At 41.1% G+C, this 65,606-nt stretch overlaps 1 protein-coding gene and 2 pseudogenes across 1 annotated transcript; 2 read left to right on the forward strand and 1 right to left on the reverse strand.

Annotated features, from left to right (window-relative positions):
* Positions 1–17,714: 17,714 nt before the first annotated feature.
* LOC107533820 (large ribosomal subunit protein eL29 pseudogene) lies at positions 17,715–18,318 on the reverse strand (annotated as a pseudogene).
* Positions 18,319–26,617: 8,299 nt separating this feature from the next.
* TMED10 (transmembrane p24 trafficking protein 10) lies at positions 26,618–60,608 on the forward strand. Its single transcript, XM_016208689.2, has 5 exons — positions 26,618–26,878; positions 43,887–43,998; positions 49,113–49,186; positions 59,191–59,317; positions 59,754–60,608. Exons 1-5 carry the CDS (start codon positions 26,654–26,656, stop codon positions 59,873–59,875), a joined length of 660 nt encoding a protein of 219 aa, XP_016064175.2. The 5' UTR covers positions 26,618–26,653; the 3' UTR covers positions 59,876–60,608.
* On the forward strand, positions 50,034–51,366 carry LOC107533837 (eukaryotic translation initiation factor 1 pseudogene; annotated as a pseudogene).
* Positions 60,609–65,606: the final 4,998 nt, after the last annotated feature.

Here is a 65,606-nt window from a genome sequence, read left to right on the forward strand (position 1 = left end):
AACCTTTATAATTGTCTGGAACCTTGGAAATATCTTTGATCATGCCTGGAAGTTTATCGACACAACATAAACTGAACTAAAAATGTACTAACGCTTGAGTCAATTTAACTAAAAGGTGGTCAGATGTCTGTGGTTGAACTTGTATCAATGAAGATTTGAATTGACTATGTCTGCAATGATCACATCAGCCAGATCTTCGCTCTGCTTCCCCCAACAAACCCTTGGTACTTATTTGGATATCTTGAGCCTCTGGTAGGATGCTGTTACGTGTTCTCCTCCTTGGACTCCTTTCCCAAGATCTAATTTAATTTAATAAGCATTTACTGTGCCCTTCCAATGGGCCCAACAGTATGGTAGCTGCTGAGGATACAGGCAGGATGCATAGTGCATGGTGCATAGTGCATGGATGCTAATTTGGGATTAGTCTAGGATTTTGAGACTTAAAGCTTGAAAAGAATGTGTTGCTTCCGATGTGATACTAGGTGAGTGAGTGGGAGCTGGATTGGGCTAGAAGATAACGACTCAGGACATGAGATGATCAAGGACATCCCAGTGGAAAATGTTCATGAAGCTGTTGGGACCTGGAAGGTTGGATCTCAGGTAAGCTCAAGATCTACATGTGGAAATCTTCCACATAATGATGAGTCCATTGAGATGGGCAGAAGATAGAACAGAAGCCCGAGAGCTGGACCTGGAGGTGCGATTCCTAGTTGAGGGGTAGGAGAGGGAAGAGAATGCAGCACAGATGACTAAGAACAAGCAGAGAAACAGGAAGAAAGCCAACAGCGCAGCACTGTTGCAGTTGAGGAGGGAGAGTTTTTGTTTTGCTTTGTTTTTTTAAGGGACAGTCAAAAAATGTCAAAGCTTCATAGCAGGAACCCTGAGAAAAGGACCCTGGGATGTAGGGTGACCAACTGTTCTAGTTTGCCCAAGGCTGTCCTGGTTTTAGCACCGAAAGTCCCACATTCCATAAACATCTCAGCCCTGGGCAAACAGGACAGTTGGGGTGTGCAAAGCCTTGAGCTGGCCACTAAACCGGGGCACCAAAAATGAATAGTTCAGCAGCCAGTCATGTCAGTGCCTACCCTCTAGGAGACCACATTTTAAAAAAATCAGATTCTGCCTTTGCCACATCCTCTGAGCATGGCCCTGGCGCAGACACAGGCCAAGGTTAATAAACTGAACTCATTGGAACCAGTCTTTGAAAACCTTTGATCACTTTTTGAGGTTTTTGGCCTGGAAGCATTTCCTATCATAAAATTTAGTTAGCCCAACTCCCATTTGGCTCAAGTACTGTTTCTCTGAATTTCCTCTACTCAAGTGATTGATTTTACTGGAAACTCAACTGTCAAGATAGAGTTTTGGGCTTTTCAGAAAAAAAAGTAAGCCTAAAAACTGATAGAAAGATTAAAGAAAATTAGCTTACTCTATCAAATCGACAGAATCAATTTTGAGGAAATTGATTGGGAACTACAGGGTTGTACATCTCTGGTAACTTTTAGAAGCCCATTGTTCTTTTGAAAACCAAATGTATTGTGTATTTTGTGAGCAGAGTTGCAAAGCTCTTTTTCCAGGAGTATCATGTGATGCTTGGAAATCAGAGGAAACTGTAAATGATTTTCATGTTTTTTGTTTTTGTTTTTTACATGCTTCTGGTTCTGCCCATTTCCTTTAAGCTGGAGGCCAGAAGCTGGCAGCTGGTGGGCCAACTCAGCTTGTGAATGTGTTTTATTTGGCCTAAAGGGTGTTTTTAAAATTTTGAATTAGTTGCCAGCATTTAAAAACTAAGAGATTTTTTTAAAATCCTGATTTCCTGCCTTTCTTGAAAAATTGGAAGATCTGAGGACACTGGGGCTGCATGTACACATGACAGGAATCCACAGGAGCTGAGCAGCAGCTGCCTTCTTTGGACATGTGCCTGTCCCTTGGCCTCATCCCTACCTGACCTGCTACCTTCCTTTACCTGCTAGGCCCATCCCAAGACTCCACAGAGAATGAGGCTCCCAAAATACCTCAATCATTAGTTCTAAACCACTTGCCTTGACCTGTTTCCTGTTCTACATCCCAACATGTTCCCAAGCCTTGGGAGGTTCTGATGTCATAGTTGATTTCCTGTCTGTGCATTCGACTCATCCCCTTGGCTGAACACCTGGCCCCATTCCCTCAGGTTACCTGTGCTTCCTGCCCCTGCCCCTCTAAATCAGATAGACCCACCCCATGTTCCATGCTGCTGGCAGCCACAAAACCAAGCCACAGGCCTCCCACTTACTTTGTATCTCTCCATGCTCTTATTCCCCACTCGCCACTTCCTCCAGGGCCCACCTGGTTGCTGATCCTTCAACTCGGCCTCCTGTTTCCATCCTTGAAATCATCCCTTGGACTTGACCATGGAGGTCGGCTGTTGTTTGAACTCTGGGCTTCTCTCTCTTGAACTTTGCTTATGACTCTTCCTACTTAGAAAATCTTCAACTCAATCCAGCTCCAGTTCTTGGAAACGTATTGGTCAGAATAATGCTAGCTGCTACAACAAACAAATCCCCAACATTTCAGCGGCTTAACATAATAAAATTTTATTTCTCACTCACATAAGAGTTAAATTGGAGTTTTCTAGGCCTGAAGGCAGGACCAAGTCTCCCCCAGCTTGGCTCTGTGATCCTTGAGAGCCTCAGAATCCTCTTTGTCCAGCTAGTGGGTAGCAAAAAGGAGAGACTGGCAAAGGAACCCCTGCTTCCTAACTGCCTTCCAGCCTGGAAATGACATATAACTAACTTCCACTCACATGCCATTGGTGAGAACTAACCATGTGTTCCCACCTCAGTGTAAAAGGAGATGGGAAATGCAGCCTGTGGGTGAGGTGCCATTCCCCAGTGACAGTGTCATGCAATGGAAGAGAGAGCCTGAGTTTGGGGAGGACAGCTGGCTCTCTCTGCCACAGCACCCTTCCAAGCAGAGGCCCGCATAGCTGGTCTCCCACTGAGTTGATGCTAGTCCCCATTAGGTGTGGATCGGAAACTATACATTTTGCTCCAGGATTATAGAACTCTCCATGGAAGAACTCTCTATGGCAACTGACAGAAACCCAAATCAGCCTAAGAAAAAAAGGGCGTTTGTTGGCTATTATAACAGAAGTTCAGGAGATGAGGTGGCCTAACGTACAGCTGGGTCCAGACACTTAACTGCGGATGCTAGGTTTCCCTTTCTCTCTCTAATTCCTTATCTTGAGTCAGGTCCTCTCTCCTCCTGCAGATTTTCTCCATAGGGCAGAGAAGGTGGCCGACAGCTGCCCTTGCATCACATCTTCCCCATGCCATGCTCTAACAAGAAAAGGCCCCTTCTCCTCCAGCTCCCAGCTTTAAAAACGACAGAAAAGGCTCTGGTTGGCCTGGCAGGGGTCACAATTCTACCAGGGAGGCAGACAAAGCACTGCATACACAAATTATTGACCATGCAGCCTCTAACCACACCTCTGTGGCCAGCTGACCCAGGGCCTCGGGGCAGGTCCCAGGGAGCAGCCTCCTGAGACAAGAGCACACTCACCATACACTGAAGCCATGGTTTCCATGAGAGTTACTAGGGTCTACATGACTTTCCATGAATTCACCAGAGTTGGAAAAGGCTTATTGATAAGTTTTTATAAGACCTGAAGATCTTGTAAGTTCCATCAAAGTAACATATTTACATAATAAAATATTATTGGAAAATTCATGTTTTTCAGGCAGGAATTCACTTTAGATGCTGAAGTACTTCCTTTATTCATCCATCATCCATTGGACGTATAATTGTTAAAGGCCTGTGATATGCCAAGTTTGTAGTCAGGTACTGCACATACAGTGAGGGATAAGTTCAGGTCTATGGCTTCACCAGGCTTAGAGTCTCTAGTACATAAGAAAACACAGTTGAGGCAAAATGTGATACCAGGAGAATCTTTAAGATAATATTGTTATACAAACAAACCTAAGACCCACTGAACCTTGAGTATAGAATCAAGAGATTTTCAAGAATGGAAGAAATTACTGATGTGCTGAAGAAATAAAAGTAGGGATCAGGAGCAAATTTATTGTGTGGCAAAGCACTTCAGAGTATTCTACCTTGTCAATATGCCATTGGACCAGCCATCCTCCAATGCCTTCCTTGATTGCCACTGAGTTTTATTTGGAGATTTTTTCCACATGAATACACATTACCAATTTTTTATTAGGTCAATGGCAATTGTTTTATATTTTCAACAACTTGTAATACTATTACACAAAGGAAAGAAAACCTATACAGTCTAGCTCTGTGTTCTTTTAATATGATTTTTATTTGGGGGAAATTTTAGATTTACAGAAAAGTTGCAAAGAATAATACAGAGAGGTCCCATATTCTCCTCCTTCAGTTTCTCCTAATAGTACATTTGTCAAAACTAAGAAAGCAACATTGGTACATTACTATTAACTAAACTCTCTACTTTATTCGGATTTCACCACTTTTTCTACTAATGTCCTTTTTCTATTCTAGGATCCAATCCAGGATACTGCATTGCATTTTGTAGCTCTTGATTTTTAAGGATGTTTTTCTTCAGGCGTGGGTCAACTCTGCCCCTTTTCTTCCTTCCTGCCAAAGCTTTAGACATTTCATGGTTCATTAGCACCTGCTCTAGAGTGTAAGCAAGGGAAGGAAACAATTTTGAAATGCAAATTAGCCAAATGTTGTTATTTATTGGTTTGTGGTTGTTAGCTCAGTCACTAATAAGGCCAGGGTTATTGGCTTCATCTCTATAAATGAGTCAGCTAACTTAGCAAATGACAAGAAATTTTTGTCCTGTGGCCATTATTTGCACCCTAAACCCTGTCTAGCTTTTCTTAAATGCAAACTTTTTGCCACAGTGGAGTAATAGTGGGAGTGCCTACCCTATTACCTCACTACTCAGAGTGTGGTTCATGGACCAGTGGCATCAGCATCACCTGGATCTTGCTAGAAATACAGAATCACAGGTCCCACCCAGATCTAAGAATCAGAATCTACTAGGAGATTAAAAAGCATGACCATTCATCCAAAGTTTATTAAAAACCTTATTCTGTGTGAGGTGCTGGAGTGTCAAAAGAAAAAAGATAATCCAATCTTAACATCATAGAACATACCATCTGTCTAGCAGGGATTCTAGACAAGCAAAAAGACAATGACAATTGCAAAGGCAATTGTGAAGATATGGTACATATACACAATAGAATACTACTCAGCCGTAAGAAAAGATGAAATACTGCCCTTTGCAACGACATGGATGGATCTTGAGAATACCATGCTAAGTGAAATAAGTCAGACGGAAAAGGACAAGAACCATATGATTTCACTTGCATATGGGATATAAAACAGAAAGCAACAAACAAACAAAAAGAACTCATAGGCACAGACAATAGTGTGGTGGTTACCAGAGGGGACGGGGATGGCGAGAGGCTGAAGAGAGTAAAGGGGGTCAAATATATGGTGACAGAACAAGACTAAACTTCGGATGGTGAGCACACAATGAATACACAGATGATGGCCCTGGCCGATGTGGCTCAATGGTTAGAGCATCCGCCCGCTCACCGAAGAGTCATGCGATCAATTCCTGGTCAAGGGCACATACCCGGGTTGCAGGTTTGATCCCCGCCCCGGTTGGGGCACGTGCAGGAGGCAACCAATCAGTGTGACTCTCTCACATTGATGTTTCTCTCTCTCTCTCTGTCCCCCCACCCTCCCTCCTTTCCACTCTCTCTAAAAAACAATGGAAAAAATATTGTGAGGATTATAATTAATTAATTAATAATTAAATATATATACATACTTATGATGTATTATAGAATTGTATACTTGAAACTTATATAAGCTTATTAACCAATGTCACCCCAATAAACTTAATTTAAAAAAAAGAAAAGGCACTTGTGATGATGAGGTCTTGCCAGAGAGTAAAAGAGAGCCTAATCTTCAACTGGGGGACCAGAGAAGACTTTTCAGAGAATGTCATATTTGAGCTGAGACTTGAATAAGAAGTTTTAGCCAGTTGAAAGGGAGGAAGGTACAAGGGGTGAGGCTGGAGGAAAAGCAGGTTAGGGGTGAAGGAACTCAGAGGCAAGATAGGCCACGGTGTCTCTTGGGAACTGTACATAGTGCAACATGGCTACAACGTTAAATGCCAGCACTGGGGATGATCTAGAGATTTTCTTCTCTCTGCATTCATCAGCATCATAAGCACATATTACTGAGCACCAACTGTATGCTAGGCACCATGCTAGGTGTTGGGGATATGGATAATAAATGTCACAATCCCATTAGATATAGAACTTCAGCCCCAGTCAGTTAAATGTTGTAATTACCCAAACAGCTGGAGGGAAGAGGTACACAATACATCGGAGGATCCCCAGATGGGACAATCAAGGGAGGCCAGGCCTGGGTTCAGGAAAGGTCAGTAGGGTGTGACAAATATTGAGGGGCTAAGGAAAGAGGTCCTAGCTAAAGCTCTAAGCTATAATGAAAGGGTACACGAGTTCCATAGAGCCAGGAGGTGATGCTAAGGTCAACACTGCGCAGGGGATGGGAGGTATAGTTTTCTATTGCTGCAGAACAAATCACCACAAACTTAGTAGCTTAAAATGACACCATGTTAGCCGACAGTTCTGTAGGTCAGAAGTCCAACAGGCTTGGTTGGGCTCTCTACATACGTTCTCACAAAGCTGAAGTCAAGGTATTATTAACCAGGTTGGGATTTATCTGGAGGCCTTATGGAAGAACCCACATCTAAATTCAGTCAGATGTTGGCAAAAGCCAGTTCCACGTGGCTGTAGGACTGTGTTCCCTGTTTCCTTGCTGGCTACCAGCCAAGGTCTGCTCTCTGCTCCTAGATTCTGCCCACATTCCTCAGGTGACCTCCACCATCTTCAAAGCTTACCACAGTGAACTGAATCTCCCTCATGCTCAAAATCTCCAACTTCCTCTTCTGCTGTCAGCCAGAGAAAGCTCTCAGCTCCTAAGGGCCCATGTGATTAGATTAGCCTACCTGGATAATCTTCCTATCTTGAGGTCAACTGTGCCAATAACGTAACACAATCACGGGAGTGATATATTCAGAGGTTCCAGGGATTAGGACATCTTTGGGGATGGCCGTGGGAGACCATTTTAGGTATTCTGTCTACTATAGGAACTAGGGATCAAATGGCAATTTGGAATCCTACCTTGCTGGCTTTGGTCAGCAGCCAAATTTTCACGTGAGACTTATGGTGAAGATGGAAGTGGAGTCTGCATTCTGATGGCCTCCTAGGAGGTGTGCCTTTGCACTATTCTGACTGCACACAGTCAAAGAAGGTTTCATACCCACTCCATGATTTATCTGATTTCTTGTGGGATTCTGGTGATCATGGTTACTTCTGGGTCAAGCTCCTCCTTCCTCAAATTAGGTCAGTCTGCAAATCTTCTCACCATCACTATGAAGGGCCCTTGTTCTGTCCCACAGCAGCCCAGATCTGGAATTTAGTCCCATTCCATTCCAGCCTTGGTTCACACACACACACACACACACACACACACACACACACACACACACAAAACACTCACTATGGCCTTGGTGGGGGTGGCAGACCTTACTGAGGTTTGAGATATGTACCCCATTGTTCTCCCTACCCCCACAGTACCAAGCCTCCCTCTCTTTAGGGGTCCTCATGATGCTTATTTCTCGCTCACCTCTCCCTCTCCACTTCTCTTCTTGCACTGCTTTACCTCTTCCTAACTCTCAGAAGCCAACCCCATTTCTCCCTTTTTCACATGCAGAGCAAGTCCATTTCCCCAGCTCCAGATCTTCTTTTGCACAGCTGATGATTTGGCTAAAACGTTGGTGTCGCCACTACCAGACTCAATCTTGGTCAAAACCACCCTCCTCTCAAGTCTTTGTCTTTCTGTGGCAGGAGGGTGAAGGTGGTTTTCTTCTTCCAGTCTCACATGCTATGCATGCAAGTGCCTAGTAAAATGGGAGTATAGGGTTGGAGCTCCTCCTGAAACAGGTTACAGGAAAGCAAAGACCCGAAAAAGGGTGACTAGGAGGGTGGAAACCAGGTCCCAACTGAAGGGAATAGGTTTTACTAACAGAGGGAGCCGAGGGTGAGAGCTCAAAGCTTGCTTTAGGAAGTGAGAGAGGAGCACAGAATTGGACCTGAAAAGAAGACTGAGATTTGAGTAAGAAGAGAAGAGGAAACAGCTTTTCAGGAGGGCCCTATCCACAGGAAAGGCAGGGAGGAGGACTGTTTGGCTGCTTCTTATCAGTTACTAGGCCTCTTTGACTAGAGTGGAGGACCATCACAGAACATGCTGGGTGTTAAGGCCAGCTTCTAAAAGGCGTAGAACATAAGGCTGTTGCTGGACTTCCCTTCTACAAGCAGGGAGGTTTGGGCATGGCATGTCAATTTGTGCTACCAAGGTGACTTTTATTGACTTAGTTGGCATGTTTGCAAATGTATACCTTCAGATTACACAAAACCTACCTTTACACACACACACACACACACACACACACACACACACACCCCTCCAATTCACAAAAGAGCAACTGGTGGGTAATAAAAGAACCTGCATTGATCTTGTTTTCTTCCTTTGGCTTAGTGATTCCTTAGTTCACAGGGAATCAGCAGCAGAGCTGCCATTGACAGGCAATGTGTCGAATACGATAAATTGCCTCTTAGCATCCAGTCCCACTTTTACTGGGCTTTCTTAAAAGCTAGGGAGCTATAAACTATGTTTCTCAGATTCCCTTGCCGCTAAGGTTCTGGATTGTGCAATGCAGAGTCCATCAAATAGTTACAGTTATGAGAGATAATAGGCAGAAGAGAATCAGGGGTCACCTTCCTGATGCTTTGGCAATGTTCTGCTGTTAAGCAATGTCAAGGCCATGTGGACATGTACAGCAGTAGTCCAGTGTTCAATTTCCAGACCCATGAGTGTTGAGTGGAACTGGAGGCAGAGGAGGTGGAGGTGGTACCTGATCCTTGGATTACAGCCATGATGCTGAATTGTTAAACAGAGCCACCTCATTAGTAGCCTCCTAATTATGGAGGAGTTGCAGTTCCCCCGGCAGATCAGTTTTGCAATGCTGTGGTATCCATTCCAAGAGGAGCTAAGTCCTCCAGCCTTTCTGATCATTACAAAATTACTAATTTTCTTCTTGATTAAAAGATCTTGGGTGGCTTTTGTTTTTGGCTCTGAACCTTAACTTCTGCAGCAAAAGATTATAAAAGCATAGATTTTCACTAAATAGAATCTCAAAAAATATGCTTATAGTTGACATCCAAACTGTGATTAATTGAGGAGTCTGGAACCACATGCCCCTTAGCATGTGGGTGGGTTTTCTAAGACATTGTTCCCAAAGTGTGATACATTTATATCTAATGATACATATCCCTCCTTCTGGGGGAGGGGGATTTTAGATAGTACACGGATGAACATTTACACAATTTTAATAGGTGTGTATTTATTTTAATATGTACTAGGAGAAAATTTATAGGCAGCATATCAGACCTGAATTCATGAATCAGTGACTTCATAAATGTTATTGTTTATGGCAAGGTTAGAGGTGGGTGGTGAGTACTCCAGCAAAACGTGCTAATTAATCTAATGAAAAATGTTAAGTAAATGACAGATAGGTGGCACACGGATCTGGCAAGAAACCATGAGGATGGTATTTCAACGATAGAGGTTGGGAAAACCCTTTCCTAGGTACTCATTCCAATGAGTCCCCTCACTGCACATATGGAGGGGAGAAACTTGAGACCATAATTCTGTTCTCCAACCTGTACCCCACTCCCAAAGACCACCATTCTTTTTAACTCCAGACAGTATTGAAAGTCTACACTGCTCTGCAATGTTGTGGAGAGAACACCCAGAAATTGTGGGTTATCATACGCCAAGGCTGGATCAGCTCATGAACAGGACCCAAGGGTGGGGTAGGGAGGGGAAACTTCAAGATGAGTCTGGCTCCAGGAACGGCGTGTATTCAACAGAGCCATAAGTTCAGAAATACCAGACTTGGGTGTGTTTGTTATGGAGACAGTGTAGCAAAAGGAAGGATAAGAATCCAGGCTTATTCTCCTTGAAGGGAAAGCTGTCAAAGTCATCTCCCGAGAGTCCCTATCAAAAGCCACAAGCACCAGACACACTAACAAAATCAGGGGACAGCTAGGAGCCACCATACCTCTCTGACCCTGTTTTCATTCCTCAGACCTCGGAAGAGATACTGCAGATATATGACTCTAAATGTAATGAGTACAAATTGCACCTACTCAAAATCTATACCTTGATAATGCTTAACTGCAACAGCAGAGATAAGACAAGAAACTGGACAAGAGGCCATTTAGAAAAAAAGGGTCTAATAGGTCAGTGATTTCCAAATGCCCATCAACAGAGCAGTGTCCAGCTGGCTACAGAACAATCACCTACCTGGGAGCTGGGCGTGTGTTTTTTTTAAATTTTTTCAACTTTATTGGGATATGATTGACATATAACATTGTGTAAGTTTAAGGTGTACATGTTGATTCGATGTGCTTATATATTGCAAAATGATTACCACTGTAGGATGAGTGTGTGTTTTAAAATTATAGATTTTTAGTCACCACCCAGAGAGAATTTTGATTCAGGTCAGAGATGGACTCTAAGGATCGGTGTTTTTAACAAGCTGCCCCAATGGTTGTAACAGTCTGGTTTGCAAACTACTCTTTGAGCCTCATGTCTCATGTCTAGTTGCTTCCTCCCATTGCCCACTGGCCCAGCCTAGTTCATTCCTTCCATGTGGGTTGACTCTAATAGTTTGCTAACCCATCTCCTGCCTCCTTCCTTCTTTCTTTAAACACTTTAGAGCCAAAACAATGACTCTAAAGGACAGGAAAATCATATAGCATCCCAAAAGAGCTTTACCTCTTGGGAAAAAGCCATGTAACTTCTCAAAACTGCAGTTTTCCTCACCTTTAACAGTAGAGATTAATAAATGTGCCCACATTACTGGGGTGTTGAATGGATCAAACAAAACTATCGCTTCAGCCCTCACCAGTTTGGCTCAGCAATTAGAGTGTTGCCCCGTGAACTGAAGGGTCCCTGGTTCAGTTCCGGCCAAGGGCATGTAACAGGCTCAATCCCGGCTCACTATCAGGACGCATGCAGGAGGCAACCAGTTGATGTGTCTCTTTCACATCGATGTTTCTCTCTCTCTCTCTCTCTCTCCCCCCTTCCACTCTCTCTGAAAAGCAATGGAAATAATATCCTTGGGTGAAGATTAAAAACAAACCAACTATTGCTTCAAGCACCTGTGACATGTGATCTAAATTAATCACATAATTTCTATGCCCAGAAACATCCAAGGGTATGAGAGCAGACATGTCTTGTCTGCCTAGATGGCATCTCTTACTTTGGAAACTGTCTCCCTATCCCTGTTCTGCAAGATTCTGGAGGACAACCAATTATAGATCCTCTGAAGTGGGCACATGACCTCAGCTAAGCCAACCAGACTCTCTCCTGGGAATCTGAATGTTGAGTGGAGATCCTGGGGATGGGAGGTTGAAGTTTTTATTTTTTATTTTAATTTTACAACTAGTTTATTAATTATTTTGTTCTTTTTTGTCTACCTTTTGAGAGTTTTGAAGTTAAGTCATGAGTTCATCCTCTGGAGATCCCCTCTTGCCTGGTCAAGTCTTCCTTCAATTTTGTAAACTCCCCAATATCCTTCTAACAGATTGCCCCCTTTTTCTTTCAGTTAACCCAGAATTGGTTCCTGTTTTCTAAAACCAAGGAGCCCTAACTGATACAGCTCCCCACTGTCTACAGAATGAAGCATACAAACTTTTCCACCTGTTGTACAGGTTTTCCACATTGTGTTTTTATCTCACTGAATGACCCCTCCCTAAACTAAAACCCTCGTGTAACAATCCCATGAGAGTCAGTTATTACACTGTTTGCATTTTATGGGCAAGGAGGGTGTCTAACTCATCTCTGTTCCATGCTAGATGGCTTGATGTATTTTAATCAGATTTCATTAAGAACCAGCTCTGAAGTTTAAAAGAATAAAAGATATTCTGTGGCTCAGAGCAGAAATGCTTCCCAGAGACTAGAGTTACAGAAAATCTGAGGGTGAAAAGCAAGTTCTGGGGATATATATTTTTAAATCCTCACCAGAGAATATTTTTTCAGTTGCTTTTTCAGAGAGAATGGAAGGGAGAGGTGGGAGGAGGGGTGGGGAAAGGGGTGGAGAGAGAGGGAAAGAGGAACATTGATGTGAGAGAGACACATAGATTGGTTGCCTCCATCTGGAGATATTTTAAAATGTATATTACTAAGGGTATGTTCTATTCTTTGGCTAGAAATTAAATTTCAAAGTTTAAGATATGGGGCCCAAAGGAACTAGCCCACTGATGCTCAGTGAAACCAAACTCCTTTGTGTTTACATACTGTAACCCTCTGGATTATGCATTTTAGTGTCCAGAAAGATTATCTGTACCCTCAGGACATCCTGATAACCCAGGAAATCTTACCCATGGGTACTGAGTTCTGGGAACTTAAATCAAGTAGAGGAGTGCAAATTCTTAAGTGATCACAAATAAAATTAAGAAACAATGTTGACTTTTAAATAGATCTGGTACCAGGACTATTAGTAAACTCTCTGTCCCTTCCTTATCTACCCTGCTTCCTCTGTTCTTAGCTCTAGTCACAATTAGCCATTGCTGTCTGGGGCCCCATTCACCAGAGGCTGTTTTATTTCCTGATAGTGGAGAGAAGAAACAGTTAAGATAATTTCTCCTTCCAGAATGATTCAATGAGCAGGGCAGCCTTGGAGTTCAATAAACCTGGGTTTATATCCTGCTCTGGTACTTGTTTATAGTTTAACTTCAAGCAAGTTATTTCCCCTCTCTAGGTCTCAGTTTCTTTATCTGTAGAGTGGGGATAATAATGCTGGCCCCCATCTCCAAGATTCTCATTCTGTTGGACCATGGTGGCTATAGATCGTTGGAATTTTGTTAACAGTAGGTTGTCGTGAGGACTGAATGTCTGAAAAGCCCTAGAATGGTGCCTGGCACTGAGTCAGTGCTCGAGCATGTTCATTTCCGTTCCACTCCGATGCCCTCTCCCTTAACAGCATCTGTTCATTTCCACGCCGGACCTCAAATCATATTATACACAGGTACATGAACATAAAAACATACGATTTTCGTATATACACATATGCTATGTAGACATTCACTCATTTGTTGGACAAACAGTTATTAAGGACCCATTTGGGCTGGCACTGCGGTAAACCAGTCAGGCAGGTTCCCTGTTCCCCTGGATCTGGCTTTCTAGCAGGGGAGGATTCCTGGTGATGTGATAAGGAGGCACCACGTCTGGGAGCAGCGCCACGTGGACTAGGCAGGGGAGGAAAGGCTCCTCTGAAAGGGGCTGTGAGGCCTGGGGGATGAGGAGCCAGCCACAACCAGGCTGGAGGAGAGCGCCCTGGGCAGGGGACAAGCAAGCGCAGAGCCCCAGGGCAGGAGCGGCACGGTGCGCTTGAGGAGCAGAAGGGGTCTAGTGCCGGGAGGAGTGGGGGTGAGAGGGGTTGGAGGGCCCCTGCTGGCCATGGTGAGGACTTGGGATTGAAATGTGATACGCTGGAGATGCTGAAGCGAGGAAAGGGTGGGATCTGATTTACGTTTTAAAAGCATCGCTCCGACTGTAGCGTCTCAGAGTGGACTGCATGGAGCCAGGGTGGAAGCAAGTCTCTGTGACCCCCACACACAAAGTACCGGACATGTGGACTCCCGGAGTTAGAAAGCACAGAGGAGCCTGGGGACGCTGGTCCTCATTCCCACCTGCACAGTGCAGTCACCTGGGGGCACAGTTAACAAAACTCCGAGGATCCACAGCCGCCACCACAGGCCATGAGAATCAGAATCTCACAGATGGGGCCAGGCTCATGGGAGTTTTTACAGAACTCCCCGGGATGTTTTATATGCATCAGAACTGAGAACCAGTGTGTCTGGGTGAACTCTCCAGGACCTAAGCTCTCGCTATTGCCTGACACCTTTTCCAGGGGCCGACATACTATTATTATAACCTTCGTTTTCCAAGTGAGCTGAAGTCAGCCTCTGGGTCACTTCCCTGCACACCCACCCAAGTGGGGCCAACCAGCAGCTCTCCTTTTCCTACTAAAGTTACCCCTCCCTTCATCCCCATTGCCACACCCAAGGCAAATCTCAGCAAAGGGGAGTGAAGGAGCCCAGAACAGGAACCCTGGATAGGAGAGGGATTGCCAGGCTACTGGGGATTTCCCCCTATTCCTGAAGGGCGTCCTCTAAAAGGCTCTTGTACCCAGGGGTGCTGCGTGTGCTGCTCAGAGTCGGCAAGGAGTATCCATAAGGAGAATTGATGACTGTCCTCTCCCACCCAGTCTACACGGAGAATTCAAGAAGTGGAAGAAGCTTCAGCATAAGTAGTTTAATTCTAATTTAACCATGGGTTGGCAGAGGAGGGAGCCGGGCACTAAATATAGTCAGTCTTGTATTTCTAAGGCATTCCTAGAAGCTTGAGAGTGGGGAAGAGAACTTATCACCCACTTTCTGGCAGGCTCTGTGTTCTGTAATTCACAGTCCTCACCAAAGCTCCATAAAACAGATATTGTTATTCTCATTTAGAGACCTGGTAAAGTAACTTCACCAAGGTCCTTCTGAGGTCCCATGAAGACTGTGTTGTCCTCGCACTAAAGCCCAGGCTCCGTCCACCACTGCACTGTGTCCTCCTGGTGCCCTTTTCTAGAATCTTCCTTCAGTGGAAGGATGGTCAGCACCTCACTTTCCCCATGTTACCACCTTTGAGGTCTGGAGGGTACCTGAGCCAGCTCTCTAATTCTTGCTACTCTTTGCCCATCATTCTGTCTCCCCACACCCCTAAGTGCCCTTTCCCAGTGCCCAGCCCCTCTGGCCCCCTCTGTTCTTCCTCCCCCAGGTTTCCTGCAAACCCAAGCCCGAGCACAGATCAGCCCTAAAGTATTAAGGAAGAACCAAACATGGAGGTTGAAAGGTTGCCCTTTTTCCTAGCATGGTTGTTTTTTAAATATGTTTTTATTGATTCTAGAGAAAGAGGAAGGAGAGGGAAAGAGAGATAGAAACATCAATGAGAAACATCAGCAGGTTGGCTGCCTCCTGCATGCCCCCTGCCTGGGATTGGGCTGCAACCTGGGCATGTGCCGTGACTGTGAATTGAACCACTGGCCTTTCGGTGCACAGGACAATGCCCAACCCTACTGATCCACACCGGCCAGCCATTACTTGCATGTTTTGATGAAGGGGTGGAGGGAGGGAACTGCTTTTACCCCTGTGCCTTGACATGCACCGACTGCTTTGCCTGGGTTGCTGTAGTTTTGCATACTGATTCCTCAACAGTGAGGAATTTCCCAACTATTCCAGGCCTCCAGTGATCTCTCCTTTGTAGGCTGTGTCTACAGAGTTAGCGCTTACCTAGGAAATCAACTTATTCTGTGATGTTCTCTCGCTATTGCATATGGATATGTTATGACTAACCACGGCCACCGCCCCACATTTATGTTCCTCTACACCCTAACTGATTAGTTGACCCTGTCATATGCAGGGATCACTCAATTTATACCTGAAAGGTGGCACCACACCTACTCCTAGACCCTGAAAGAGTGAGGAATAGAGAGAGAAGCCATTCTTTATGGCATTTTGCTTTCAAGGCAGAATTCAGTCCCTGGAGGAAGCCACTCCTGTAACCACATTCCTCTTCCACCTTAAGGGAGCCTCCTCCAGCTTCTGGCAGATCCTCCCCCTCCTCCTTCCCCTCCCTCAGGAACTCAGGTGCTCTACCAGGCCCTTTTCAGATCTTATCTTAGTTAATCCTCGCAACAAGCTAGGCAGCATTATTCCCATTTTACAACCACTGAAACTCAGGATCAGAAAGGGTAACTTGCTCCAAGGTACAGACAGTTAGTAAAGAGCAGGCGTGCTGGGCCACAAAGCATCAGGGCATCGGATGCTCATTCCCATGCTTCAGCTCCACCACATTCAAGGTTCCTCAAGGTGGAGACCAGGTTTGGGTTCCCCACTGGCCTTAGTCTAGGGCAGGGGCACAGTGAGTGTTTGTTCAGTAAATTGTCAGAGGAAGTTTACCCTGATTACCTATTGTGTGAGAACCAGTACTGGGGGGAAGAGGAAGTGTTTGTGTAGTGATAAGGCCTGTGTGCCTGGTGGTGGTCTCATGGCCTGGGCCAGGACATGAGGTGCCATGGTGGACAGCAGAATGGCGCTGGGTGAGAGGCCCCTCCCCAACAGGGGCTGAGGGAAGGGTTAGGAGCAGGCCAGAGACCTGGGACTTAGGGGAAGATGGGAGCAGCATGTAAGGGTTGGCTGGTTGTTGGCTTCTCTGGCCTCCAGGCCTAAAGGTGTCCCCACCCGAAGAAGCTACAGACCTGAAGGTAGAAGAAGGTAGGCTCTCAGTGAACACAAGGGCCACCTGGGGGTTGTGGGAGAAACCCACCAGAGTGGCTGTGTGTGAGGAGGAGATTTGGCTTTAGAAGACCCTGGGGGCAGATGTAGGATTGAAGGAGCTCCCAAGGAAGATGGAAGAGAAATGTGATTTGATTCAACACCTCTAAAAAGAGGACATCGTCTTGGAGGTTCCCAGGCCAAGAAGGCAAAGCATGGGAAAGCATGGTTTGAAAGGTTCAGAAAAAATGGAACTTGATGTGGGAAGCTGTGTAAGGGGAGGTTTATGAAGTTGGTTCAGAGATGGCTGGGCCTGATAAGGGTACAGGGAATGCCTTCAGGGGTGGGAGGGGTGAGAGTGGAAGTGTGGGGGGGAGGACCCACCTCACCATTCACTGCCTGAGGGACTTGGGGCAAGTTACTTAACCTGTCTGACCCTGTTTTCTTATCCATAAAACGGGACATCATAATATCACCTGCCTTAAACCATTGTTGTGAGGGCAAAATGAGATAAAGCACATACTTAGCACAGTAGTCAGACAAAAAAGTATTCAATAAATGTGCAGATAGCAATAACTGATGATGGTGGAAAGATCAAGGTATGTTCCTGGAGGGAGGGTTCCAGGAATATAGTGAACAAATAAGCAACTGCCAATCTGTTCTATTTCATAACAGATTAAACTTACTGACTTGCATTCCTGTTTTTCCTGCCAGACACTGTTCTCAGTGTTTTATATGTTTTATTTCATTTAATCCCAACTATAACTTTATGAGGCAGGCACCGTAATTATTCTCATTTACACAAGGAAGCAGAGGCACAGAGAGTGTATGTAACTAGCCTAGAGTCACAGTTTGGTGGGTAGCAGAACTCAGGCATTCTGACTCCACGGCCGCACACTACCATGCTGCCTCTCATCAGCTTAAATACATGGAAGACATCTAGAGGTACAACAGAGAAGTGGTCATGGACTCAGAGCATGGCATGAGGCTTCCCAAACCTCTGGTGCATCAGAATTTTCCAGAAAGATGACCTAAAATGCACACCCCAGGGCCCCATGCCTGGAGAGCCTAACTCTGGCAGCAGTGACAGCGGTAGGAGCTGGAGCAAGGACCACAGAAATTTGTGGGTTTGTTTTTTGACTGACAGAAAGTGCCTCAGGTTTATCTGTACAAATAGCACAGGAGGACACCAGCCGCATGCAGACAGCAGCCCAGGGGTCACACCAGTTCTTCTATCCTCACATTAGCACACAGAGGCCTCTACGCCAGGGCCTTTGTAGGGACCTGGGCACCTTTGGGAGCCAGAGCCAGAGCTGGAGCCAGAGCTGCAGACACAGCTGCAGTTACAGCCTGGGTCTTTGTTTGGACCTTGGCCTTGGCCTTGGCCTTTGGCTGGCAGAGCCTAAGACCCTCCCTTGCTGATGTGGGCACAGACACTTTTCCTAAGCTTGGGGTGGACGATGTAAGCAACTTGATTGAGCTTGTGGCTGCCATTCTTTGGGATCTTGGGTTTGACCCCCTTGGGCTTTACGAAGGCCTCCACAGCCTCGGCACATGTGCTCAGGGCCTTGGTGTTGTTGACCTGCATCTTCTTCTGGCCCTTCTTGTGCTTCTTGGCAAAGCACATGCTCCTCAGGAACTTGGGGTCCACCCCCTTAAGAGAGTCAGATCTTTGCAATCAGGGTTTCTTGATGCTGTTTCTGCACCATTTTCGGACTGGTGGTGTGTGGTGTGATTTTTGGACTTGGCCATGTCTGCAAAGAAGCCCATGGCTCCTGAAGGGCCTCAGAAGTTTACACTTTCAGCACAATCCTTAGGGGATTCTGATGCAGGTGATCTAGAAGTAGGGGAACAATACGTTGGCAATTTGGGAATAACCAGATGGCCCAGTGGAGGTAATATCTAGGTGACGTAAAGTGGCAGTGTCTCCTAATCAGTGTCATTTGACTTGGGAGTTAAGGATGGATAGGATTTTGTACATCCCTCCACCCTTCTCTATTTGGAGGCTGTATTGGGTTGAACTGTGTTCCCAACAGAAGATAGGTTGAAATCCTAACCCCAGGAACCTGTCTGTGAATGTGACCTTATTTGGAAAAAGAATCTTTGCATATGTAAATTAAGGATTTTGAGATTATCCAGGTGGAGCCTAAACCCAATGACAAGTGTCCTCATAGGAGACAGAGGAGAGAGACTGAGAGAAAAGAAGTCCACTTGAAGACAGAGGCAGAGATTGGCGCTATGCAGCCGCAAGCCAAGGAGTGCCTGGAGCTACCAGAAGCTGGAAGAGGCAAGGAAACATTCTCTCCCAGGGCCTTAGGATAAAGCATATCCCTGCTGGCACCTTGATTTCAGATTTCTGGCCTCTAGACTGTGACAAAATATATTTCTATTGTTTTAAGCCACCAGGTTCATGCTAATTTATAAGGGCAGCACTAGGAAACGAATACAGAGGCTTTCATCCTAGTCACACCATTTGCCCTGGAAAGGTCTTTGCAATTAGACACTGCGTTGTGGAGGTCACAGCCTTCAGACAGCTCAGCTGTGACTGCCATATCCCCAGCCAGGCAGCAGGCCCTGAAGGAGGTGGTGGAGCACAGCTGGTAATGATGCACTGCTAGCACCTTTGCAAACTTGCGACTTCCCCACTTCTTCTAGGATGCAGGCTTGTAAGAAGTTAAAGAAAGGCTCTGCCCTCAGCCCTTGGGTTTGCATTTTACAAAGGAGATGTTAACACCTAGAAAGCACAATTTCCAGCTCAAAGTCAGCCAGTAAGTGGGCAGCAGGGCAGAGCCAGGACCACTGTCTAGAGCACACATCAGTGGAATGCCTAGTCCATGGCTCTCAATGTGGGTTTGCTATGAAGCCCTGGTTATTATAAGGCTATAGTGCTGTCACTTTAATTTCATTCCAAAGAGTCGATTATCTCTAATGACTGCTCGGTGGTTGGTCTTTCTTGTCCCTGACCAACATCTGGGTAGTTGCTTTTGACCTCTGGCTTAGAGACTCTAATGATTCCCTTCCCTGTATCTGTGTCTTCTGCTTTAGGGATGCAAGTTGATCTATCTTCGGAAGCCACTCTCCAAAATGCAGAAGTTGGCCATCTGTAGAACTGACAGCACTGGTTGCGGTCTGTGAAACACCAAATCCTGGAGAAGTACCTCTTTAGAAAGCTTATTAATACTTCCTCTGTCCATGTGCCACAATGCCTTTCTGCAAGGGACAAGAAAAGTTTCCCTCATGTGCCTGTGGAGAGAGCTTCCTCCTCATCTGAAGCCCTTGCTAGTCATTCCTTCCTCTCAGCTAACACTGGAGCTGAGAACACAGCCAGCAGAGTACACAGCCAAGTACTCTAGTTACCAGAGGACAAATTTCTTGTCAGGTTCTAGGAGAAAGGGCAGCAGAGTTCCAGCAAGAGAAACAGGAATGTAAATCAAACTGAGAAATATTTATTGAGCACATGCCACTTGAAAGGCGTTGAAAGGTTGGGTGCTAAAATAGGAATGGGCAAGGGTTAGGTTGGAGCATTAGGTTTCAATCCTGGATGCATCTTGGATCACAGGCAAGATTTAAAAAATCCTGATGCTCTAGTTGTGCCCCATACCACGAACATCAGAAAATCTGGGGAACATTCTGGCATCAGTACTTTTTAACAATCCTAGATGATTCCAATGTACAGCAAAGTTAGGGAACCACTGAAATATGCTATTCCCATGGAACATGCCCAGATATTCTGTTTTCAGTGGTCTGGGTTGGGTCCTAGGTGGGCCCTGGGCATTGGCAGTTTTTTAAGGCTGCTCAGGGGATTCCAGTGTGCAGAGGTAATTCATATAGATAATAAAGACAAAGGCATATAGTGCTCTTTTTCATCTGTATGGCCCATCTCTCGCACAAGATGGAGTTTTTGTTGGAGAATGAGTTTTGATGGATCTCAGAGGCTGCTGGACACCAGATACTGCTTTGTGGCCTATCAAGGAAAAAATAAAGCATTGGAGAGGAAACCCAAAACTTTCTCAGAGCCAGGAGTGAAGGCCAACAACAGAAAGGTCCTCTGTTCTAGCAAACTTTAATGTCTCCAAGCGCTTTTGAAATAATCTCAAGCTCTATGAGGATCTGCATGTGTACCGTCTTCAGGCACAGCTGTGTCCAGGTGTAGAGTGCAATTGAGCCACGTGTTTGAGGATAGATGCCATTTGACTCTCTATTAATTCTCCTTTGGAAGGCCTCAACTTTGGGGGTACTTCACAAAGTACTAGGCAATTTTCCCCTTTCTCTCTCAATGCTGTGTCTCTTCCTTGTAGCCTAAGTGGCTACAGACATAATGTAAACAGTTCCCATCTTACCTCCTGACCCTACTTCCTTCTCCCCTGGAGTCCCATCTTTGCAGCTCTTCTTTTTTGTCCCTTGGTTCCTTTACTTCAACTGGTCCAGTGGATTTCTTTCCTCAACTCATTCTGCCTTGGGATTCTGCCTTCCTGGACTCCAGGACTTTCTCTCTGCACTGGGCTCTAGGGCTGGTGTTCTCCATGAGCAAACAGTGCTTTTAGGACAGAGGCGAAGCCTCCTTTTCGTCCTGTTCCTTTCAACTTTGTTTTGCTCTCAAGGCATGTGGGTAGTGGTGATGATTCATGTAATGGTTCATGTGATGGTCCTTTTTGTTGTTGTTGTTATTGTTAATCCTCCCTGGAGGCTATTTTTTCCACTGATTTTTAGAGAGAGTGGAAGGGAGAGAGAGAAAGAGAGAGAGAAACATTGATGTGAGAGAGACACACCTATTGGTTGCCTCCCACAGGTACCCAATGGAGGCCAGGGATGAACCTGCAACTCAGGTACGTGTCCTTGACCAGGAATCAAACCTGAGACCCTTCAGTGGTTGGGCCAATGTTCTAACCACTTAGCCACACATGCCAGTGATGGTTCTTACATTTTCTGAAACATTATTTTGGGACACATTTTGTGTCTTTTGCCTGCATCATCTCTAAAGTTCTTCCTAATAAAATTTTTGTTAAATCCAGACTCCTTAATGATCTCAGTTCACATATATCATTAGAACTTTGATCCTGGCAGTCAGTATTTACAGATTGTAGTATATAAGACAGGGTCTTGATAGTTTACCTTGGCAACATCGATGAAGGTCATTAATTGTCATGGAGAGTTGGTATTGAGGTTCATGTTTCCCACCCAGGAGGATAAAAATTTAGCACCATGGGAATCTAGAGAGAAAGATAAATCTTGCTCTTCAAGGAAAATGAATTCAGAAGAGATACCAGTAGATGCTACAAGTTTTGTATTACTATTAACATCTTCATAAATGTTCTAAAAGGCTAAAATTCACTTAAAACCCACAAAAGTTGAATTATAAATATGAGTGAGGGTAGAAAAAGACTACCTTGGAATCTCAAACTTCTTAGTAGAGTGGGGACTAAATAATATTGTGTTTTAGCAAATGTAATGACAATTATGTCTGAAATCTAGTCTGCAGTTAAGCGCTCTCGTTTCTATTCTCAGCACTAACACTGATTCATAGTATAGATTGAGGTAAGTCACTTAACAGCTTTGGACCTCAGCTTCTCCACATAAAAAATGGCAATTAAAATAGTAGATAGAGGAACTAGCATTTATTGAGCAACAGCTCTAGGTTGATGTACTAAGTGGTTTATAGTATGTTGTATCATTTCATTCATTCACTCAGCAAATATTTTTTGAACACCCACTATGTATTGTATCTGGTCTCAGGGATCTATCAGGCACAAAACAAAGACCTTGCTCTCTTAGAGTTTAAATTCCAGTGGGGCTGGGTGATAATAACAAGAAAATAAATAACTCTCAAATAGTGACAAGTGCTATATAGATAATAAAACCAGATCATGTGATAGAGAGTAACCTGGGTACAGGGTTACTTACACAGGGTGGGCTCTCTGAGAGTGATGTTGGAGTTGGGACCTGAATGATGCGAAGCAGCCTGCAGAGTCCAGAGTCCATGGGACAAGATCTGGGCAAGAGAACTCCAGGTAGACAGTAAGTACAAAGGCCCTGATGCATGTAGGAGTTTAAGCTGTTTGGAAGGCCTGGAGCGTGAATGGTGGGTGTGGTGGGAGGAAGCGATCACTGAGATTAGAGCAGGGGCCAGACCACAGTGGCTTTTTGGGCTGTGGTAAGGTATTTGGGCTTTATTTTGATTGATCTGATTTACATTTTAAAAAAATACAGTCAAGGTATATTAAGGAATGTGATTGCAGTGGGGCAAGGATGGAAGCAAAGACAACAGTAGGGAAGTTGTCTAGGTAAGAGAAGCAAACTTCTTTTGTAAAGGATCAGGTAATAAATAGTTCAGGTTTGGTAAGCCACCTAAACTCTCTAAGGCATGTCTTCTCCTCCCCTCTGTCTGGGACCTCCTCCTCTTCCTTTTTAGCAATCCTCCAAAACAGTAAAAACCCTTCTTACCTCTTGGGCGATACAAAAACAGGAGGCTCAGCCTGCGTGGCTCAGTGGTTGAGCATCAACCTAGGATCCAGGAGATTGCAGTTCAATTCCCAGTCAGTGGGGCTTGCTAGGGTTGCAGGCTGGATCTCCAGCAGAGGGCATGCAGGAGGCAGCTGATCAATGACTCTCTTATCATTGATCTCTCTCTCTCTCTCTCTCTCTCTCCCCCTCCCTCCCTCTCCCTTCCTCTCTCTGAAATCAATGAAATATATTTTTAAAAAAACACAGGAGGTTGCATGCTGGATTTGGTCTGCCTAGCTGGGCAGCAGTTTGCCGACCCCTAGCTTAGAGAGAAGCAGAGAGTGGCTGCCATAAATTTAGGACACAGAACTGGTAGGATTTGCTGATGAACTGGCTCTGTGTGGGGTGTGGGTAAGAGGAAGAGGAAACAAGGATGGCCTCAGTGAAGAAGCAGAGGTGGTGTAATTTACTAAGATGCGGAAGAAGCAGACTTGGGAGCAGGGGGAAGGGGAAATGAAGAGTTAATTAAGTATGAGTTGCCAATTAGTCATCCAAGTGGAGATGTCCACTAGGGAGCCTGATACAGACTCTGGAGTTTAGGGAAGAGGTCAAGGCTAGAGATCCACATTTGGGAGTTATCGTCTATGGATGCATTTAAAGTCATGGGAATGGACGAGATCACCCAGAGTGCAGTGCAGTCATGGGACTGGAGATCACCCAGAGTGCAGTGCAGAGGTTCCAGAACCATGTCCTGGGGGGGCTCTGGGACTTAGAGGACCCATAAAAGAGGTCCTTGGAATCACTCTCTGGGTCAAAAAGCATGACACATGACAAATATTGCCCAACTGCTTTCCTAAAGGGTCTTCTGCATCTTCACAGAACTCATCTTGTTTCAGCTATTTAAATACACACTGTGAGTGGGAATGTACACATGAATGAGCAGGGACACTGGAATTAGGAATCCTTGACTGTTTTTGCATTGGAGCTGGGGAGCCTCAAACCAAGCTGGAGGATTAGGCTGGTTAAGAGAGGAGTTGAGAGGGTGGAAGCACTTCCAAGCATTTGCAACTGCAGAACCACCCAGCAAGCTTATTACAAATGCGTATTTTTAGTAAGAGCTACAGATTCACTGTCTGGGGTGAGGTATCTTTTAAACATGCTCCCTCTCATACAAACAGAAGGTTGAGAAATCTGTGGTTTAGGGATAGATTGAATAGAGGGTGTGTCCTCATGACATTTCTTCACCTCCAGAGGCTCATGGAGCTTCAGGAATCTTAGGTGGGTCTGGCTGGAGAAGTTTCAGGATGAGGGGATGGTAGAGGACTGTTAGGCTAGGAAAAAAGTTTTTCTAGTTTTGGCACACTTTCCATTTGCTCTCCAATTCAGAATGAGGCCTTTTCCCCACACTAATGTAAAATGGTACCTTTCTTCATGCAGATGAAATTCAAAACTTTCGGTTCCCTAGGAGTATCTACTTTGCCTTCTAGTTCCACAGCATAGAGGGGAGAAGTTTTTTCTTCTGTCTCTATATGGCAACAAGAACACATTTTTCAATTCAAATATAAGATATGCATGTTGTTGATGAAACTGAAATCATACCTATACTTTAGATACATTATGGATCTGTGTGAAAACAGCTAAGGAATAATGTAAGGAATTTGCCGTTAGGCCTTCTGCTAGGAGCAAAGGAATCAATCTTGCATTCATTGAACAATTATTTATTTTGCCTTCCAAGTACCAGGCACTATTTTAGATTCAGAAGATAAAGCAGTGAACAAAATAGACAAAAACCCCTGCCCCTCACAAAGCAGATAACCTAGTTAGGGAAATGGATTTATAACATGTATATTGTATTAGATAGTGGTGAGTGCTAGGAAAAAAATATAAATGAGGGAAGGGGGACAGGAAAGAATTAGGGGCTGGGATAAGCAAGAAGACAGGACAAGAAAGGATTTGAGAGCTGTGTTGAGGAAAGTAACAATTTCTCTAAGTCTCAATTTCTTTAACTGTAAAATAATAAATAACAGTGCCTTCCTGAAGAAGGCTCAGGCCCTCAGACTGACTTTGTTGCCTTTAAACTACAGAATTTCTTTGGCCTCTCTCAACCTGTTCCTTATGTGACACGAACAGACTTGTCCAGCCTATGTTACATGGTTTCTGAAAACGCCAAATGAGATCTGTGAACAGTTGAAAACTCAAGACGCTATTACCTAAATGTAAGATAGTAATTTAAAAAAAAAAACCCCACATGGCTAGTTTATGGACTGCAAATCTCTTGCTGATGGTCAGCAGAGCCTCAGGACTGAGGCTAAACAATAAATTACGTAACTGTTTAGTACTGACTCCCTAACTGCAGGGAAAAGGCCGGAGAAAATTATCAGGATGTACCAGCAGACTAGCAATCTTATCTTAGATCAGGGATAAAATAATCAAATGAAACGTTCCTAAGTGGCCACCTCATTGGTTGTAGCATGTTATTTGTCAAATTTTAAAATGCTTTACAGCTCCTTTAGGTTTGTTCTTGTTTTGTTTGTGGGACTTCAATTACAGGAAAGAACTAGATGAATTGCAAGCAGTTATATAAATAGAACAATCACTAAAATTACCAAGAGCTGGTAGTCCATCCTCTGGGTATTTCTGTAGATGCTCAATAAATATTAACCAAAGCGGATGATTCCAAACACAGGCTGCTGTGTATCCCTTTTTCATCTTTTTATTTTCTTCAGTCCTGAATATGATGGCATCCCCACAGTGGTTTGTTCAGTCAATAAACATATCGGTATACGCCCATGGTATAGCGTCTGGCACAGAGCAGGTACTCAGTAAATATTTGTTAAACAAAAGCATGATTAAGGTGTAAATTTGCTTACTATAGACTAGCCGATTTGATTCCTAAAATGTTTGTGCATGTAAAACACACAAATATTTGCCTTCCCTTGACAAGGCTCATCTGGTCAACCGAATTGGGTCCATCCCTGAGACTGGACTAAAACAAGGTGTTTTAGTCCATTTAAATACAAAACCCAAAGTTAGTTTGAACATTACCTAGCATAGTAGGCGCTCAATGTTTGCTAAATACGATGCACACTGAGAAAGCGGTTACTCCAGCCCAAACATCCCGCTCAGGAGCATGAACCGGCCGCCTGGCCAGGTCACATTCACCAGGTGACCGCTACGCCTTCTCTGAGGTACTGGCCCCGCGCGCCTCACAGCCGTAGCATCTTTCCGCTCAGCCTCCGCACCTTTCCTCTCAGGTGGTCGACGTCCCACTGTCATTCAGGCGGCTTCGCACGGGGACTACGCACCTTCCGCTCCGCTCCGCTCCGCCCCGCCCGCCTGCCTTGCTGGCTGCCCAACGGACCCAGCAAAGGGCCTTGTGGCTGTTTCCTATTGGGGCTTGGTTGCTACGGTATCACCACCCTTGAAACTCGCAGGCACTGCTTCCGCAAGTTAAAGGAGAACTACTTCCAGGTCTGCCCTTACTTGCTATGGCTGACTGAGCAGTCACCGAACTCAACAAAAACAACAGTCTTCCGGGAAACTTCCAGGGAAATCTTATTTAACCACTCTAACTTGTGGGTGTGACACGGTAGCAGATCCTTTCTTCCTTTTCATAAGATTTACTATATACTTTTCGTCTGTCTGCCAGTCTCCAAAATGGCGCCGGCGCCACTTGGGGGGAGGGGGCAAAGGTGAGTCACGTGGGCCCTCCGGTTCCGGCGGGGGAGAGGCCCGGGTGTTGAACAGTCTCCGGCACCATGTCTGGTTTGTCTGGCCTACAAGCCCAGCGTGGCCCCTGCCAGTTCGCGTTGCTGCTTTTACTCCTGCTTGGCCCCAGTTCGGTTCTCGCCATCTCCTTCCATCTTCCTCTTAACTCCCGCAAGTGCCTCCGCGAGGAGATCCACAAGGACCTGCTGGTGACCGGCGCATACGAGGTCTCCGACCAGTCTGCGGGCGCCGGGAGCGTGCGCACCCACCTTAAGGTGCGGCACTGGGCGGGGCGGGCGGTGAGACCTCTGGCGTAGGCGCGGAGAGGCCGAGGATTGGGGGCTTGCGGGGGTGTCCGGCCAGGAGGGCAGCCTGGCCTCCTCCGAGCGCTAAGGGCCTGCGGTGGAGACCGCCCCCTCGCCCTGGGGGTTGGCGTTCGCGGGGCGGGGCGGGGCGCCAATGCTGGGGAACCCAGAGAAGGGCCGCGTTGACCTGGCGGATGTGGTGACAGCTGAGCGGGGGCGACCTCGACTTTGGTCCTTGTCGGGACCCTATATCTGTTTTGGTCTTGGATACCTTGAACTGTAACTTACTCTCCAAAGAAGTCTTTAGATGTGGGATACTTGTGGGGATTGGCACTAAGGCTTGGAAACCTGCGAAACCTGCAGGAAGATAATGGAGGCATTGAAGCCTACAGTGAATAATGAAACTTGTTATTTATTGGGCATTAGCTGTGTGTCAGAGCTTGTGCTACTTTACATGCATTGCCATTGAGTTTGCACACTCTGTGAAGTAGGTAGTGTTAGCTTCCTTTTACACATAAGGTAACTGAGGCTCAGAGAGGTAGAATAAATGGATGCCGGAGCTGGCATTGATTCTTAGTTTGGGAGTTAAGTAAAGTGAAAGAAAAGTGCTGGAATTTTATCCTCGCCTTGCTTTTTATTTGTAATTACTGTGATTGACGAAATTTGATTATTGGTCACAAATGGTCTCAGGTTCTAGTGCTTTCCTTCCTGGTACCCCAGAATCTGGACTTAGCCAAGTTTTATGTAAATTTCAATGATATCCTCATGGTGACTACTACCATATGCCAGTTTGGTCCCATTTTGCCATTAGGATGACCGGATTGATCTTTGAAACGTTAATATAATATGGTGTTAGTCAAGATTGATTGCATTTTAGGTAATTCATTCTCAATAAGTACACGGTTGTATTTGTTTATTTTAACAGAATGTGTCTTAGACTAAATAGGAAGAAACATTTTTATTTTTTAATAGCACTTAGGTATAAGAGGACCATAGTTTCTGTTTAAGGTATTGGAACCCAATAGTTGAAATAGAGAGAAACTATTTTCAGGGCTATTGGTCAGTGACCCATCCTTTTATTAGTCTCTTCAGGTACCAAACTAATATCTGGCCAAGAAAGCCATGATGTCATAATATTAGAGGCTTAAATACAGCATTTTTGGGGTCATGATTCTAGCTCATCAAAGGATGTAGTGCATAGAATCAGAGAATTTTAACGAGAGACTTCCTTTTCCAGTGTTGCCCCCTCTGATTTGTACTTATTTTTTAAATCCTTCAGCAGCTTTCTGTTGCTCATCTGATAAAGTTTCAATTTCCCAACATGCCCTGTAATGCACTTTGTGATATGTTCCTAAAGTTTCATATACTTTGTCACTCCCCACTTTGCATTTTACATATGAGCCACCCTCAACAGTGCCCTCAACTCACTTATTTTCATTGTATAATGTCACCACTTATGTTTTTACCTTGTCTTTCTTATTAGACTGTTAGTATCCTGAGGGCAGGAATTATTTTCATGTTTGTATTTTCCAGAATGTCAAGCATACTGCCTTGCTTCTAGTAAGCAGTTAATAAATATAAGAAGCATAGCGTAGTATGCCTTTATGGGAATTTTATGTGTATCCAAAGCTGCTGAAGGAACTTCAACAGCAGGAGTTTGTATATCTACATACTCGCATTTTGCCATTACTCAGTTGTTCTCCCCATGTCTGCTCTGTTCTCATGCTACTAACCAGCTTAATCATACTACACTTGGGGCCCTAAGCCCAGTTGTCAAGTGGGCAACATAGATGCATGAACTGAGCTAGGTATGAGAAAAACGACAGCAGTGATAATAAATGGGGGATAATTGGGAGTATTGGAAACTTAATTTGGAGTGATCAATACTCATCTTTTTTTTTTTTTTTTAATGTATCTTTATTGATTTCAGAGAGAGGAAAGGAGAGGGAAAGAGAGATAGAAACATCAATGATGAGAGAGTCATTGATCAGCTTTCTCCTGCATGCCCTCGACTGGGGATTGAGCCCGCAACCAGGCATGTGCCCTGGCTGAGAATCGAACCTTAGTCTCCTGTATCCTAGGCCAACGCTCAACCGCTGAGCCATGCCCACCCGGTCAGTACTCATCTCTTGATATGGGCCTTGTTGCCACATCTGATTTTTCAAAGAAGTCAGAAATCCACATTTTGATGTGAAAGCTCCCAATTTTTAAATTATCACCAACTAATTCAAATTGATTTTGGCATTAGTTTGTTTTCAGTTTTATGGAAAAGGGCAGTCAGTTCACCATATACACAATAACCAGATTCAACAATTACTAGGGTCTTGCCATACTTTTTTCACTGTAATTGCTTCCCCCTTCTCATTTTATGCTGAATTGTTTTAAAATAAATCCCAGATATCATGGTACTTCAGTCCTGCATACTTCTGCATGAATCTTTTAAAAATATGAACACAATCACAATGTTATGCAGTTATAATCACACCTCACAAGATTAGTAATAATTTTTAATGCCAATAATACCCAGTTCATATTCATGTTTCTCCACTTGTCTCAATATCTATTTAAAATTAATTTATTAGCTCTCAAGTCTCTTTAATCTAGAGCCATCCTTGTCCCTTCCTCCCTTTTTTTTATGCTTGCAGTTATATTGTTGGAGTCAGTTGTCTTTAAAGAATGTCCTACATTTTGCATTTGTCTCTTTGCTTCCTTGAGGTGTTATTTAACCAGTCCTGTCCCCCATATTTCTTGTAAAAGGAATCAGATGTAAAGATTTAATAAGATTCAGGTTTATCTTTTTGGTGAGGGTACTTCATGAGTGCTGTTGTGTACCTGATTTGGCATCATGGCAGAGCACATTGTACTTTTGTGTCCTGTAGTGCTGCTAAGATTGATCAGTGGCTTCAGGTGTGCATTAGTGTCTTACTGCTGCTGTAACAAATTCCATGAACTTTGTGGCTTAAACAACACACATTTATCTTACAGTTGTAGAGGTTAGAAGTCCTAAAATCAAGGTGTCATCAGGGCTGTGTTCCTTCTCATTTTATGAGGAGGCTGTAGGGGAAGAATCCATTTCCTTGCCTTTTTCAGCTTCTAGAGACCACCTGCATTCGTTGGCTGGCAACCCCTTCTTCCATATTCAAAGCCAGTATCTCCAGAACTTTTCTTCCTTTGCTTCCATCCTCTCATCTCCTCAGTCTCTCCTCTTTCCCTTATAAGGATCCTTGTGATAATCTCCTTATTTTAAAACCCTTAATTTAGCCATAGCTGGTGTTGCTCAGTGGTTAGAGTATTGGCCTGTGCACCCAAGTGTCAAGGGCACATACCTGGATTGCAGGAAGGCAACCAATCGATGTTTCTCCCCCCGCCATACCCTCCCTTCCATTCTCTAAAAAACCAATGGAAAAAATATCCTCTGGTGAGGATTAACTTTTAAAAGGGGGGGGGAAAAAGACCCTTAATTTATTTACATCTTTGAAACTTTTTATATGTGGACTTTTTTTGTGGGGAGGGGAATGCCATTCTGTCTAATGAGATGGTAGCATCCTGAAGACTCCATTATAAAGCTTCCCATTATTTTTTTCTCTTATCCATTGATAACTGTCATTATTGTGTGTATTGTGAATTTATTGTTCGTTAAGGTTATGAAATGATTTTCTAATTTATTTATTCCTTCCATATTTATTAGCTGGAATTGTTCTTAAAGAATTCATCAATTAAGACCATTTGGTTACCTAAAATTTATACTTCATATAGGAAAGGCAGGAAAAACGCAGAATTCATTTCTTTTCATTGACACTTTTCAGAGTAAGAAATTGTTGCCTTTGTCATTTCCAGTGTAGTTCAGAGGGTTTACTATTCTGAAATAACTTTTTGTTGTTGTTTGTTTCAGTTTTTGGAGTCATTGTTTTAGTCAGTTGCATTTATTCCTTATGCTAACATGTCTCTGCTCTTGCTCCCATATCCTTTTGACACAATCCCATTTGGCTTTGATAGCTTCCCTGATTTGTGGAACAATAAGGTGTCCTAGGCTCATCTTTTGTATGTCCAACCCCTGATCTGGGCACAGCTATTCCTCCAAGGAGTTCTGGTTCCTTTTTTTTTTTTCTTCAATCCTGACCCGAGGATATTTTTTCCATTGCTTTTCAGAGAGAGTGGACTGGGGGGAGGGAGGAGCAACATCAGTGTGAGAGAGACACATTGATTGGTTGCCTCCCACACAGGCCCTGACCACTGGGGCCGGGGATTGAGTCTACAACTGAGGTACATGCCCTTGGCCAGAATTGAACCTGGGACCCTTCAGTCTGTGAGTTGATGCTCTAACCACTGAGCAAAACCAGCTAGGGCTCTGGTTCCTTTTTGTGAGGAGTGGTATTTTAGATACCACAAGCTGGGTGTCATTCTTTAATTCTTTTTTTTAAATATATCTTTATTGATTTCAGAGAGGAAGGGGGGGGAGAGAGAGAGAGGGAGAGAGAGAGAGAGAGAGAGAGAGAGAGAAACATCAATGATGAGAGTCATTGATCGGCTGCCTCCTGCACTCCCCCTGCTGGAGATCGAGCCCACAACCTGGGCATGTGCCCTGACCAGGAGTGGAACCGCGATCTCCTGGATCATAGGTTGATGCTGAACTGCTGAGCCATGCTGGCTGGGCGTCATTTTTAAATTTTTAATATACTGTGCAGGCCACAGAATACATTTGTGGGTTTGATCCAGCTCCTTATCACAGTTTGCAACCTTTTTCATAGTATCTGTCCACTCAATTGTGCTTTCTGTTAAACTTTGACTACTTGTGGCCCAGACTCTGCCTCAAGGATTCTCTCTGTGCATCATTTCAGCTTCTAAAGTGCAACTCCTGAATGCAAGAATCTGATTGGTTCAGCTCCTTTTATGCCAGGCCACATTCTGGGTCTTCTCTTTGGTCGTATGTCCACCTCTGGTTTAAGCAGCCATAGTTTGGGTTGAGGTTAGGAGAACTGGAGTCTTTGTATAGTGCAAAACCTGGCCAACTGGGCTTGGCATTTAGTTATTGCTCTGAATGAGGCAGTCTGTCTTAGAAGGATCTTTGTGAATGTAATGCCTTGATTGACCTGTCTAATTCACCTTCTTCCTGTCAAAGAGTCCTTTAATGTCCACTAAATACATCAGTGGTATCATATATCACTCTATTTTGTAGTGTGTGTTTACCCATCTCCTCAGATAGACTAAAAGCTCCTTGAGCAGAGACTGTCTGATTTTGATTTATCATGGAAATACCTGTGTCTAATACAGTGCCTGGCCCATAGTAGGACTTCAACATAAGGAATAAGTGAACAAATGAATTGCCACTGTCCTGGCCTCATCTCTGATCTTTACCTCACCCTTCCTCTTCACTTCTGTCCTCCCACTCCTGACTCTAGCCATACTGAACACCTTGCAGTTCTTTGAATACAATGTTCTCTTAACTTGGACCAGTCTTTGTACTTCCCTCCTGTCTGCTCCCGTTACATCCTGCTTGGCATGGCACTTTTCATGTAGTACGGTATGGTGCTTACTTTTTGAACTTCTTAATGTTTTATTCATCTTTGTGTCCTCAGTTTAATGTATTCTGTACATGTTGTATAACTAAGTTAAGTACTTTAGTGTTATTGAGGACCCCTTTGGTATAGTGGGAAAAGCCTGGACCTGGAGTCAGGTAGTTTTGGGTTCAAATTCCAGCAGCTCCACCGCTTAATAGGGTGCATGGTTTGGGGGGAATTACTTAACCCTTTTCCTTGGGTCCCTTATTTGTAAGATGAGGATGATAGATCTCAGAATTGTTAGAAGGACTAATTGATACGTGTTCTTTATTGTACAGGGCTCATTATGGTGGGCCATAAATATTAGTACTCTTTTTTCTCTATTGAATGAAAATTGAATTGCTAATCTGACTTCCCTCTCCTATATCATTGCAGTTACAAATAAAGAATATATTCTTCCAATCATTCAATAAATATTTATTTAATATTTAGTATATGCCAGACATAGCTGAGGATATGGAAATGAACAGCAGACAAGGTCCTTAAACTCTGGTGGAGAACAGACAAAAAAGTTAAAAAATATACATAATTTCAGGTAGTGATTAAGTACTATAATGAAAAATGAAGCAGTAGGGGTAGGGAATGATTGATTACGTAAAGAGTATTTGTGTGGTCAGAGAAGGCCTCTCTGAACAGAGAGAGAAATGGATTGAAATGATGGGTGGGAGGGACTCTGCTGCAGAAATTTCTTCTTTAGACTGATATTGAGATGTATTTTGTGTTGAGAGTTCCAATTGAGTTTATCCTGTTCACCCTTCACAAAATGAGGCTAAACCGGGCTAAATAGTATCATATTTAAAGAATTTGCTTCACAGAATTGAAGCAGGAAGCGTCAACTCAGTGAATATAGACATTTCCTCATTACTCCAGGCCCATAATAAAAGCCTCTCAGCTCTATTGCTTTTGAACTGAAAGCCACATTTTCATTAAGACTAGATGATACCATAATAGTTTAACAGGCCCCATTACCATTTATTATTTAGAATGCTTGTTAATAGTGAAAATTGGAGGATGAATTAATTTTAGGGGATGAGATGAGTTATTGTCTAAGGATGATTTATATTTTAGAAATAGATTACAGAGAGAGAAAAAACAACTGTGAGGAGCTGTCATAATCCTCACCAGAAAGGAAAAAAAAGCCCAGTGGTAATAATTTTAGTCATTTGTACTTTTTCAGCCTCTTCCAAATAATCTCATTGGTCTACATTTTTTTCATTGTCATTTTTCTTTTCTTTTCTTTTATAATTTTTATTTTTGTTTAAAGTGTTACAGATGTCCCTTTTTCTCCCCAATGACCCTTCCCCCCCCCCCCCGTTCCTTCCCCCTCCCCAGTCATTCTCCCCACCATTGTCCGTGTCCTTGGGTTGTGCATATATGCATATAAATTCTTTGATTACTCTCTCCTCCTCCCCCCCTTCCCTCTGACATTTCGTCAGTCTCAACTATGCTTCCATGTCATTGAATCTATTCTGCTCGTCAGTTTATTAATTTCATTGTCATTTTTCAAGAGTGCTAATGAAAATTAACATTTCATTTTGCTAAATGAGATTTTTTATTTAAATATATACTCGGTTATGGTCCCAATCTTTCCCAACTAGCTTATAGATGAGAAAGCCAGATAGATCATTTGAAGAGTTCAGCCTTCAGTCATAGGCCTATCACAATTACCAAGAAGCTTCTTGGCAGTTGGGAAACCGTTGGCTTATAAGCCCCCATCCCCCTGCTAAAACCTGTATGAAAAGGTAAAAGGTGTGTGTGTGTGCGCTATAATTTTGAGATGATTTTATTTGGAGCAATTTTTTCAGTTTATTACTTACTATTGGTATCTGTACTCAGGGCTGATCTTTTTCTGTTGGGAAAACTATGTCTTTCAAATTTATATTGATGTGACTGTTGTCCAGTGGGTTAGAAACAGGTCAATAAATAGGTGGCTTAGTACAGAAGGGTACCATTCAATAGTATTAAAATCTATTTCTTTCTGTATTCTATCTACAATTTTTAGCTTTAAATTAAAACCTGACTTTGTGTTTTCTTCTCCGTAAAAACTAAACAATATGATATATCATTTAAATCTCCTATTCATTGAACAGTTGTCCACAGTTATCTGTTTTGAACTGATCTAGAGAAAGGGAGCTGCTTGGAATTTAAATTGTACACCATATCTCTATGATGACTTCTGAAAACTAGTCCAGTTTCTAGGAAAATGGAACAGATTTATAGAGGTAATCTAGTGGGGTGCAGTGCCTTCTATGCTGTTTCTTGTGTGAATTGCTGACTGGTGGTTGATCCTGAGCCATTGCCCCCATACGCTTACGCAGCCTAGCTGCTTGGACAGTAGAGCCCTCTGTGAAATCAGCCAGCTGGCCACAAACCAGAATTTGGGCTCCCAAACAAGCCTCTGACTTGAGGGAGGTTGATGTCATCTGCTTTATCCTGTGCCCAACCTCATTGTTCTACATAACTTGTGGGAAATCAAGGGACTAGTTGTTAAGAAAGAACAAGGCTTTGTTTGTGCCTAAAAGGGACACACTGGAGGTTTTTACCGTAAATAACTTTGGAACAGTATGAAAAAAAACATTTGATCTGGCTTCACCCCCGCAGTAGTATTGTTAGGGCAGTAACTAGTCTTTCCTTCTCCCTTCCTCCCTCTCTCTTCCCGCTCTCTTTCCTCCAACTTCTCCCCCAACCCAGTCATGCATGACGTATTGCCTATGTTGAGTTAGTAGGCAAATGCTGATAGAAGCAGGAAGAAACCATCTACCCATAATTATACAGTGCCTGGAAATTTTTCATTTCTAGTTTTCAACGCTTCAACAAGCCTCCTTAAGCAGTACCTCTTTGCTGTGCTGGGCTGTTGCTTACTTGTGTTGGAAATTTTAAAGAATTTAGTATTGCTAAATGCTGTCTGTGGCCTAACTTTGACTTTGTTCTGGGTTAGATCTAGATGTGGTCCTTTGATTTCAGGGATTTAGTTGACAGGCTTAGACTTGGTATTTGCTCTTGTTTGAAAAGTCAGGGTAAATTCATTTTATGCCCGTTAAATACAGCTTCTAGGCTATTGGAATTGCCCATGTTGCTCCTGTTTGAGGACAGTGGTGACTTGTGGTAGCCTTTTGAAGGTATTTCTAATACTATTTTTCTAGTCTAAAACTACATCTTCCATGATTGGGTGTTCTTTCTGCTTTTTTATATTTTAGAGTAAATGAAAGGTATAGACCCACAACCTCTGATCATTATATATACACACACCATTCTCCCTTCCCTTCTCTCATGTAGGTTAAAGAATACATGCAGGAAATGCTGGAGGCATCTTGTATTTCTTGCTATCCCTTGTTAGCTAAAGGTTTTGTTGAATACCTGCTGTGTTAGGCATTTTGGTACCCTTTCAGTTTCTAAATCTTGCTGCTGCTTCCTTAAGAGTTTACCTATCTGTCTTTTTCTGTTTTCATGGAATAACCATTTGGGCCCTGACCATCCCGGAATTTAGTCAAGGTTGAAAACTTTATCTAGTTTGCCATGAATTAGCACTGTTAGATTGGAACTATGGTTAGTGATCTAAATGTTTATGGAGTCCTGGGCTATCTCTAACAAACAATTATAATAATAATGTGAATGATGACAATAATATTATTAAATACTTGTCATGTCCCAAACACTGTTCCAGGCCCTTTGTCTGTATTAAATTTATCTTCACAATAGCCTCATGAAGTTCATATTGTTGTTCTTAGTTTACATATGAGGCACAGAGAGGTTAAGGAACATACCCAAGGCCTTACAGCGAGTAAGTGGCACAACTGTTATTTGAACACAGACCTGAGGTCTGACTCCAGAACCCTCAGTCTAACTCCTATGTTTTACTGTCTCAAAGGGAGAAAAGGGTAAGTATCTCTGTTTCAGTTCATTTTTTTTCAATGTATAGAGCTTCCACAAGGAATTTGCTGTTTCTGAATTCCCAAGTTTTTCATTAAGGAGCTGCAAAGTTGATGGTTATCCTTCAAATAATATGTACACATTATTTATTCAGTATTATGCTATAGACTGATATATACCTGAGATGGAGTGCAGGTAGGAGCCTACTTAAAGGAGATTATACCTTCAGATTTTCACCAACTATAGCAAAACCACAAGCTGATTGACCTCTGCTGCTCTGGTAGCACTCCAGGAAAAGAAGTGTTTTTAAAAAAAATGATATTCCTGGACTGGTAGGATATGGAGCTGATTCAACAAATGAAAGCAATGTGTGACCTATACCATAAGGAAGACACAAACTTGCTACCTCCCCCATGGATCGTATGTCATTTTCCAGGAGTAGACTAAGACTTTTTCAAATTAACCTTTAAAAGACGGCATTTAAAAGACAGCATCATACAAACTCCATATATTTTCTAGGATCAACTGTACAAATAATGGTTTCTTTCCTTTTGCCTGTAAAAAAGAACGTATATGCTTAGGTTTCTGAATATTTAACTGTTTGTAATATACCTCTTAATAGGTATGTGAAAATGCTTGTTTGCTTGCTTGGCCCTTGAGTAGACGAAAAATTTCTTGAGAATCTAGAGGTATGTGTATATATATGTGTGCACTTGACTTTACTTTTTTGGATAGTACACTGTATTTTTTTAAATAAACTTTTTATTTTTGGACAGTTTTAGATTTGCAGAAAAACAGTGCAGATAGTACAGTTCTCATAAACCCCACATTCAGTTTCCCCTATTGTTAACATCTTACATTATTAGTATGGTACATTTGTCGCACTGAGTGAACCAGTATTGACACATCATTATTATCTAAAGTCAGTACTTTATTCAGATTTCCTTAGTTTGTGCCTAATGTCCTTTTTCCTGTTCCAAGGTCCCATTGGGCTCCTCTAGATTATGGCGATTTCTCACAATTTTCTTGTTTTTGACCACCTTGTGAGTTTTGAGGTGTATTGGTCAAGTATTTTATAGGATGCCCCTCTGTTGGGATTTGTCTGATGTCTTTCTCATGAGAAAACTGAAATGAATTTTGGGGAGGAAGATTATAGAGGTAAAAAGTTATTTTTTCATCACATCACGTCTAGGGAGCTTGCGATCAACATGATTTATCACTGATCACCTTGCTGAGGTTCTCCACTGTCAATTCACTTTTTTCCCCTTTCCATACTGTGCCCTTTGCAGGGAAGTCACTATGGGAAGTCCACACTTCAGGAGTGGGGAGTTAGTCTTGACTTCCTTGAGGGTACTGTTTCTACATAGCTTGAGAATCTTCTGCACAGGAGATTTGTCTCTTCTCCCTTATTTGTTTGTTTGTTTAATTTATAATAGTATGTATCCATGGATATTTATTTTATACTTTGGATTGTAATCCAAATGCTACTTTTTTTGTTACTCTAATTATTTGATCTTTGACTATTGGGAGCACTTTCATGTGGCTGCTGTATCCCTTTGACATATCCCCATTCTTGTTTTTTTGTTTTGTTTTGTTTTTGAGCACTTCTTTACTTTTTGGCACTACAAGATGCTCCAGGTTCATCTTGTATATTTCCTGCCTCAGTCCTGGGATCAGCCATTTCTCTCTCCAAGGAGACCTAGTTCCTCTTATTGAAGAATGGCATTAGGACCCGAGATCTGGATGGATAGTATTACTTCTAAGATGTCTTTTCCTGGCACTTTTATTTTTTTAAACAGACTGTGGTAGCAGCAAGTGGCCAAAAGTAGTCTTAGCCTTCTTGCAACTTTAGAATAAGGTTGGGAATTCTGTGAGCAGCAAAAGGAGCTAGAATGGGGAGAGAAGTGGTAGTGTAAAGGGCAGAGAACCAGAGCACCGGAGCATTCATCTAGTTCCTCCAGGTCCCACTTTTACGTTAGGTCAGGCAGATCATGGAGTGTCACTAAAAGCACCCATTTGAACAGTAGCAAGGCCATGGTTGAAAATGGAGAGTCTGTTGGTCACAGTCCTTTTATAAGGATAAGGACCTTCCTGATAAGTTGTTCTTGATATTTAGTTCCAGGAAAATTATCTCTGAAGATAAATTGGTGAGATTGTATCAGAAAACAAATGATGTATAACCCAACTTGTTTCTCCCTTAGTTTTTTAATCTTGGCTTCTAGAAAACTTAGAGCCAAATTTATTGTACAGATATCATTTGCTCAATTCAGGTTCTTTTTTTTCTTTTTTTTTAAATATCTTTATTGAGTTCAGAGAGAGGAAGGGAGAGGGAGAGAGAGAGATAGAAACATCAATGGTGACAGAGAATGATTGATAGTTGCCCCCTGCACCCCCCCCCCACGGGACTGAGCCTACAACCTGGGCATGTGCCTTGACTGGGAATTGAACTTCGATCTCCTGGATCATAGGTTGATGCTCAACCACTGAGCCACGCCAGCAGGGCTCCAGTACTTTTTAAGTTGTGACCTTTGGATTGCTTTTCTTCAGAAGGTGTTATCTAGAAACACATTTTTATTACTTCCTATCCCTTGATGTTATATGGGCACATTTTATGGCTTGATATTACCCTTGTTTAATTGAGAACTTTACAATATATGTGTTTTTTATTGTTAAAAGGGAAGAAATGAATTCTTTAAGGGCTTACTGTTATAGTAGGTGAAAGTGGCAGTTATTTATCATTACCTATCATTACCTAGGTGGTTCTCTAGTAGAACTTAAGAAGAAAAAAGTCTCAAATCTTGAGAAACCAAGTGATCTTTTAAAGGTGATCTATAATTAGAACATTTTAATTAAAGGAAATTTAAAACCATCATTTCGGCCTATTAGACTTTGCCGGTTCTGGCTACTTAGCTTGGCCCAGTTTCTGTTCCCTAATTTTAGCTACCTGCTGATTTATGTAGTTATGTTGGGGTTAGGGCAGACGATTCCCCCCCCCCCCCTTAAGATCAGTGACTTGGCTCCTAAATAGCTGCAAAGTTATGAACTGCATGGGAAATCTACTGATTTTCAGAAAAATTCTAGGATCTGTTGGAGCCTGACATTAAGGTTAAGTTGTCAAGTTGCCTGCATGGGTTTTCAAATTTCTAGACAAATACCCTCATATAGTTCTATCAACTCAAGATCATAAGGAGCATTAGAAATGTGGAGGCCCCGAGTGAATTGTGATCATTATCACACATTATTTCTGGGAGGTAAATTTCATGCAGATAAAAGGTACAGCTAGTGGTGGGCCCTTTGCTTTCAGTCTCTTCTGAAGCATTTGAGTTTTTGCCCTAAAATGAATTTTTAATTTGCAAAGATGCTACAGAAAGAATCAACAAAACGAGGTTCAGCCATGATTATAGTTCCTCAGTACAGTGTAGAAGAGGAAAATTTGAACAATTTTTACCCTTTCTGAGTACCAGTTGGAGGTATGGACTGTACCAGAGTCTTTCAGAAAAACATGGCAGACTTCTTAATTCATTTTGCAAATTACTCGATAAAGGATTTTTGCCAATACCGTAACAGGAGTTTTCTGACCTGCATCTAGGCTCCTTTATTATCTAGAGAATCTCCTTAAATTAATAACTTTTTTTGAAGAGCCCTTTTAACATCTTAGAAGAATACAAAGAGATCATAGCTATTCTAGGACGTAAGATGGCAAATGTGTGCCAAATCTTGTAAGCCCGACTAAGTTGGTTTGTTTGTTTTAGGCCAGTGACCTGTCCTCTTTCCTTGCCTGACTGTGGAGATAATGACATCCATGATGACTCTTCAGTTCTATATGCCCTTGATGTTTATTTCCTGCTGTCCTCTACTGGTTTCATTTACATTTAAACATTTCTAGCAACCTGTATTCCTTTCCTTTTTCCTTAAGAATTAAGTTAGCACACTGAGCAAATCAGGAAGCATATTTTTATACAGATGTGCCTTGGAGAAGTTCTACATTTTCTGCTATTTTATTCCTAGAAGCCAAATCCCAATTAGAGTTTTTAGATCAGCTTGGAATGTGAAAATCTGTTATACCTGCAGTCTGTCTTTTTGAGCTTCCTCTTTGCTCTTAGGAATTGTCGTGCTTTTAGGGGCTGGAAAGTGGGGAAGTGTGAGTGTCTGATGGGTGAGTAGATTCTGAAGAAAGGAAGAGGGGCACCACACTGGTGACTCTACAGCACTCTGGGATCTTACTTGTTCCCAGACCTTTTTGCCCTATAATATGTGTATCCAAGCTTCTAAGATAGTCCTTTGTTAGGATTTTTCTTTTAGTTGCTGATTCAGAAAATGCATTACATGAACAAAAAGCTGTTAGGAATCTTCAAGGCTATGTATTCGCTTGCAGATTATCTACTAGTTATTGCTGACATCAAGGACTCTACCTTGTGGCTGCCTGCTAATCTCTGAGGAGGAGAATGCAGACTGAAAAGTGCTATGTCCCACTTGAGGGGACTCTCAGGTTCTCTGACATGTACCAACCCAAAGAATCCATCAGAATCTGTTAGTCTTTCTTGGCTCCGTGCATACTACTTCTTTCAGACACTCTCGTGGGGATGTAACATGGAATGTGAAAAGAAAATGGCTTTTAGACTGCTTTAGATGCACATACACAATTTATTAACTCTGTGATAATGAACGAGTTACTAAGTTTCCTCATTAATAAAATGGGGATAATAAGATTGGCCTTTATGGGGTTGTTGTGAGGACTGAAGAATATGTATATAAAGTTTATTGCTTAACTCCTTAAACCCCTTAGCTTTCAGAACCATTCAGTTGCAGAACCCTAAGCCTAAATCACTTAATACTTTTCTCTGTTCCTGCATCCTGGCTGCTAGGTGTTGCCACTAGAAATCTGTGGTCCGTGATCTCAGCCAAGACCTCGGTGCTGCCCAGCAGTTCTTTTATGTAATTTTAATCAGTTTTCTTCCTGTTCTATGCAGAGGTCAGAAATTGGTGGATCAGAAGAACTTGGTTCTATAGACATCTTTTGTTTGACCTTGAGATGGTTTTTCAAATGTTGGGATTGGTTGTGAGGATTTAAAAAATAGGAGATTTCAAATTAAAAGTTAAAATGTCTAACTCCTTTTGAAAAATTCGATTATTTGAAAACCTGGCATGCCATGGCCGTCACTGTTTTCTTCCTTGAGACAGGCCTATCCAGTTTGCCACATTGTCAACCACACTCTGTACTTACACTGGCTTATTAAACTTTTGATCCTTGTGGGCATTTACTTTTGGTCTTATCCTGTGGTCCCTTTCTCCTTAAAACCCCTCAAACCTGTCCCTTTCTATATTCAAAGCCCTCATCCTTTTTAATCTGGAGTACTGGAATAGGGTCCTAACCCATCTTATCTCTAGTATTGTCCCTCTTGAGTCTCTTCCTAGTAGTATCAGCTTCATCTTTCTCAGTTGCAAATTGAATCAAAGCCCTCTCTTGTTTCAAATTCTTCATTACCTTTCTACTTGTACCAAATGAAGTTTAAACTCCTTAGCATGGTGTTGCAGTTCTACATGATCGAGTCAGTACCTGTCCAGCCACTTAATCTTTCTGCGCCTCACTTTCCTCGTATGGAACATGGGGGAAATAATAGTTTTTACCTATGGGGTTATAGTTAAGATTAAATTAAAATGCATATAAAGCACTTGGCACAGTACTTGACACTTAATAAGTGCTCAGTAAATACTAGCTATTATTAGTATTATGCTGAAACCATGCTTTGTTTCATTCTTTTTCCTGGACCCCAGGGATTCATATTTGCTGTCTCTTCAACCCTGAATGTCTTTACCCCCATTCTTCCCTTGATTGCAACACATCCTTGAGGACTCAGCTCATGTGTCACCGCCTTCATGATACACTCCCTGACCTTCCATAATCCTCAGGCACCTGTGCATACCTCTAATAGTGCACTTTTCACCTTGTAGTTAAGTCTCCTTTCATATCCCTTGCCTCATTTAGACTCTTAAGCCCTTTAAAGATAGGAACTATCTTGCCTAGCTGGCGTGGCTCAATGGTTGAGGGTTGACCTATGAACCAGGAGGTCATGGTTTGATTCCTGGTCAGGACACATGCCCAGGTTGTGGGCTCGATCCCCAGTAGGGGGCATGCAGGAGGCAGCCAATCAATGACTCTCATCATTGATGTTTCTCTCTCTCTCCTACCCTCTCCTTCTCTCTGAAATCAATAAAAAACATTTTTTTAAAAAGGCTATTTAAAAAAAAAGGAACTATCTTATACATCCTTGTATCTCCGAAGACCAGTGCAGATCGAGGCATCTTAAGCCCTTGACAGTTGTGAATGATCAGCATCATTCATGGCAGAAGATACTTGATTACTATTCCTGCTGTTATTTTTAGGGAATTTAGAAGGTGTCATAAAACCTTTTTAATTAACCCATCATTTAAAATTTGTCTAGCTGTGATAACTATCCTTTAGTTATTATGTTTTTCCCCCCAAAACGAAATAACTTTATTTCTGACCATAAGTGATATGTGCCTTTGTAGAAAATTGAAAGAAAACAAAAGTATAAAGAAATCTCACTACTTAGAAATAACTAGTGAAGTGCTTTAAGTATATAAGCTTATATGTGTGCTATTCAATTTTAAAATCTCACCTATAAATGAATCTTGTTTTACAAACAGCATTAGAACATCCAGTTTAATATAATGAAGCCACTACCTTTCTGTTTCACACTGCAAGTAGCTTCTGTCTCAGGTAATGAAATTGCCTTCTGCTAAGACAGCCATGTACTCTAGAAAAGAAGCCTGAGATCCAATCTGTCATATTACCATGTTATTCCCCTCTTTATAGGTGATCATTCACTTACCATTACAGGCTGTTCTCTAGGAATGGAGCAGTTTAAGTTTGGAGAACTAAAGCTAACAACCTGTAAGAAAGGCGTTGTCATTTGTGGAAGCCAAGGATGCCTTCTTTAGGAGAACCTTCCTGTTTATCCCTGTGCCTCTTTCCCATCCAGCGTAGCCATTGGCATAATTAACTTGATATTTGGAGGAATACATCCACCAGATTTTATTTTCTATGCATGCCTTCTTTTCCTTCTCTCCTTATATCAGGTGTCCCATTCCACTCTCCACCCCCACCTCAACCCTATTAAGAATTATTTTACAGAGGAGATGTTTTCTTATATATCTTTATCCTTTTTGTAGTATATTCTTTTGGTAATCGTCCACTTCCATTTTTGTGGCATGTCCCTTTTTGGGAAATGATACTGTTCTACATTGTATAAAGTGAACCTTTGTTACTAAACCCAATTTATATCTCAACTGTCATTCTGTAGTGGCAACAGATTTAACCTACGGTGTGGATAAGCTGTTTGAATGAATGAAATTTGCTGTATTTGGGTTTCATCCTCTAATCTGGTTCCTATCTTTGGGAATGGTTAGAGCATGGTTGTCATTATGATAAATGTCTTTTATAGACAGTGTCTCTTTCTTTTTCTCCAGTTTCTCAGTTTTCTTCCTGAGTGTTGTTTGCTGCCTGTTCTTTCTTTCTTTTATTTTAGATCACAGATTCTGCTGGCCACATTCTGTACTCCAAGGAGGATGCAAGCAAGGGGAAATTTGCCTTTACCACTGAAGATTATGATATGTTTGAAGTGTGTTTTCAGAGCAAGGGTAAGTAATCAGAGTGTTGTCTGTCCCTGAATTAAGCATTTTCTCTCAAGTTAAATAGAGCATGCACTTTCTCTCTTAGGCCAGCAGGAAGAGGAAATGAAAACTACATTTACTGGGGTGCAGACACATATAAGTGAAAGTAGCATTCTTCATGTGCAGGAGTAGGCATTTCTTAAATGCTGTGACACAGTGGGCTTGAATGATAAGAGTTTAATTTGGGATAGATGCTAGAAAATACAGTAAGTCATCACTTAATGTTGTTGATAGGTTCTGCAACTTTAAGCAAAACGACGTATAATGAAACCAGTTTTACCATAGGCCAATAAACGAATTAAGTTCCTATGGCATCTCATCAATGTTATCACAAAATAATGTTGAATGAAATGTTATTCAGTATCCTGCAAAGTACAAAGCACTTTTGGTCTTCAGAGCACTTGTTTTTTCCTAGTCCTAATATCTTACTATGAACTCTTCTGTGCATCTCAAGACCAAGATCCCATAGTAACTTTTAGGCTGATTACCTGATGGTTTCTGGTGCTCAGTGATGGGTGAAAAAGCAGATTTCCCTTCACTTCCTATTCTTTCACTCCAAGGACACTAGATTCTAAAAGCTGTATGTATTTATACTTGTTATATTATTTGGGACCCTTAATATAACAAGACACAAAAAACGTAACTCAAACTGCCTTAAAGAGAAAGAAAAGGAAGACCATTTGCTTCTCTGAACCAGGAAGTCTTCATTGTGATGCTGACCTCAGGCCCGGCTGGATATTGGGGTTTTAACAGGATTGTTGGAATTCTACATATCCCTTAGCACTTCCTTCCCTTGCTTCCATTTTACTTTATTCTCAGGCTTTCTCTGTGTGGTAGCAAAAGGACTCCTGGCAATTTCACATTTATAGGATGTTTAGAATATATGTTCCTAGAAGAAAAGCCAGTGCCTTGGCTAGCAGAACCGGTAGAGTCACAGGAATAGCAGATCAACGCACTGCTTTTACCAGTTAACCAAGAATTGACTCCTTTGATCTAAAGAGGGCCAATTGAGCCTAAAAGCTAAAGGAGTTTGCCTGATAAATGGAATGATAGATTAAGAATAGAAAATTAAAGGACTCTAGTAGTTATGTAATGACTTCTATCCTTTTCCCTGCCCCCACTTCCATCAGTTCCAAGATGTCTCAACAACAGTCTAGACGTTTCCAAGTGGTTGTGCCACTCTTACCTCAGAACTAAGATGTCATGAACTTCTCTTTCAAACTAGTTCCCCTCTCTCATCAGTATTACCACCATCCTTCCAGTTACTTGGGCTCACATTTTTGAAATTACTTGTGTCTTTTCCAGTCTATCATCAAGTTATGCTGATACTTCTTTCAAAATATCTTCTGTATCTGTCACCACACAAATCTGAACTGTATTCTTTTATTTATTTATTTTTATTGTTATTTTTCAATCCTCATCCGAGGATTATTTTTTCCATTGCTTTTCAGAGAGAGAATGGAAGGGTGGGAGGGGGAGAGAGAGAGAGAAACATCAATGTGAGAGAGACAAATTGAATGGTTGCCTTGCACACATACCCCAACCAGGGCGGGTCTGGGGCTGGGGATTGAGCCTGCAACCGAGGTACATGCCCTTGGCCCAAATCGAAACTGGGATCCTTGAGTCTGCAGGCCAGTGCTCTAACCACTGAGCAAAACTGGCTAGGCAATGAACTCTAATCTTTTAAATCATGAATTATGTCATTAGCCTTGTAACTGATCCCCTGTTTTTAATATATCCAAATACTGGCACTAGATTTATCTCCTAAAACATATCTTTACTTATGTAAGTCTTTTTTAAAAGCTTTCCCTTCTCTGCAGTGGCAGTAATATTTCTGTTCTATAGAATGAAACCTAGAATCATACAGTTTTTGAGCTGGAAGGGGTTTTTAGGTATCATAGCATTTAATAGTCTCTATACTCTCATTCTGGTCTTATCTTCCACTATTCATCAGGCCCCAGCCAGTCTGGTTTGTTCTGCCCTTTAAATGTCACATTTATTCATTTGCTGGAATGCTCTTTTCCCATACAGACATGAGTTTATCTTTAGTTTTTTTAGAGTACTTCCCTCAACATTCTAGCCTGCTTAATTTCTCAATCAGTTAATTGATTCATTTAGCAAATAATTAATAAGTGCCCTATATATTAAGTATTGTTCTAGGTGTTGGGGATATAGCAGTGAATAAAACAGAACCCTCTCCTCTCGTGGACCTTACATTTTCATTGGAGCAGATAGTAAACAAATAAAGTCAGGTGGTAATGAGGGCCTTGAAGAAAAAGCAAATACCTTGAGATGCTGAGCATGTCTCAGAAACAGCAAGGAGATTAATGTGGCTTCTTCTAAGTAGTACATCACTTACGGGTTAGGTTAGTTATTTAGGCATTTGAAAATATATATAAATTTTAGGTATTTAAAGATATATACAGGGTGTTCCCAAAAAATGTATACGCACTTTGAATGATTATAAAGTCAGTGTTTATTAACATATAGTTCATTTTCAAAATTTAAAAGACTACAGAAATGACTAATTTTTTTGTCAATGCATGTTTTCAAACTGATGACTGTTCTGGTCTTGGCACTTCTGATAACACGAAGCAATGGAATCGCAAACATCAAGAGTCATTTCATTCGGTATTTGTGTCTTCAGTTTGTCGACTGTTGCTGGTTTTGTTCCGTAAACTTTATCTTTTATGTATCCCATAAAAAAAGTCTAGTGGCACTTTAAGATAAATTTTCTTTGTTCAAAGCTTGGTCTGGCCTCACCCGTTATTTCTAATCAGTTAAACCTGAAAAGGAATGAAAATTAAGTGAGTTATCAGCTGTTAAAGTGTGTATACATTTTTGGGGACACCCTATGTATCTACATAGATATGTGTCTCATATACATATGTATTACATTCCCAATTTTAAACTTGTTTAAAAGTTTAACCCTAACCCTAAACCTAGCCATTATTCTACCCTAACTCTAACCCTAAACCTTACCCTAATCCTAACATTAAACCTAAACATAACTCTCAACATATCTTTTGTTCTGAGTTTCTTTCTTATATGTGGTGCTGTGCATGTAGATGCCTGGGAACTAATTTTAAAAATATATACATACATGTACACAGACCCATTACAGTAAGCACTCAATTTTTAGTTTGATTTGTGTTCTCTGTTTATTCTGATATGGATATCTTGTAGTCTTGCGAGCATCTTTTAAAAAATTGTCTTTTTGCCAGGCAAATGTAGCTAATATCATGGTCATAAAGGATCTGCTTTGTAAAAAGACTCAGTAGATATTAGCTAAGGGGCTAGGCTGGCTGTTCTGTGTAAGAAATTGTATGGTCTGGACTCAGACCAGCATGAGTGGTTTTGTGGTTTCACTTGTGTTTGAATAATGCTAATGCTATGCTGTGGCATACAGAAAGTGGGAAGAGTCTCTTAGGAAGAGAATATCTTGATCATTTGGACCAGGTAGGGCTCTGAGGTGCTTGGATTTCACTTTTTCAGTGAGGAAGGAAAAGCAAAAATGTACATTGCATCTCTGTGGGCAGTACTGAGATCAGGATTACACATTGGATTGGGGAGAAGAGACCTCTCTGGATGCCACTTTTTGTTTTTGTTTTTGTTTTTGTTTGGTTGGTTTTGGAGATTTACTGGTTTAAATGCTGAGAAGACATCTGCAACTTGTTATAGTTTCTTAATCCTACCTGTTCAGTCTTATTTCTGTTGCTTTTAAATTGATGTTTCTAGTCTGTACAAAAGAACTTCTTTACTGTCATTTAAACATGCCATACTCATTTCAATACCTGAGCCTTTGCGCATGCCTGTCTTCTGCCTAGAATACTTTGTCCTATCTTCAGGTCCATCCACAACTAATCTCTTCCCTCCTCTAACCTTTGCTCCATAACTGGAATTATCTGAACCAGTCCTCCCCCCCCCCTTCAAGTTTTATGCTCCTTTGCATTTTCACTGTAGCTCTTTACTCATGTTCATGTGTAGATCCCCATCGAATTATTTAAAGGCAGAGATTGTAATCTCCAGCATAGTTCTAGCACCCAGTAAGTTCTCAGTGAATAGTTACTAAATTGACTTCTGTCTGTTTCAGAAAACCTGCAGTGCTTCTCAGGCAGCAGAAGGTACAGCACCATTCTCTGTGGCTTCTGGTCGCAGGAGTCCCAATATTTAAGTGACACTGTTTCCCAAAACTCCTAATTTCATGCAGGCAGTTTTTTATTTTATAAATAATGAGGTGAATTCAACGGGGTTGGGGCAGCTCAATTTTCTGGGGCTCTTGGAGCTTCCCTTTCTCTTACTTGATGATGTAAGGATTAGAATTCCTTTTTTAATCAAGCTGAATCAGATTACCTTTTTAAGTATGAACATTGTTCTGTTGGCCCTACTATACGAACTAGACATTTCTCTTTCCAAGAAGCACCCCTGAGAATTGTACTCCTATTGTCAAGTTTTTTCTTGGGCTGTTCTCTTTTCAGCCCTTAAAATCCTATAACATTTTACTTATCTGTTGAAATGGCCTTACATTGACCAAAATGTTTGAATTAAAGTGAAATTTTAGATAAATCCTCTGTTCTTTTTAGTACTAGTTTGTATTAAGTAAATCCAAGCTTAGTATATGCCCAATAATCCTTTTCTCAAAATTTGACAGGACAACCTTTTCAGATGTGGAAATGTATCTTTTCAACCTAAGTTGGTGCCCACTACCTATTGGTCTATAAATGCCACTCCATTTTATACTGTTTTGACCTTTATTTCCTATTCCAATAAGCCTGCGTGTTTTCTCTCCTATTCCTCTGTAGCACCAGCTGCAGTATCTTGTGTCCTACTGGCTCAGAGATGTTTGGCAGCAGCGTGTTCTCTTTGCTTTCTGGCACCCCACACAGACAGAGGCTTTGTCTGGAATGCTTGTGATTTTAGCCAGAGCCAGGAATTTTCTGCAACTGAGTAGGGGGAGGAGTTGCGACTGTTTCCCTCTATTGAGGGGGGAGGAGTTAGGAAGAGGGAGGGTGGGTGGGTGATTTCCCGGAATTTTTAATATTTCACACAATGAATCCGTTGATTTTTTTTTTTCCCCTCAGGAACAGGGCGTTTACCTGACCAACTTGTGGTCCTAGACATGAAGCATGGAGTAGAGGCGAAAAATTACGAAGAGGTACGTTCCGCTGTAACAGCCAGAGGAGGCAGTCGTGTGCTGTGTTGTGAGGTTTCTGTGACTTACTCAGGCCAACAGGCTGTGCTTTGCCCAGAAGGCTGCGATTTTCTCAGCAGTCATGTGACAGCCAGCTACAATTTTATTGATATAAAAAGTTGTATTAACAGCCCTGAACAGTAATTCTGGCTGTGTTGTCAGCCAAATGACTAAACCAACTGTCCCATAGAAATGTTGGTGTGATAAAATACTCAGGCATATGGTAGTAGCACTCTTGAGACAGCAAGCAGATATATATTTATAATTTTTAAAAGCTGGAATTCATTTAAATGTTAATGTCCAAGGTTAGGAAAAGTGATTTGTTTTTAATTTCTAAGGCTTTTATTCCCAGACTGACAGCTCTATACAGGGTGAGACAAAGGTAGGTTTATAGTTCTGAGTAAACGAAACAGTTTCTCCCTTATTCATTAATTATTGTATTATTTTCCATACAAACAACTGTAAACTTACTTTTCCCTCACCCTGTATTTATCTAGGGTATGGATTCAGTGTTGTTTAGACTTGAACAACTGTGCTACCTCTGTGAAACAACTATAGTCAAAAGTAGCTTTTAGTTCAAATAATTTCAGACTAAGGAAGAGAGCAAGATGGAATAAAAAACTGCAAGGGACTAGGGATAGTGATAAGGAGAAGAAATTGTCACTGACAGGAAGTATTGTAGAGAATAAAAGCTGACATTTATTCGGGTGGTAGGGAAGGAGCAGTGTGTATAAAATGGGGAAGGGAACTGAGCCTTTTTCATCGCTGTTGTGAGAGACTTTGGGGGCAGCACAAAATGGTTCTTCAAATCAAGAGCACCTTTGAAAAACCACAAGAACTATTTAAGACCCGAGGATTGATCTATACAGTGAGATAAGCATATTTTTACCCAGATCAGAGTCTTTACAAACAGTACCGTGGGCATGAAGAAGTGGGGTACAGGAAATGTAAATGGCTTTTGAAGAATGTAAACTAAATAAACAAGGAAAGTTGTTTTAAGTGATTTAAAAAAATTTTCTAGAAGGGGCGGAACCAGAGAAATTGCTCTAGCTTTGGTCAGGATTTGGAATGGAATATCCTAAAATGGAAGAAGATTGGAAGTGACTGATTCTGCAACAGGAAGTAATAGTACAACAATTGCAGCTCTTCAGGTCTTTTCTCTTTTTCCTAGTTCAAGTGTTCAACTGAACAAACCTAGATCAAGTTATTTATAGGCAGTAAACAGGAGGGAATGGAAGACAATTCCCAGTAGAAACTTTGATTTGCTTGTTTCTATCTCTAATCTAGTCTGATTAAAAGAAATAAAGCAAGAGCAACTCTTTATTTGATGAACAGAAAAGTGAGGCCCCCAGTCACTGAGCCGCTGCTGAGGACTCAGCAATCTTCCCCTTACCCCCCCACCTGCCTACCTACAGCCTTTCACAGGCCATTTCCACCAAGGAAAAGGAATCCTGTAGTATCATCGGATAGGATGGTATTGTATGTCTGCTACTCAGAACCTCCACTCTTTCGACTCCTTTGCTGCTGCAAGTAAGGGTGGTGATCTGCTTCCTGCTGGCACTGAGGATTATAACCATGTAATAATTTAACAGAAAAATTACAGGAAGACCCTTACTACCGTCCAAGAAAACTCTGATGATTACAATAAAAAGAAACTAGTGAAGGCATTTAAGAAGAAATTTGTCTGCAATGGTACTATACTTGAGCTTCCAGAATATAGAAAAGTAATTCAGCTATAGGGTGACCAGCGGAAGAACATAAGCCAGGTCTTCATAGAGATTGGACTGGCTAAGGAACTACCAGCTGAAGGTCCATGGGTTTTAAGTGTTTTTGACTCACTGAAGCTTGAGTGAGGATTTCCTTGCAATGAGCAGAATTTCCCTTCTCCCCCTTGTCAGTATTTTAAAACTTCACAGCTTGTATAATGTAACCATTTGGGGTCTGCTTTTAACTTGGACTAGTGTACCTCCTTCATTCAATAAACTGAAAAGAGCCATGCCAAAAAAAGAGTGAAAAATCCTTTTAAACGTCCATGATTTAGAAGAACCTTAATTATATTTAAATAAGATAACATATATTAAAGCACTGTTGTAAGGTATAAAACACTAAGAAAAATGTTGAAGTTATTTATTATGAATTGGAAGAATAGGTAAAATGATTTTCAGGTTTCGGTTACTGCTGCTATATCCTCAGCGTCAGACCATTCTCTAAGCAAGCATTCATTGAATTCCTACTATGTGCAGTTTTACCTCTTTTAACTTTTCCCCCCTAATGTGATTGTGATGGCTGTCATTAAGTGGTATATATTAAATAGCAGGCCACTTGATTAGACATCAGACACAGCTTGTTCTCTAAAACAGATGGTTTTATAGGGAGTTTACAAATAGAATAATGTGCACATCTCTGGAATATAACATTTTAGGACCCCTATACCTCCTGGAATTTCCATTATCCTTGGACTTGGTTAACAGTGGGAAAGAGCCATTACCTTTCCTGACCTTTTGCTTAACCCAAGAGGGGAATCCCTAGCAGAAAGCAACCACAGCTCTTCCTTTGCACTGTTTCCTGATGTGGAAGTCTGGCACGTCGTAAGCCTTGCTTTACGCACATGGTTACAACACAGCTCTAAATTCTGTTTCTTAACCAAAAAACTCCTCCCACTACTTTCTTTGGAAGCCTCTCCCCTTCACCCCAAAAAAGCAGACCAAATTGAGATGGAGGAGGAGAAATGGTTATGACACAGGCCAAAGACCTCAATTTATGGCTAGGCTCCCTTGAACCTTGCTTAGAAATAGCTGTTAGTTGTCTCTGGGCTATTGCCTGTGACAAGAAAATGGATAATAGAACCACTTGTTCCCTGGTTAATTACCAGGGAGCACTGAACACATGCAGAGGTTTTGAGGCATTTAATTTCACGCCCTTGAAATAATGGAGAGCCTTTGTCTCCAGAGGATTTGGGCCCTTTGGCATCAGTATTTAGATTGAGGAAGGTGGCACATTTCTTTAATTTTCTTCACATCCAACACATCTCTCCCTCACATTTGTGGACTTCATAATTCTGAAATCCCATGTGGTCCTGTAAAATTCAGTAGTAATCAGTGTCTCAGTCGCTGGGCAAAGTACCACACTACCTACTACTAAATTGTTATGGATGATTTAATTAGTTAATACATGTGGAATCACTGTGTAAACATAGAACAAATGTAAGATGATATTATTTGGAAGAAAGAATGATTGCCATATTGTAAAGAAGCATAGTCTTGTAGAGAAAGAATGTGTATTTGTGTGTTCAAAAATAAATCACCTTTGATTCCCCCTGTTGTATTTTAAGGGCCTCTCACCATCTTTGTAGAATCAGTATGTCACTTGAGCCGTTTCTTTTAATTTGTGGTCTCTGAACTAGAGCAGCTGTTTGCAGGGGCTTACTGTCTAATTGTGCAGTTGCGGGAATGAAGGCAATTACTGTCCCACAAAGAAGGAGCTATCTGACACATTCTCTGACTCTTGGGCTGTGTATGTCCCTTCTTGCTGTGGATGTCAGCCTTTTCACCACAACTAACATCCTGTTTTGGCCCTGGCCAGGTGGTTCAGTTGGTTGGAGTGTCATCCTGTACACCAAAGGGTTGCAGGTTTTATTCCTGGTCAGGGCACATACCTAGGTTGAGAGTTCAATCCCTCTTCTTTTCCCTCTCCCTTTTTTTCTCTCTCCCTCTCCTTTCCTTTCTAAAAATCAATTTTAAAAAAACATATCTTCGGGCCCGGCTGGGCGTGGCTCAGTGGTTGAGTGTCTACCTAGGATCCAGGCAATTGGGGTTCGATGCCCGGTCAAGGCACATGCCCGGGTTGCAGGCTGCAGCCGATCAATGACTCTCTCATCATTGATGTTTCTATCTCTCTCTCTCCCCCTCCTTTCCTCTCTCTGAAGTCAATAAAGATATATTTTAAAAAACAACAACATATCCTCGGGTGAGGATTTAAATCCTTTTTCAGTCATTTGCTAGCAACAGATACACCAAAACACAGTTTCTCTCATTGGTGCAACAGCTGAAGACTTTCCAAAATGTCTATATCTCTGAATGCCCTCAGGAAGGAGGAACTCTGGTTCTGTATACTAGATCCAAAATCCCTTTGTTGACATAACTTAAATAACATGGGTAAGGCACCTGACACATAGTTCAGTAGATTTTAAAAGCTTCCTTCTCCTACCCTTTCTGGAAACTGCCAAATGGCTGTGACAGAGTAAATAGGCTCTTACTAAATTTCATTTAGCCCTAAGGTTGGCAGTATTATCTGGACTTATTTTGGCACATTGACCTTTTCAGCTTCTGTGAAGAGGCCTGTGATTCACATACCCCACGTGCAAGTAGACTTGTCCTTGGATGTGGTTCTGTCTTCTTTATCTTCATTGTGTTAGACTAGATGGTCTCCACGTTTATTTTTGTGCTTCTCAGATTTTCAGGAGCTGTGGTAGAGGGCGTAGAGGTAACAGGAATTGGACTGAATTTAACTTACCACAAGAAGCTTCTCTCTTGAGTCTCAGTGTTCCACCAAGAAAAAGAATCTAGTGATTACTAGAGGCTGGTTTCACATGTGTTTTAAGAAGCAGTTTTTCAGAGTTAACCCCTTTCTTTGGTACAATATAACTCTGTACTCTTTAGATTCAGATATCATTTGAGGAGTGCAAGATTTGGTTATGGTTTAAGAGGAGGAATTTTACAGTTGTCTTGGAGGTGCTGTAGATATGTGGGGAAAGGCTTTATAACTTTTAGCTTTTCGGAACAGTAACTTCCACTAGTGATGAGAGTGATGTCATGGTAGCAAGAGCTTTCTCCTAGGCATTGGGCCTCCTGAAGATGAATGCTGAGTGAAAATAGATGTAGAGTGCTCCTAGCATGCAGGAAATGTTGGTTTCAGGGGACCAGCAGCACTTCCTTGCTATGAGAAAGTTGGCTCCTTTGAAGAATGCATAGAATGGTCAGAACAGGCCATTACAAGTGTTTGCCATATATCAGGTGTGTGAGACTATACAAAATTTACATTTTTAAAATTTCCTTGAGTTCAGAGCCAAACCAGTGTAGGGGGAAAGGATAAAAAATATGTGAATATGACAGTGTATGATTGAGTTAGTTGTGTGACTAGTGTAAGTTCTGTAAGGCTTTAGGGAAGAGGGAATCAGTGTGGACAGGAGTGGGTGAGGCTTCATGGTTAAGGTTTGAAAGATAGGTAGGGTTTGGATACACTAAGTGTCTGTGTGCTTTTGCAATTCGGGGATTTGGTTTTGCTTGCTTTTATAGCAGAGCTTTGCAGTTTTGATCCTGAATAAATGCTTTGGTGACCTTGGGTAGGGAGTCAAAACACCATGGATCTGCTAGTCTTGGTCTTCCACTGAAAGCACTGAGTAACTTTGTAATATCTTTAGTTTCCTCGTTTATAAAATGAAGTCCCTTGTACTAATCTTTTTTTAACAGCTAGATGCATCCTGCAAGGGGAATGCTGTCCCCTAGTGGAAAACCTGTGGCCCACACTGTCAAATAGGCCTTGCTTTAGCAAGCTGTTGAGAAAACACACACCATCCTTCCAGCTATAGAAGAGAAGGTAGACTAGAAGAATAATGGCCTACCTTCGTAAAACATGTATAGTTTCATGTTCTTCCAGACACTTGGGACATTAAACCAGATGTTTAGAAGAGCACAGCAGTCAGTGGGGATTTTCATAGAAGTTTTCTTGTTAACTTGTTATACTGACTATGATATTAAGCATTGATGGTACTCATTGAATGCTTAATCCTGGGCAAGCAAAGAGGGTTTTCCTAAGAATAGTTATGATAATTTGTTTTAAAAATTTATTCTCTTAGTTTGTAAAAATTAGAATAACAGTGCGAAACCTAGAAAATTTGATTAATAAACTTGACAGCTTACCTGGATCCTTGTGACCTAATATAGCTCATTCACTTCACCTTTGATCCAGAAAATACTCAGTGTGGTCATCTGGCTTTCTTCATCAGATTTTTAGTACCTACAGAATAAAATACAAACTCAGGCATGGATTACAATTCCAGCTCCAGGAAGCTCTGAGACCTTGGGAAAGTTAATTAACAGTCTGAGCCTTAATTTTTTTCATCTGAAAAATTTAGGGATAATAATATTCACCTTATATAGGGTTATGAGGATTAAGTGAGATTACAAGCTGATAAAATACATATCACATCACATTCCGGTATATACTAATAGGTCTAATTCATTATACTACCTTCTTCATCTTCTTGCTCAGTTTAGCTCCAACCTAACTTTTGAGCCTTACATTTGCTATTACCCACCACCCTCCCCCAAGCACATTTGTGTGTTGACACAAGTGCATGCATGCACATAACATATATGCACATCAGACTAATGATTAGGCTGCTCGTGAAATCCTAAACACGACCACTTCTCTCCATGTTTTGATTTGCAGATTCCCCTTAGCCTTAAATGTTTTTATCATCTCTTTCAAAATCTTCCACAATTTGTGAAACCCAACTCCCCACTTCCTGTTAAGTTTTCCTTTATCCTTTCATCTGTATAATCTCATGCTCCTTTCTTTCCATTCCACTTTTAGTGTGTGCCTTTGTTGTAGAAGTTAATATATAATGCCTTATATTATGGTTACAGCTTTTTATGTGAGCTTCTCCAGCAGACTGTGAGCTTCTTAGGGGCAGAAATCATAATTTATCTTGGTGCCTTGCACATAGTAAGCACTCAAAAAACATTGTTGTTAGGGTCTTAAATGTTAAAAAAACAAACAAAAAGCCCTCTTTACATTTGTTTTTATTTCTAGATTTAGATTAAGCATAGAAATATATTCATTATTGTTGGTTTTTACCACTAAGTATCCATGTGTTAGATGGTTGAAATACCAAGTTGGTTTTCAATATTGTTTTGGTCTCTTAGTGATTCTTTAAGTTTCTTTGATCTTAAGTTAATATCAAGAATAAAGGTAGTTATTAGGCAGAGTTTTTTGTTTGTTTGTTTGTTTGTTTGTTGGAAAAGAAACCTTTATCCCACTCATAGAAGTCTGAAAATAATTTACTGAATTAAGGACAGGAATGAGTTGGGATTTCATTGAGGTAATAAAATTGACTTGGATGATAGGAATTGGGCTGTTTGGCTATGAGTAGTCTTCAGGAAGACCTGTACTAGAGAAAGTTTTGGGGAATTGAACGATGCAGTAGGCAATGGTCTGTATGCAGTATGGAATACTGTGCAGCAGTTAAGACGGAGGTGAATATACAAGCACTGAAGCTTTTGGAAAGATTTCATTAAATGAAAAAACAGGTAGAACAGTGTATACATTATGATCCCATTTATGAATAGTTTTTAATATTTTCCTGTGTACCTTTATATTTATACAAAAACATAAATAGTGTGTATCTTCTAACAAGGTCTGGAAAGATACACACCAAGTTCATAACCATGGTTACCTCTGAGAAGGAATGTGTGGATGTGAGAATTGAGGAGCTATGAAGATGGGCTTTCTGTTTTTGTTTCCTTTGCTTCTGAATAGTTTAAGTTCTTTAGCAAGAGAACATATTTATGTGTTGCTTGTACAACTAAAAAATAAATGAAATACCAGAAAGAAACAGCATTGGGAACAGGTTTTTGGGCTCTAAACTACAAAAATAACCTCAGTACCAAATTTATTTTAATTCCATCATCCATTTTCTGGTTTTAGGCCTTTGGGCTATTGTCATTTCTCTCCCTCTCTCTCTCTCTCTCTGTCTCTCTCTCTCTCTCTCTCTCTGTCTGTCTCTCTCTCTCTCTCTCTCTCTCACACACACACACACACACACACACACACACACACACACACACACGGTGGGGGACGGGGTTAGAAGTAGTCTTCAGAGTAATTTTTACAGGTATTCTTTTCAGCTGGCACAGATGCAGCCAGTTTCACTTACAGTTCCTTTTGTAAGTTTCTATTCAGAGAACCTTAAATCATTTCTCTCTAAAGAAGTATCATGCCATTGCTTTTATACTCTCTCATTCAGGAAGCTTTGGAGAGGGAACTATAGACTAGAAGGGAAGACATTAAACAGACTAAGGCTCAGCTTATATATCTCTTGTATTGGTACCTTTTTGCTAGGGAATTTCCTTGCTCTGTGGCTCTGTATGAAATCAATCAACAGAAATATATTCTAGGTTAATGGCAAAACCTGGCAGTTGGGGTTTCAGCTAGGAGAGTTAGCACAATGCATTAACCATTGGTTAAATCTTATACCCAGTTAGCCTAGTTCTGTTCTGCAGCTGTTAGTCACACTATTAACTCTAGCAAACATTTTGCAAATGTAAAAAAAATGTACATCCAGTAAAAAAAAAAACTGGATCATTAGGTGGATCATTGCATATCTATCACATTTTAAGTACCTTAAGTATCAACTCAATTTTTATATCCTTAAGAATTTTATTTTAGTTTTATTTTAAATAACTTTTGTATTAATCATCACAAATTCAGTGAGGATTACAGATAAGCAAAGGGAACATTAAAACGCTCTTAAACTCTTCCCATTCGTTCCATGCTAACTGCTATATGAATGTTTAACAGAGAAAGAGAACAAGGAAAGCAACTTGGACAAGAGAGAAGAAAAAGTAAGGAGTTCAGTATGTGATGTATGCTGAACAGGGAGTAACGAAGCAGGTGTAGAGAAAGGTTTTTTGAAGAATTCTCTATATAGAAAAATTTAAGAGCAGCTGGCATATCAGTTTTAAGATCAGTATTTCCCCATTTTAAAACAAATGATAATCTAAAATTGATCCTTAATAACAAAATCCTTGCTTTTGGGATTTCACAGATATCTAGGTTGAGAAAGGAAGACAGTTCATTTCTTTCTCACATTCTTCATCCCTTAGCATACCAGGAAGTCTTTGGAGATTTCTTTTGATAACTGGCAGTGTCATTTTAGAAACAAAATGTGCCCAGCCAGCATAGCTCAGTGGTAGAACATCGACCTATGATCCAGGAGATTGCGGTTGCATTCCCCGGGTCATGGCACATGCCCAGATTGTGGGCTCGATCCCCAGCAAGGGACGTGCAGGGGGCAGCTGATCAATGACTGTCTGTCATCATTGATGTTCTCTGTCTCCCTCTCCCTTCCTTTCTCTAAAATCAATAGAAACATATTTAAAAAAACAAAACAAAATGCCGTGCAATTTTTTTTATTTTATTTTTTTTAGCAGACCTAGAATTCATCTGGGCTCCGGATCTCTAAACCTCAAGCTGTTGTGTCATTTAAATGAGCAAACAGAATTCTCTAATTTTGTAGTCTGAGTTAAATATCTTAATGCTGTAGTTATGCCTACTCTCTCATTCCTGTGCATTCCCTATTGGGAATTTGGCGGTTTTTCTTCTAAAACCACATTTGACTAATATTTTGACTCCCATACTTACTTTGCTAATAATTATTTCTTAGACATAAATGGAAGGGTAAAGTGCTTTATTAAAGTCAGAAATCTTGGTAAAATAGTATATCTTACTTTTTTGGCTTCTACCACATTATATAGTACTTCTAAGGAGGTTTCAATCAAAATTAAATGTAAAAAGTCTGAGATGGAAACATAAACAATTGTAGGGAAGGGAAGAAGCCCTAAATTTAAAATATGTTAGAATGATGATGGAAGAGATTTTAAGTTTAGTGAAACTTTTTATTTTTATTATTTTTTAAAAATATATCTTTAATGATTTCAGAGAGAGGAAAGGAGAGGGAGAGAGAGAGACAGAAACATCAATAATGAGAGAGTCATTGATCTAGCCCACAACCTGGGCATGTGCCCTGACCGGGAATCAAACCCTGATCGCCTGAATCCTAGGTTGACACTCAACCACTGAGCCACGCCCAGCCAGGCTAGTGAAACTTTTTAAAAGACTCATTGCCTTGTGTTCTTAACCAGAGCAATTTTTTCAGGGAGTGGGTTTATAATTCCTTTCTTTTCCAGATTGCAAAAGTTGAGAAGCTCAAACCATTAGAAGTGGAGCTCCGACGCTTAGAAGACCTTTCAGAATCTATCGTTAATGATTTTGCATACATGAAGAAACGAGAAGAGGAGATGCGCGATACCAATGGTGAGGGGAATGCTGCTCTTCTCGATAAGTGAACCAGAAAGGAATCGGATCACCAAACTTTAAATTCTGGTCTACTCTTTTCTCAGTTTTGCCAAGGGTGGTGGTGGGATAATGTATGGAAAGATAATTGCTAACTTCAGTGTTGCTGTTACAGGTAAATGTGCCTTGTTAGATTTTCAAGGGAATAGAAATTTCTTCCATGATATGCAGTTGACTATATTCTCAGTTAGCTTATCATGTATCAAGTTGACAGTACTAATCTTTGTAATTTTTACATACATAGAATAATGAAAATTTAAGAAAAAGCTATCTGAAATCCTACTCTTAGGCCTAGGGACAGAGTGAAGTTAATTAATTGCCTTTCCTCCCTGGCCATTGTTTAGCCTGCTTAGCCTCATTTCATTACATTTATAATGTTTTTGTTTTGTTTTTTTAGAGTCAACAAACACTCGGGTTCTATACTTCAGCATCTTTTCAATGTTCTGCCTCATTGGACTAGCCACTTGGCAGGTCTTCTACCTTCGTCGATTCTTCAAGGCCAAGAAGTTGATTGAGTAATAAGGCCTACTCTCCTCCCACCTTGTATCTCAGCCAGCAGAACATCACTGGGACGTGCCTGGCCTAAGGCATCCTACCAACAGCACCATAAAGGCACGTTGGAATTTTCTTGCCAGAACTGATCTCTTGGTGTGGGAGGACATGGGTTACCACCTACACCCAACAAGTCATTGAGGGACTTCTTTTTAACTTGATAGGATTTGGACTGGTTTTGCAACAATAGGACTATTATTAGAGTTACCTATGACAAAAAAATAGGGGTTACCTAGATAATGCCAAAGCCAGCATTTGTCCTGGGTTTCCTCATGTGATGTGTTTGAACCATGCTTTTTTTCCTCCTCCCACTTGCTCACCAGCTTGGGCTTCCACTCTAGTTCCTTTACCAAGATTTGAATGACCATGTGGAACTTATTTCATTCTCATTGTCCTCTTTGGATTTCTGTGTGAAAACACCCTTAACTTTATCTTAACCCTTAGCTGAAATGTTTAGGTAGCTTCTGGAGATATCCTTTTATAATTCTATGTCTTGTAAAAGGGTGACAGATGTGACACCTCATAGAAATGAGCTTTGAATTATAGATAACTCTTAAAGAAAATTTCATTTTAGAGAATTAAAATATTTGTGCTCAACTGCTTGAATTTTTTTCTTTTTGTGTATTTAGTTCTGTGCAGTTTTATTACATGTGTAGATTCGTGTGACCACCATAGCAAAATGCAAAACAGTTCCATCACATGGATCCCTTGTGCTACCCTTTTATAGCCACAGCCACTTCCCTTCCTTACCTCCAAACCCCAACCTCTCCCAGCCACTAATCTGTTCTCCATCTCTCTAACTTTGTCACTTCAAGAGTGATATGTAAATGGTATCATATAGTATGTAACCTTTTGAGATTAACTTTCTTCACTCAGCATAATTCCCTCTAAGTCCATCCAAGTTGTTGCATGTATCAGTAGTTTCTTTTTATTGCTTAGTAGTATTTCGTAGTATAGATGTACCACAATTTGTTTAATCATTTACCCATTGAAGGACATCAGGTCATTTTTAGTTTTTTTTGGCTATTACTAATAAAGCTTCTGTGAACATTCTTGTACACAGGTTTTTATGTGAACATAAATTTTCATTTCTCTGGGATAAATGCTCAAGAGGGCAATTGCTGGGTTGTATGGTAAGCACATGTTTATTTTTTTAAGGACCCACCCTACTCTTTTTCCAGAGTGAGAGTGCCATTTTACTTACATTCCCACCAGCAATGTATAACCAATCAGGTTTCTTCACATCCTCACTGGTATTTGCTGTTATTATTTTTTATTTTAGTCATTCTGATGGATGTGTAATGAGACCTAATTATGATTTTTATTTTCATTTTCCTAGTGGCTAATGATGTTGAACATCTTTTCATGAGCTTATTTGCCATCTGTATATCTTCCTCAATGAAATATCTGTTCATGTCCTTTGCAGACTTTCTAATTAAATTATTCTTTTTTTTTTTTTTTTTAATATATCTTTATTGATTTCAGAGAGAGGAAAGGGGAGGGAGAGAGAGAGACAAACATCAATGATGAGAGAGGCATTGATCGAGCCCGCAACCCGGGCATGTGCCCTGACCGGGAATTGAACCCTGATTGCCTGGATCCTCGGTCGACGCTCAACCGCTGAGCCACGCTGGCCAGGCTAAATTATTTTTTATAGTAATTAATTTTGAGAGTTCCTTATATATCCTACATGCAAATCCTTTGTCAGATATGTGGTTGCTTGAATTTTTAACATAACATCTACCAAGGAAAAAAAAACAGAAAATTTACCAAATCTTCTTACATGGCCAGCCACCACTTAATTCCTCTCCTTATGTGTCCCTCTGAGCTATATGAGATATTAAAAAACAACAACAAAAAAAACAAAAACTGGGAGAATCATCATGAATAGAATAAATACTCGAGAATACATGTTGTTAAAGCAAAGCCAAGAATTGAAATAAGAATATGAGGTGCCTAGCCCGGCCAGACATGGCTCAGGGGTTGAGCATCAACCTATGATCCAGTTGATAGCGGTTCGATTCCCAGTCAGGGCACATGCCTGGGTTGTGGGCTCGATCCCCAGCAGGCAGCGTGCAGGAGGCAGCTGATCAATGACTCATCATTGATGTTTCTGTCTCTCTCCCTCTTCCTTCCTCTCTCTGAAATCAATAAAGATATATTTAAAAAAAAGAAAAAGAATATGAGGTGCCTAAAGGCCAATACTAATATAAATAAGAGAAAGTGGATACAAATGACCATGTTTGTAAACAGTTATGAAAAATACTATTACTTGAAATTTTCCGCACTTCTCCCAGGAAAGAGATAGGAGTTTGTCCTTTCTGTAATCTCTCTTTTTTTTTGTTAATCCTCACCCGAGGATATTTTTTCCATTGATTTTTAGGGAGGGGGACGCAGGGGAGAGAGAGACAGACAGCCATCGATGTGAGAGACACCATTGATCAGTTGCCTCCTGCACGAGCCCTTACTGGGACCAGGGATCGAACCTGCAACCCAGGTACATGCCCTTGACCGGTAATTGAACCCAAGACCCCTAACCACTGAGAAACACCGGCCAGTGCTGTAATCTCTTTTTAACCCTGCTGACTGTTACACGCTTTGTCTAATTGCAGTGACAAGAATTACAGGATTTAGGGCCATGCAGTTTACAGTTAAGAAGCAGCATATTGAAATTAACAAAGAACACCACTGTGATGACCTGGATAAAGTACAAAGGTGGAAGAGGGAGTGAGTTATGTTGTCAAAATCTCAGGCTGTTCTGTTAATGTTCCAGCTATTGTGAACCCAAAAGCCTTTTTTCCCCTTCTTTTGACTCCCTGCATGAATTTCTCTGCTGTGGCATAAATGCGGTTCATTAATTTGTACAACATTGCCATCTGCTGTTAAGAATTGATAGGTACTGCTTCTGAGAACCTGGCAGCGGAGTCCTTGTTATAAAGGCAGCAGATGTTGAGAAAATCTGTGGTATTCTATACATTAAACAACAGAAGATGCATCCAAGTAGAGAAGAGAATTACCAGTTTGTGGGTTAAGATCTATCCTTAGACGTTTAAAGGTGAAATTTTGTACCATGAGCCTAATAAGATACTCTTTCATATTTCTGACTGGTGCCTTTCCCCTTTTTAGAAGCAATGAAAGCTACTTAGTTGGTTATAGTACTCTGTTTTTACAAAATGTCAAAGAAGAAAATAGAAGAGGCGAATATTTTATTCTGTTGATGTTTGTGTTCCCAAATGTGACTTTATGAAACTAAAATTCTTTCATGCCCTTTCCTTTTATTCATGCCAAAACTACCAACTCAGACATTTGAGCTTTTGGTTTAAAGTTCATTGATACTACACCTGGATGTTATCTAAAAGTACATTTATTTGCCTTTGATAAAAGGCTAGTGCAAGAGCAAATCAGCTTTAAAAATGAGTATATTTCCTGGTTTCCTGTTTTTAAGCCTATTATTCAACACAGTCTATATAATATAGATGAGAGTGATACAGTTTAAGTAAACTTTGTTATACCATTGTCCTAAACTCCTGTCATAAGCCATTTTTATGTTTGTTTAATGGAAAGAAGCATGTGGGATTTATATAGATTCACTTGTGTTGAATGGGGACTTTTGTGTAAATTTTCTGAAATAAAGGCTAGCAGAAACCATTTTAGGTGTATTTTTCTGTTACTCATGAGTACTGTTTGTCTGGATTGGCAGTGATTGCTCCATATCCCTGTTTTAACCTATGGCAAATTATAGGTGATGAAGCAAAAAATGCAATTGTCCATAATTTCCTCCAGATGGATAGTTTATATGTGAGCTAGCCAAAGCTTATTATATTTTATATATAAGTTATAAATGTATATAAAATAATTACATCTTCAGAAAGACCACATAGGGTTCCTTCCAGGCATCCTTCTGTGGGTTCTCTTTTGGAAACTGCTATTGGAATTATTCCTACAGAGGGTCTTCTGCCTTGCCCTCCTTTCTTAAAATACCCCTCCCAATTTAGAGCCCCTCAGGACTTGCTTTTTTGACCCAGCACATCCATGCAAAAGCTCACCCCAGCAAGTAAAAGCCATTTTCTCCTTTTATTTGCCATTGACCATTTTTCATAAAGCTTCTTTCAAAGCAACCTGAAGCGCTTTGCACATTCACTGGCTGACCTCTTATTTACCCTCCACTTTCAGTCCCCAGAAAAACATATTTTGTCAGTGAATCTATATAAAGTAGTGGTTCCCAATATTGAAGTGTAAATATTTTAAGATCAGAAATGTCTTATTTCTAAATACTGCAAAACTTATAAATGATTTTAAATTTAATAGTCTCAGCTGTATCATAGTAAATGGTAGTACATTTTGCAAATTATTCAGTCTGCTGCAGTGGTGTCCCACATAACATGAGCCCCATGTACAATTTTAAGTTTGTAGTACCCATTAAAAAATGTTTTAATATACTTAATATATCCAAAATAGCATTTCAACATGTCAATATAAAAATGATAAATTAGATTTTTTATATTATTTTTATCACATAAGGTCTTTGAAATCCAATATGCATTTTACAGCTACAGCACTTTTCCATTCAGAGGAGCCCTAATTCACAGGTTTAATAGCTACATGTAGCTAGTGGCTGCCACATCAGACCGTGAAGGTACAGATTTTGCTTGTTACTTTGGTAGATTCTTTAACCTTTACAGTAACTCTGTGGCCCCTAAAGATCTGCCATTCATAAGTGGGAACTTTTGCTGTAGCGTCCTAACTATTCACTTGTTAAAATATAACATGGAAATACACATTTTTGACCAAAGGCACTTTAAAATCAGTTATACTTTTCAAATGTTGACTTTTCTGATTTACGAATGTTCGAAGGTCAGATATTTAATTTTATTTATATCCATTATAAAGAAAAAAGGAGCATGTTTCTGTTCTGTATTCTCTAAGATGGAACAGGACTTTGGTAAGCTTATATCAATGCAGTATAACTAGAACGATTCACAATATCAGGCTAACCAAGTTATAGAAACTATCTTGTTCCTTGTTGCAAAGATGCCAGAAAAGTGAATCTTGAAGCTTGGACTGAAACCTATTCAGTTTCTCTGAATGAAAGTCAACACTTCTGGTTTTAAGTAACTGTTTTTCCCATTCTTTTAACTCAAGAAAACATTTATTGAATATTGTTTCATGTGTTGAGCTAAACTCTGGAGTATATCCAGTAAATAAAAATACCTATCCTCAAAGTGCCTTCTAATTAGTAGGAGGAGGTAAATGGAATTGCCTCTATCCAGAATGATCTTCCTACTTTGCTTAGCTGTTACTGACTTAACATTTTGGTTATTCCTCCAGGAAAGCCTTCACTAACCCATAAAGTTTGTCTTGGAAAGATGCCCCTCCTAAATGTCTTTCTAGAAGTCTGTTCTTTGCTTATGATAGCACTGTAACTTATACACAATTATCCCTATAACTGCCTTATTATCTGTTTTACGGACTGTGAGCTCCATGAGAGTAGGAACCACGTTTATTTTATTCTCTCTTGTAACCCAGCATTTGGCACAAGTTGGTACTCAGTGTTTGTTGAATGAATACATTGAAAATTCAAAAATATCTGTACAATATAGAACTCTGGACTGAAACCAACAAAATAAAATTTAATGGGTTATCAGTCTTGCATTTAGGGTTAAAAATGTTATATACATACAAGATGATAGCAACATGA

This window comes from Miniopterus natalensis, chromosome 1 (genome assembly GCF_054644295.1).
Source record: "Miniopterus natalensis isolate mMinNat1 chromosome 1, mMinNat1.hap1, whole genome shotgun sequence".
Taxonomy (NCBI): Eukaryota; Metazoa; Chordata; class Mammalia; order Chiroptera; family Miniopteridae; genus Miniopterus; species Miniopterus natalensis.

Excerpts from the sequence above, each read along its gene's own strand:
- TMED10 (XM_016208689.2), top strand. The coding sequence starts at position 26,654 with ATGTCTGGTTTGTCTGGCCTACAAGCCCAGCGTGGCCCCTGCCAGTTC. Across the intron at positions 49,187-59,190 it reads AGGCGAAAAATTACGAAGAG|ATTGCAAAAGTTGAGAAGCT; the intron begins GTACGTTCCGCT and ends TTTCTTTTCCAG. Across the intron at positions 59,318-59,753 it reads GGAGATGCGCGATACCAATG|AGTCAACAAACACTCGGGTT; the intron begins GTGAGGGGAATG and ends TTGTTTTTTTAG.